We start from the raw sequence: 70655 nt of genomic DNA, 5'->3' as shown, positions 1-70655 counted from the left end.
ATAGATTCTGAATGAATGGGAATGGTAACTCTTAGTAGTAGCAATATTGTCAGAAATGATAAAAATATTTAATGAAATAAAATCGATGGTCCCTAACTCCCAGACATTCTCTTGCAGGAATTACTGCCAAGCAGGTCCTTGTCCAGATCCCATTTGCCACATCAGGGTTTCCCTCGACCTTATTTAATAACCAGCTCCCAGATCTGGAGATCAGGGACTCCAAATTCTCCTGGTGACTGTTGCCAATGACAGGGCAGGAAAGACTTGTGTAATTACCACTCGCACTTCCACAAAACACATGAACTCACATCAAGAGCAAGGGTTTAGGACAAAAAAACCCTGGGTTTTTAAAATACAGAAAAGATCTGCCCAACTTACATGATAGGAAACGTGGGCCTGGTGAGGAAGACCGAACAAGGAGTAATCTCAAAGTAGCACCACTGGGAGGGACCACTTTCCTCCCAGATGCTGCACACAGCTGGAAGAAGAGGTAAGGCTCTAGGATTAGTCGTAGGTTGGTGGGGAATAAGGACTTTTGCCTCTGGCCAAAATCTGTGGCCTTGGTTTTCAACATTGCTTTGGTAATGCCCTGGCTTTCTTAGTTCTTTTTTTTTTTTTTTTAATTTTTTTTTTTTAAGATTTTTATTTATTTATTTATTTGACAGAGAGAGATCACAAGTAGACAGAGAGGCAGGCAGAGAGAGAAGCAGGCTCCCTGCTGAGCAGAGAGCCCGATGCGGGACTCAATCCCAGGACCCTGAGATCATGACCCAAGCCGAAGGCAGCAGCTTAACCCACTGAGCCACCCAGGCGCCCCCTTAGTTCCTTTTATAGTGTGGTTGTTTGTAAATGATGCGATTACCTCCCCCCTCCACCGCCCCTGCAGTATCTGTGCATTATTAGCAAGATACCAAGCTGGCTTAGATCGAGTTCCATCTTCTGGAAGGAGCTGTCCACATCAGCACGGGACCAAAGGGGTTGGGAAAGGTTGAACCAGTTGGACAGCTCAGGAGACCAAACTGGAATTTCCTAGGATGACCAATTCCACATCTCCTGGACTTGGAAAATTAGGAAGTCATGGAAGAGGAATTTCTCTAAAAGCCTCATTTGGCTGGTCCAAGAAACTGAAATCCAACACATCCCAAAGCGCCACTGTGAATTCTTCACCAACAAGCTCAGCGCGGCCTGTTGTCATTTCCAAACGTGTAGACCACCTCCTCCCCAGTTCATGAAACAGGGCCTTGTTTTCCTTCTGACAGCAACAGGTGCATTGAGGTCTCACATTGCCCCACACCAGTCAAAATTGGTAACAGAATGGTTGATTTTAAATTACATTCGGAGGGCTGAGCCTTTTGCAAAATTGGACACAAGGAATCTAAAGGACCCTTTCTCCGTGGGGCTGCCTTTGCAATGTCAGCTCACAGCAAAGATTTTTCCGAGCTCCCCTGAATGTCTCCTCTTTCCCCAGCGCATGCGTGACTTTGGCTCATGGAACTTTACCTACAGTCAGAGGTGCACAGCTGGAAAGAGTAAGGGGTATTGAACTGAAGAGCGACAGTAAGCTCCAAGGTGAGCCACTGGATTCCAGATTTTGTACAATTTGGAGACAGTGTATGCTCCTCGTTCCCCAGTGTAGACATCACAGTAAAATTGCAGAAGCCCCTAAACCTTTTTATGCGCTACAGATTATCTCTAAAGAAAAAGAAAACACAAGAAGGACTTCTTTGTAGAACAATTCTCCCTTTATGTTCCAAAAGCTGTGTAGGTGTGATTAAATGTAACAGAGCTAGGTAAAATGGATACCACATTTGGAGCCGGGAGCTGTATTTGCCTTCAGCCAATATTTTGGAAAAATCTGATGTCAGTTTGGACACTGATATTAAACCAATCCATAAAAATTTGGCCAAAGGCAGATGCAAACATCTCAGGCAAAAGCCAGTCATTCTGTGCAAGGGCATCTAAGTGGGTATCAGCACGTGGTGGGAACTGGCCAATCAGTTCGTGTATTTGAGTGGAATTTTAGAAGATAATTGTTTCATTTCCAGGTCAGTCTAGCTCACTACTTGACCTTGGACTAACTGCTTAACCTCTCTTGGCTTCAGGTTTTCTATCTTGAAAGCGAGAATAGTAATAACTTGCAACTACCTATCTCATCTGGGTATGGAGTGGATTAATGGGGTCATGTTTGTAAGGTTCCGGAAAATTCTCCAGAGGCAAAGTTCTAGTACTTCCTTGTTTCTGGCTGGTCCTATTTTTTGAGCCGTGGATGGGAAGGACTGCCTTGAATGGGGTTCTGACTGCAGATGGTTCTCTGCTGCCTTCTAATGAAAGAATGGACACCTTTCGAAAGCACAATTTCTCATTCCTCTAAAATCTCTGATTCCCTTTTGTTGGGGTAACAATCTGGAACTCCTACGGTAAACCTCATTTTCTCCACTATCTAAACGGTCTGTGGGGCTCTGAGGAAGGCTCTGCGATTTCACGGCCACAGGGAATTACCCAGAATGTGTCTGCTCCGGTCAATACGTAGATTGACTTTTGGGGTCAGACGGACATGGGTCGAGTCCCGTCTCTGCCAATTCCTGGCCAGGGGACCCTGAGAAAATCTCTTGGCCCTCCTGTGCTTCTGGGCTGGCTGTTGGGAGCACAACCAACAGGTAACATGCTTAGCACAAGGTCTGACCCATGATCAGCTCACAGGAAAAACCACCTAAATTAACAGTATGTGTCACAGTAACCGCACGTACCCTCTGGGGCCACAAAGAACGACCAGGAGAACTAGTCTTTCTTCAGCCAGCCGGTCGCTGCTATCCATTAACAATACCGTCATTTTACGAGCAAACTTTAGATTTGGGAAAATGGCAAATCAAATCAAAAGGGAACAACTCTGTGTCAGAGACTTACCCAAATTCCCATTGTATATTTTGCTACCCATCTAGCTCGGTCCCCCGACTTCCCCGGGGGGACGCTGGAGGGTTAGCTCAGAATAGGTAGCGTTTGCTAAAAAGCAGCTCGGTGCCAGGCCCGAGTGCAGCAGGAGCGCGGACCCAATGCATCTCCTTTCTTGCATCATGGTCACAAGGTGGGGACTGTCAAAAATCCCTTTTACAGAGGGGGAGCCTGAGGCTCAGTGAGGGTAAGTTATTCAGTGCCACACAGTTATTAAACAGAGAAGCCAGATTTTAATCTTCCCTCTGACTCCAGAGTCCTGCTCTGACCCACCGCTGTTTGACGGAAAACATCGTGAGCCCTGTAGGTCATTTTAAAATTTGCCAGTAGCCATATGTTTCCAAAAAGGAAAAAAGAAGCAGGAGAAATGAATTTCAATAATATGTCTTTAATCCAAAATGTCTGAAAATACTATCATTTCAACAGTCAGTATAGAGATCATTTTTTAAGATTTATTTATTGATTTTTGAGAGAGAGAGACAGAGACAGAGAGAAAGCAAGTGCTCACAGCTGGAGGGGAAGAGGGGGAGGGAGAGAGAAAATCTCAAGCAGGCTCTGCACCAAGAACGGGGCCCGACCAGGGGCTCAATCCTGCAACCCTGAGATCCTGACCTGAGTCAAACCAAGAGTCAGGAGCTTAACTGACTGAGACCCCCAGGCACCCCGATGTAAAGATTATTAATAAGAAAATTTACCACCTTTTTCTGCTTTCATAATAAGGCTTTGAAAGGCGGTTTGTATCTCGCACTTAAAGCCTGTCTTAATTAGGACTAGCCATCTTCCTAGAACTCAGCAGCCACCTGGACTCGGGGTCACAGCACCGCACAGGAGGTCGCTAACCACTGCACCATCATGCCTGACTCTTTGAGGGTTGTGTCCGACAGTGTCGTCCAACCGCATTTACAGAAGAAGCAAATCGTAGATTCTCCAGTTTGAACAAAGGTAGTAAGAAGCGGAGGTTTAGAAGTGTTGCAGGAGTCTAGGAGGTGACTTTTTAGTTCTCTATTTATCAAACAGTTAGTTCACCCTCAAAGAAGAGCTCTTTCCCGGGACACCCTGTTATCTGAGCTTTATCTCTGCCGTGTATGGTGTGCAAACGTACACAAAGAGAAAAACCATTAACTGACTGACTGAATGAGTGAATCGACTCACTACCATAGAAAACGACGGGCATGTAGGCAGGGAAGATGCGTGGGATCCCCGAGGGCATAGAACCTTATCTGATTAGGACCCAGGAGTTCAGCCCTGCTGGCAGGACAGTGCCAGGTGCAGAAAGCATTTTTTTGGTGGACTAAATTGATGAATCCACATGGAGAAAGTAGGTATCTAAAATTTTATTCCTAATGGACAGAGGGAAACTAAAGTCCTTTCTATGCTCCATGTATTTCGATTTTAAGACCCTAAATCAAACCCCAATGGATTTAGCTTATTTAAACCAATTAATTTATGTTTCCAAATGAAGTAGCATCAGAGAGACCAGGACAGTTGCCAGGCGCCTGGGGGGCTCAGTCGTTGAGCCTCTGCCTTCAGCTCAGGTCAGGATCCCAGAGTCCTGGGATCGAGCCCCACATTGGCTCCCTGCTCGGTGGGGAGACTGTTTCTCCCTCTCCCACGCCTCCTGCTTGTGTTTCCTTTCTCGCTGTGTCTCACTCGTTCTGTCAAATAAATAAAATCTTTAAAAAATAAATAAATAAAAGGCAGTTGCTGACTTCCCCACTGATTGTCCCAAGGATGTCAAAGCCAGATGTCCCAAAGCCAGGTCACAGACTGTATCATCCATCACTCAGCTGCAGTGTTCTGTCTCCAAGAGAAACCCCTCACGTGCTCTCTTCCTGGCTTGGACCTCATTGGCTCATCCTCAAAGCGCTCCCAAGATTTCTGCCTGGTTCATAGACTCATTCACCTCCCAGTCCACGCTGCCCATACATTAGCGGTTCCCCCCTGTGGTTTTTCCGGGCTGACAACTTGCTCTGTCTCAGAGAAGCCAGAGGATGGTGTCGGGTCAAGTCTCCTTTAGGCTCCAGAGAGCTGGTCTAAACCCAGCAGGGAATGGAGGGAATGGAATGTGTGTTTGGCATTTAACCGTAAAATTGACTTACCTTTTTCACTCAAACATGTATTTCCCTTAAACAACCAAACATTACTGTATCGTCAAAACTTTTTGAATTACGAGTGATACAACCCAACTTAAAATGATTTCATGAAGGAAAAGTCAGGAGGGTAATAGGACCTCGGGCACAACGGCATCCAAGGGCTCCAACCAGCTCAGGCTAATGTCTTAGTTTTTCCTCCATGTCTAGGTTCTGCTTACTTCTTTGTTGTCTTCGTTTTCCATGCTGTTTGTGTCATGGGGGACCTCCCAGCTCCGCCCCCGAAAACACAGGTAGAGCCAACCTGGGTCACAGCCTCCAGGGAAGGTCAGTTCCCCTACTGCATTGTTACCAAAACACAGTCCATCTCCCATTGGTCTCAGTTGTGCACGTGACCCTTTTCGGCTGGGCTGTGTTTGAGTCACATGCCCGTACCTTGAGTTTGAGGGTGGACTCATCTGGCCTCCAAGGAGAGTATAGATGAATCCTTAAAGGAGAATCAGGAGAAGTCAGAGAAGGAGAAGTCAGTGCGGGACAGACAAAAGCTCTAAGCATGCAGACTAGGTGCTCTATATGTGGACACAGTCCTTGTCTCCTCTCTTTTGTGTTACACCTGCCATTTCTCCTTGTTCTGTCTCCCAGATACCTTATTGTGTTGCATGAATAAACATTACGTCCTGCATCACTATCGCAGGAGGCTGGATATCCGGCTTTATCGTGAGCCCTTGAGAACAGGGACCATGGCTCATTCATTTCTGCAACACCGATGCTTAGCATGATCCCCGGTGCACAGTAGGTAACTCGGGAAAGTTTGCCAGAAGAGGAAGAAAATGATGAACCCCCTGGGAATCAAACCCCTGTGTGGGTGATCCCGTTCAAAGGTAGGGACATTGTTTTACAGCCTGAGTGAAAACTCTATCACGAACAATGACGTCTGGAAGCAAAGGGAAGAATGTACCATTATGAGACAGCTCAGAAAAAGAAACAGTCAACTTTGGCCTTGTGACCGATTCCTGGGGTCTATGGCAACATGCTGTGATTAGAATTTTGATTTGCATCTGGGGGGTTGGTATCCTGAGGCTAATCCTCTGTAGACAAAGAGCAGAGAGCAGATATAATCCTTTCTCTCTGCTTCTGGGAGAATTGACCCAGCACCTTTGGGCCTCATTTTCTTCTTCATCTCTGTCTCTCATCCTTCCCACCTCCCTCTCCTCTGATTTCCCCCCTCCTTCTTGCCTTTTTTTCCAGCTCTACCTTCTGCTTTTGCCCTGAGGAATTAGGGCTTGAGTTTAAATCCTGGCTCTGTGTCCTCTCCAAGCTTACTTTCCCTGTCTGTGACCTCAGGACCATAACAGCCCTTGCTATTATCCAGACAAGTCCGATGATATTATACATTAGAAGATGCTCAACACAGACTAGAGTGAGTGCTTCGGGAGGGAAGCAGGCAGGTTCTGTGTCTGTGGGGTAGTCAAGATTCTGGAAGAGGTTTTGGTTACAAGTTCACCTGATTTCAAACCAGTCTCCCCCACCCAGGCCAGTATGCCTCGGCTCTCCAAGCCTCCTAGGAGAAGACAATGTTTGGGAGCTCTGGCAATGATGTGGCTACAGAACGTTTGTCTCCTGCTGGCGACCCGCTAGACCGGAATCAACCGCTCTCTCCGGCTGGACCCCCTTGGGAAGTCTAGGGTGGCCAGCTAGCACAAGGAGGGATTCTTCATGTTGAACTTGGTTCTTAAGCCCTCTAAGCCCTGTTGTCAGCACACTAAGAAGCCACAGGCCCAACAACATCGCCCAAGTGACAATATCATCCGGGATATGTTTACCATTGTTTGGGCTTCCATCTCACCCATTCATCTGAGCCTTTTTTCTAGAACCTACAAAGGTCTAACACTTAGTGAGTGCCCGGTAATCATCTGTTGGCTACACCGGACCAACCCACATGACCTGGCACACCTGGCACATACAATACTAACTTGATAAATGACCTGATTACGGTGTGCCATAAATGCTTATTAAATGAGTGATGGATGGTCCATAGCAGACAATCCGTGGATATGCGTTAAAGGAGTAAACCAAGTGAATGAATGAACGGATGCATTCATGCGTACTGAATGCGAATGAATGAATTCATTCCGCAGGCATGTGGTAGGCTGCTCTTTGGTTTGTGTTCTGTAGCTGTAATTTCGTCCCGACAAACTGATTCTAAATTTATGATCTTTTATTTTCTGTGGTTGAATTTTGAAATAGATCCTGCTATCAATATGGACTGAATTCCATTTCCAAGTGGCAAAGAGATCTTTTCAAGCATCCTTGAATTGAGCAAGCAGAACCAGGGAGGGATGGTGCTTATGGACCCACTAATCTCTGTTATGACATTTGTGCATGACGGAGAGGATTGTGCTCCTGGGCTGAGAAGAAGGGGGTCGTCCATGGACAACATGTGAGTCGAGCCATCGTGTTCCTGTATACACTCGGTAGATATATGTACAGGCTGGAATAGGTGAATTTAATCCTTTGCCATTATTCATTTCAGTTCCCTGAATTCTGTGGTATTTCTAAGGAGTGACTGCTTTTCTTCTGGGTTAAGTAGAAATCTTGGCTTAAGTCAAAACCACTTACTTTAAATACATTCAGCGACATTGGGATCTTTTGCCCTGGGAGTGTTTCTCATGTGTTTTAAAGTCAATGAATTGTCACTTGACCTTCATGGACACTTATAGATCACTGAATTAAGGACTAAACTGAGTAAAGAAACTTTTATCTGAAATTCACTGATTTATTGAGACAGATTTGGGAAGTCATAACAGTGTCACTTTATTAAGCATGGAAGATTATACTGGCAAAGTATACACAATTAAAAGGACTTGGGACTTAATTCTGCTCTTTAGAATTATTTGCGGTCTCTTTCAAGGAGGTCGAGAATATTTGCATGGAAGAAGAAAATCATATTAGAGTCACTCCAGTTAAAATGCAATAAAATGTGGACTGTAAGTCAGAACAGTCCTGAGAAGTTAAAAATGCCCTCAGTTTCCTAGATGGTTTGTGCAGAGTCTGGGGTCAGGAAGACAAGTAACAGTGGTGAGACTCCATCTTTGTATTTAGGTGTTTTGTTTAACATATCTCTCCTTTAAAATTTTTCTCCACCATTGGTTTGATAGCAAAATGGCAAGTGCCACAGCTGAAATTAACAAAGAGAGATAGATGTTCATATTGTTAGCTAGTTTTGAGATGCCAGGATGTATTTTCTTCTTTGGGCAAAATCTGTTTTTAACACTCACCCAAATGTGTCTTAATGGTAGGCTTTCCAGGTTGTCATGAAAGGAAGGCTGATTTTTGCTTCTCATCTGGAAAGGATAGGTTTGATCTATATTAGTATCTAGTTAGGACCAAATCTGCTTGGGACACCTGGGTGGCTCAGTTGGTTAAGCGTCTGCTTTCAGCTCTGGTCGTGATCCCAGGTCCTGGGATCACCCCCATGTTGGGCTCCTGCTCAGCGGGGAGTCTGCTTCTCCCTCTCCATCGGCCCCTCCCCCTTGCTTGTGTTTGCATGTGTGCTCTCTCTCTCTCTCTCAAATAAATAAAATCTTAAAAATAAAGAACAAAATCTGCTCATTATCTAGATGTTGTCTAATGAGATTTTGTCTGCCAGTCAGTTTCACGGCATGCCTAAGTCCAAAAAATTTTGAAAAATAATTACATTTTTCTAGATCCCCCTTCCAGCGAAAGGAACTTAGCTAAAGGGCTTACAAACATGATATTATATACCCAGGAGTGTGACTAGATAATGCGTTATTTGGGAACAAAAATAATAACGAGAATACTAAATCAGATTCCCCCAAATCCTACAACACAGATTTAGGCACAATCGTGCCTAAAAAATTGTGGACAATAAATAAGCAGAATAAGACAAAATGAAAATTCCAGCATTTTTTCCTATCTCTCAAATGAGAAAGTCAGCTTCTTTCATGTTAGTAACTGGACTTATGTCTCCCCAGAAATGTTTACTCTGTTTTCTAAGCCCAGTATCTAGATGCAGGGACCCACAGTGAACACATGTGGGATGGATAATGAGATTGAGTATACCAGCTGTATTTTGTGAAAAAAAATATGCCAGTTAAGAGAAAAATTTTCAGAAGAACCAGTATGACAAGAAGGGAGAGGAACAGAAGACTGTCTTTCTTCAGAGGAAAACTGTTTCTCTTATCAGACTCTTTCCACTTAAAGGTAAGTCTTTTGTGGGAGAGGCCAGAGGAAAAAGTGTGGGCACATTCAGGGAACCAGGGAGACACCTTTTAAAAAACAGTTTCCCTTTTTTCATAGGTAGATAAAGTATGGTGGTTAAGCCCCTGCTATTTAAAGTCAGGTTACCGGGGTTCAAGCTCTCTCACTTAGCGGTTATATGACTAAGGGTATGATCTTCCATTCATTTATCGAGCGCTTTCTCCATGCCAGTTACTAGAGGTTAGAGGACTGAACAACACAGTCAGGACCTCTGCTCTCCTGGAGTGGACGTTCTAGCGAAGGGAAAGCAGAAAGTAAATAAATGTGCATGCAAACGAAATCAGGTAATTTTAGATCAGGATGAAACACCATCATACAAGGCTCATCGGCAGGGGGAGCAGGGATTCCAGGAAGTTAATATGGACCCGGAGGTGGTGACCTGAACAGTGGGGCAAGTGCCCAGGTCAGAGGAACAGCTTTTCAGGCTGAGGGAACAGCAAATGCACAGGGTTCATTCTGATGAGCCTTGCAGGCAGGAGGGGGCTAGTTTAGACTTTATCTGGTAACCGAGGGAGTCGCTGAAAGACCTGGGGCAGGGGGATAAAATCTGAGCTGTGCTCCTGAGAGATGGACCGTGAAGTCAGGGATAACACGGGAAGAGCCCGACACCCACCTCTTCAGAGGCCCGGGAAGTCAAAGGAGGAGCTCAGGATTTGAGGTGGTTTGCTGAGTGTGGAGGCTGTGGCTCCTGATGGTGGTGGTGGAGTGAGGGCTTCTCTGTAAGCCAGGTAAGGAAGGAAGGACAAATCTTCGATGGCTCTGTCAAATGGGATGTCAACCAGGCCAGCTGGTGTGGCCGATTCTGCCGGTCTTCGTGTTCGGTGTTAGTGGAGTAAACTCCCAAGCTTTCGGGAAAGACTCTTCCCACTTAAAGTAAGCTTTGTGTGGGACAGGCCCGGGGGAAAAGTGTGGGTACAGTTGAGGAACCAGGAAGACCCCTTTTGAAAATGAGTTTTGTCTTTCTCTAGAGGTAGATAGAAGACGGTTATTAAGCCTCTGTTATGAGTCAGATTATCGGGCTTCATACCCTGGGGTTGGGACACTAAAACAGCTTGAGTTTATAGAAATTGTGACCTCTTCAAACTTCTCCTTGTCTCCCTATCATGCAGATGGTGTAGGATTTACCTCATGAAGTAGTAAGAATGAAACACGCCCATGAATATTAGTTCAAACAGGCTGGCATCGGGCTCACAGTAAGGACAGCATTAGTCATGATCAGGTCAGGCACTTCTCAGCCTCCTACTTACTGAATCGCATCACGCAGACACTGCAGATAATCCTATAACCGCCGTCCACCTTTCTCTTCTTTTCCTGGACCCCTGCCCCTACCGACCTCGGGCAACTTATTTGACACCGGATTTGACTCAGGCACCCAGGGACAGACATTCCCAGTGTTGAAATAATCGCAACACTTATTGCCAAGGGCAGAGGCTGGACCAAGGCCTCTGGAACCTTATCTCAATTGTTAGAACATCCCTAATCTGTTCCATTGTACAGATGAGGAAAGGAGGGCTCAGAAGGGGAAGAGACCACTCAGTCAGCAAGAGGTAGAGCTGGGAGGCAGACTCGGGTCTTTTTGACTCTGATGTTCCTTAAAACTAACACAGAAAGGAAAAAGAGAGAAAAAAAGAAAGGAAAGAAAGACATCCATTCAGACACCCCCCCACCCCCCACCCCACCCCCACCCCACCCCCCCACCCCACCCCCCCACCCCACCCCCCTTCCTCCCAAAGCACCACTGATGGTAAAAAATAAAGAGGGCCCTCAGTGAGGGGAATACAGCACTGGGAAAGCTTGAGTCAGCCCAGTGTCCCAAAATGTCCTCGACCTGCAAGGGAGCCCCTGTCCTCCCCAGCCCAGCGGCCAGTGGCCTCACGACCTGACGGAATTACTTTGACTGTGGCCACGCGGTGGTGAGGAAGCCCCAACCCCCTTCCGGTCTCTTTGTCCTGTTTAGTGCCCCATCTGTGGGCCCCTCGCGGGCAGCCCGGCTGGTCTTGACTCTGAGGTGAAGGAGTAAACATCTCGGGGTCCTTTATTAGTTTATTTCAGAAGATGGAGCCTGTTTGTCCCTGGGGCCCACCCCTCTTTTATGGCCTCCAGCCCTTCTTAACAAATTCTAGTGACTGGAGAGAAAACCGCTTTCTACGGTGGATCATTAAAACACCACCATAAACCCAGGGCCATAAAATATTATTTGCCGGGCATAAAAGGGGGGTAGATTTTCCCAGAATGACAACCCAGGCCCTGCTTTCTCCCACTGGGAAAGGCGGCCCAGGGATGCGATCGTTCATAAATTCCTCATCTTGCGCTCTGTTTTGTGAAATAATCTTGTTGGGAGAGCAGCCAAGAATATTGATTTATTGGTTCCATGGACTCAAAAGCATTTCTAATGAGTGGAGCTCCGCGATGCCTTCCACGGTGTGTCCGCAGATGACTCCATCTGAGCGCGCATGCGCACATGCACACGGTTTGCAAGGGGTCCGTCAACAAGAACCCTTGAGAACCTCAGGCTCCACCTCCTTAACCGAGGGGGAGGCATCAGTGTCCCTTCTTCTCCTGGCCAATTCCATCAACACCAGGGTGGACTGGCTCTTGCACCCCAGCCTGGTTTTCCAGAGAAGCACCTCTGGCTGAGGACTCAAAGTGGATTTCCAGTTGGTTCCCCTTGACATCTTTCTCTGGAAAGAATTCTTTCATCCATTCATGCACTCATCTGGTCATTCAACAGATATTTTTGAGCGCCTACTAGTTGCCAAGCCCTGTCCTGAGCGCTGGTGTTCCAGCCATGGAAGATACTCTTAGGGAGCTTCCTGCTTCGTTGTGGAGTGAGATCTCACCACATCCATTATTAGTATCTTCAGAGAAAATTCACAGTCCCCTCTCTGAAATCTTCGGGGCTGGATCGGTATGTCAGAAGTTTGGGGATTTTGTGGTATTATAAAATTGGGGGGGCATATAATGATTTAGTTTGCAAAGGGTGCCAGTGAAATCTGGGGAGATACCCAACAACTCCCTGCTGTTTATATTTCTTCAGTGAAAAGTGTGACTGTTCCCTGTGACTGGAAAAAATCAAGGGTATGGAGTGCCTGGCAAGTGACCCATGCTGAGTACTTCATGACCCCCCTGTTCATTCTTGCCTCTTGCCTGATTTTCAAGGTCACCTGTTTCCTTTTCACAGCACCCCTGCCACAGGTCATTATGTTTCTCCGTGTTTTGTTTGTTTGTGAGTTTATATGTGTATTGAAGAAGATTTTGAAGCCCCGAGAGGCTAAATGACTTGTCCAAGACCTGACAGCTAGAAAGTAGCGCAGGAGGGTTGGAAATTCAGTCTTCCCTCAACCACTACCTAACACCACCTTCTTCTAGAGAAAAGAAGCAAAGCAGGAAATAAAAACAATTGGGGCTGTGTCTACATAAGCAAAGGCAAGTGCAGAAAAATAGGCAATAATCCAGATAATTCAGAATTCGTCAAATTTTAGCAAAAGGTTTGTGTTGGGTAGCCAGGGTTTCTGGACAGGCTGTAGGGGTGAGAGCAAGTGACTAGCCCTTCTGTTTTAGCAGTAAGATCATTTAAAGGGACTCAGGGGCACTCAGGAATGGAGGGGTTTCAGTACCCTTTTGAGAGCTCTATTCTTGAACTCCTGTCCTGCCACAGCCCAGTGCCTCTGGGCATCTGGGTTGCCGGCCCTGAGACAGACGCAGGTCAAAAGCAAAAAGGGAGAGAGGGAACCAGGGACAGCTTGCCAAGGTGCGGTTCTCCCAGCACAGACCTCTCATGTTCAGACCCTCGCCTGGAATTGGCAGATCTCAGACTAGATCGGAAAACTGGAAAATGCCCACAGGTCATTGTTAAGCGGGCAAGGCCTAAAGAATGTGAGGGGACAAGGAACTCGGGAGATGAACGGGAGATGTCTCAAGAGGAGCTTTGATGACCTTGGGCTCCTCCTCCTTAAGGCCTCCTGAAGCCCTGGCTAAAGAAAGCAGGGCCAGGGGCGCCTGGGTGGCTCAGTGGGTTAAAGCCTCTGCCTTTGGCTCAGGTGATTATCTCAGGGTCCTGGGATCAAGCCCCACATCGGGCTCTCTGCTCCGCGGGGAGCCTGCTTCCTCCTCTCTCTCTGCCTGCCTCTCTGCCTAGTTGTGATTTCTCTCTGTCAAATAAATGAAATATTTTTAAAAAGAAAGAAAGAAAGAAAGAAAGCAGGGCCAGAGGGGGAAAGGGCATCTCTTGCAGTTCCTGGGAAGCCCACACAGCCATTTTGGTGCGGGTCGCCAAACGAGGCCAGGGCTGGGGAGGATTCCCGTCAGCAGAGACAAGTAAGGTCCAGGAAGGGGCTGCAGAGGGTAGGGCAGAGTCTCAGCAGTCTTTCCCGGCGCGATGTAGTGGTCAGCCAAGGTGGGAGTCAGGGATGAAAGAACAAAACAGAGCAGCCACCACCCCCACCCAAGAACCCAGGCTGCGGAGTTTATGCATTAAGGTCAAATGCGTGCTGCTGGATGGCGGAAACTGAATCGTGTGTGTGTGTGTGTGTGTGTGTGTGTGTGTGTGTCTTCCACCTTGTGTGTGTGTGTGTGTGTGTGTGTGTGTCTTCCACCGTGTGTGTGTGTGTGTGTGTGTGTGTGTCTTCCACCTGGGATGTCCAGAGGATGGGGAGGACTGAGAACAAGAACTGTGGTTTGGGGTGGCTTCCCTGACATGCTGGACTTCGGGGGCACACATCCGCCAACCGCGTCCCTGCAGGGACGACCACAGGTGTCTGCAAGTGTCCAAAAATTTCCAGTGCCTGGAATCCGGTTTTGCTGAACTTTCCAAGCTTCTCACCTGAGGGCAACCACCTAGATCCACCCGGCAGCACTACACGTCGCATCCGGGTGCGGTGGGTCGCAGCCAGAGGCTGAATCGCGCGCCCCAGTCCCCAAATCCACTACACTGGGGCGATGCAGGATGTGCACGTCTACCCTGTTCTCCATCCTCGGGGCTTAGGGACCCTCCCCCGGGGTAAGAATGGGGAGGAAGTCCTCCCAGAGGTTCCGTGCTGGGGCCGCAGGCCCCCTGCAGCCCCAGTGGGAGCGTCCCGGGACCCGCCAGCCAAGGGGTCCAGACTGGGAAGCTGGGGTTCATCCTCCCGAGGGTCGGCGGCTTTGGAAGATCGCAGACGGCCGGGCGGCAGGCAGGCAGCCGCTGCAGAGTGGACCCCTCTCTTTCAGCAGATGCCTGGGGGATGGGGAGCCCAGAGAAGGGGGCTCGAGCAGGGAGCGTATTCCACCCCCCTGCACCCCAGCCGTGGTACGGCTTTAAAATCCTGCGGAGTTTGTCATAGGCCGGCCTCACCACGCATGCGCATAGGCGAAGTTGAGTTTTTTCTTTCTTTTCTCCCCCCTTCCCTCTCTCTTTCCAGCCGCCTTTGGTTCTACAACTTAAAAAAAAATTTTTTTTCCCCTCTAAGAACAGCAGGGGAAAGAGGAGTCCGGAGAGAGGGAGAGAGAGTGAGGCAGTTGGCTAGGAGGGCCGGGGGTGGGGGGGGGGGGTCGTGGTCCCTGCGGCGGGTCAGTCTGGCTGCGGGGCGCAGGATCGCGTGGAAGGTTGCTGCGAGCTCCGAGGCGCAGCCTCCGCCGCCCAGAGTCCGGTTCGGTGCGGCCGCCGCCGAGCGAGCTCCTCCCGCCGCCGCCGCGCCGTGCCCCCGACCGCTCGCCGCCCGCCTGCTCGCCCGCCCGCCCCTCGGGCCCCGGCGCCAAACGAGGAGGTGGGCAGCCGCGCCGGCCATGGACCGCCAGAGCTGAAGGGCCGCCGCGGAGCCCCTGGCCCTCGCCCCTCCCCAGCCCCACGCCCGCGGTGCCCTCGCTCCTCTTCGCCCTTCGCTTCGGGAAGGCGGGGGAAAGACGGGGATTAACCCGAAGAGAGAAAGAGGGGAGGGGGGAGCCAGTGTCTCCCCCGGGGCAATCGCTCATCGCCCCCGAAACCGCCGCGCAGAGCGTACGAGGGACGACTTTTACCCATTTTGCGCCCCCTTTTTGCCAAACCCTAAAAATGAAAGGACAAAAGTTGGCGCTGACTCTTGTAGTCCGGATGGCGACTTGTGCATTTTCAGCGGCATCTCCCGGAGAAAAAGCCATGCGCGCCTGATTGTTCTGTGGCCCCAAAGCTTCAGTGTGTGTGTGGGGGGGGTGGGGGTGGGGGGTGGGTGTGTGTCTGTGTGTGTACACAGACGTCCACACACTCACTCGCGGCCGCAGGATCAGCGCCTGGAAGCAGACGTTTCGGCCACAGACTTGGAGAGGAGGAGCTGGAGATCAGGAGGCGTGAGCCGCCGGGAGTTTGCAGAATCCGTGGTGTGAATGAACCGGGGGCACCTGGGCGCGCGGATCGCCCCCGCCCCCGCCCCGGGCCAGAGTTGAGTAGTGGGGCATTTTTTTCACCCTCTTGTGAAGAATTTTTTTTTTTTTATTATTTGTTGTAAAGTCTTTTGCACAATCACGCCCACATTTGGGGTTGGAAAGCCCTAATTACCGCCGTCGCTGATGGACGTTGGAGAGGGAGCGCCTCGCCGAGGAACAGTCGCCTGCACGCCCTCGCCGGACCCGCGGCTCCCTTGTTGCGCGCCGGCTCGGCTTTGCTCCTGCTGCCGGCGGGCGAGCTTCGGCGCCCCTTCGGTTCCCGGGCGCATCCCGGCGCTGCTCAGGCTCGGGCCCTCGGACTCGGGCGCCAGTGACCGCTTCGCCACCGATTTCCTGCGCCTGCCGGACGCGCCCAGGAGGAGCCCGAAGCTCTGCGCGGGATCGTCCCCCCAGGCTTAACCCGGCCGCTCCGCTCGGATTCCTCGGCTGCCCTCGCTCTGGTGGCGACTTCCTCCCCGCGGCCGCGTCCCCTCCCCCTCGCCATGAAGGTAGGTGTTCTGTGCGCTGTCGACGCTCGCCACTTTTTTTTTCTTCACTTTTTTTCTTTTGGAAGTTAATTGACTCCCCCACCACCCCCCGCATACATACCTCTTCCTATCCTTCCGTTTCTTCTACTGCCTCCAGAAGCTAGAACTCCTGCGTAGCTGGCAGGCACCCCTACCCCTTCGCCCACCCGCCCACCCTTGCGCACTGCCTCTGTCTCCCGGGAGACTTCTTGGCCCACCAAAAGTTCCGCAAACCTTTTGGACTTTGGAGAAAAAGTGAGGAAGAGCCAGGGCAGAAGAACAGAGAGCGGTTCACCGAAGACTTTCTTCTTGCCCTGAGAAACATCAGTGTAATTTACTATGTATAATTCAGTAACAGGATAATGATTCAGTTCAACAAATATTTACGAAGCGCCCACTGCGCGGGCACCAAGAGGGTGTGTGGCCGGGGCTCGGAAAGGGGAGGAGGACTCCTTGGTTGAGAGACCGGGCGGCAGGACTAGGAGCCTACACCCCCGAGCAGTGCACCGCCTCCTCTCCCCTCGTCCTCTGTTGCCGGAGGCCAGGTTGCAGGCTCGTCCGGGCCAGGGAATCCCAGCGCTGCAGGCCCGTGTGCCTTTAAGAGTGCCTAGTGGGGGGCCAGCGCGCACCCCGGAGCGGGAGCCGGGGCGCGTTATTAGCATTATTAGCCGCCACTGGGTGAGCTCAGGCACTTTGCCGGGGTGATGGGGGCGGGGAGTGTTGGCAGTGGTGGCTCTAATCCGGTCCTCTGAGAGAGCGCGCCCTGGCCCCCTGCGCGGAATCTGCCATGTCCTTTGGAAACATTTGGGCCTCCGCTTTGGGAGAGCGGGCGGGGGGCAGTTTGTGAACTCTTGTTTGTTTTAATTGTCAGTTGTATGTTAAAGCCGAGTCACACACTCCGAGGGTCACCGGGAGTTCACTTTTGCGAAAAGTTAACATTTTTTCCTGCAATAGAACTTGTTATTTTCCAAACAACTTCTCCTGTCTGTCCTCCAAGCTTCGATCCTTAATTTCCATTTTTCTTGATCCTCTCCCATTTTACTTTCTAGAAAATAAGGTTGGGATTAGAATTAAGATGTTTCCTAAAGCCAACAAATTCCCGCTCGCCCTCCCAAAAAAGTTTTAAAAAGAACCCGAAATCTGGAGCCCCCACGGGGCCTTGTTTTACTCTCCAATTCCAGTTTGGCGTCGGGGCCCCTTCTCTCCCGTTTTTAAATGGACAACCCTCTGTTTGGAGGTCCCTTGGAGCCAGGGGTGGGATCGCATCTCCTCAGCCCCTGCCCTCCCGCCAAGATTCGCTGCTGCTCCAGCCTGATACGGAGATTTCGTTTCTAGACAGCTTCTGCCAGGGGAGTTTCGAGGGGGCAAGGCTGAAAGCGCGCAAGCTGTGGAGACGCCTTGTAAACTGTGTCCGAGTGTGTAGATCCGTGCCCTGTGTGTGGCGGGCTAGGAGAGTAAAGGGTCAGTTGTTCTCAAGTCTTGGGCTTACTAGTGAGCTTTAGTCCCGCCCGGCCCCGCAAAGGAGGACCCTTCCCCAGGAGGACTGGCCCGAGAGTCCCTGGCCTTTCCTTTCCTCACCGGAGCGCCCCGGTGCACAAGGGGTTAGCATCGCGCGCTGGGAGCTCAGCTCATCCCGCTGCCTTTTCACCCTCGCAGTGCGGTGCCGGCTGCCCCCTGTTGGCTGCCTCGAGGTAGGACGCCTGGGAGTCTGCTCCTTGGGGTGGGCAGTCAGCTGCTCGCCTCTCCCTCCCACCTCCGGCTGCGCTCGTCCTTTCCGACCACCAGGTCCACCTCTCTCTCGAGGGCCCCTCAGAGGCCTCCAGAGGCCAAGTTGCTCTGCGTGGCCGCCGCAGTACAGATGGGCCCAGGGGTCCGATCCAGCAACGGGGCTTGGGCGAGAGGAGGAAGGGTTTACCTCGTCCCCGGGGCGTAGGAACAGGAGCGTCGCCCTAGGAGGCCTAGGGTACGGCCTGGGCGCTCCCACCCGTGCTCTGTGGGAGACAAGTGTTGCTTTCTCTTTCTCGGCCTCAGTTTCTTCGTCTATTAAAAAGCAGAGTTGAAACTGCCCCTGAAGGGTGGGGGTTGAACTGATTTTTAATTTTCTTTCTCCTTCATTCTGCCCTTCCTCTGGATAAAGTCGAGAGCCTGTGCTTGGAGGTTAACCTGTGTGAGAAGGTGTAAGTGATGTGTGTGTGTGTGTGTGTGTGTGTGAGAGAGAGAGAGAGAGAGAGAGAGAGAGAGAACGGAGAGAAAGTCTTGAAGTCTGAAGAGACTCGTCCTGGGATGGAAGTGGGGAGACAGGGCACAGAGCCGGGCTTGGCCACTGCTCTTCCTTTGGAGTCTCCTTGTTCTCAGACCTGCTGTTCAGTCCTGAGCCGGGGTAGTCTTTGCACTGATCGCTGGGTGCAAGGAACTCCCTCCACCTTCTCTCTAGTGCTTCCCCCACCCCAAACACACACACAACACACACGCAGCGCTGTGGACACAACAAGGCGGTGAAGAGCTGCCTCGACCCCTCTGAGCCCAGGCTACAGGCTTAGGGGAGCCCTAAGTCCTCCTCTCTCCCAAAGCGGACCTCCTGTCGGCCTCACCAGGCTCAGCCCCATCGGCTCCCTCTTCTTTCTGGGCACTTCCTGGGGCAGGGCGTCCCAACTTTGTGGTTGCAGCCTTTTATCTCCCATAATTTTCTGTTTCTCTCCTTTAGGAAGAGATCACAGTGGGGAAAACAAAGTTTATTTCCTACCAAGAACAGGGATTCTTGGAGTTTCCTATCTTTTTCGCCACCGCAAGCCCAGGTCAAACTCACTTCTGACTCCTTGCTGGTCTCCTCCTTCATTTCCATTCTCCCAGACTTGGGGGACCCTAGACTCAAAAAAACTTAGTGGAAGGGGATGCCAAGACCGAATGAGGTAGCTCCCATGGGTGAGGGTTGAGAATCTTCTTCCTGCCTTTGCAAAATTTCTCTTTAGGGACCGCGGAGCTGAGGACTTGGGTGCTGGGCGCCGGCTCCACCCGCTCTGTGGCTTGGGAACTTCGTGTAACCAGAGTGATGGTTTCCTGTCTCCCACCCCTCATCACCCCCAGCCTGCACCCCAGTGGATAAAGAAGGTTTAGGAACACCTTCAATCCAATGGAGAGGCTTTGGAGGAGAGACAGAATAAGCGTCACTGCGTTGAGCTGCTCTGGCTTTGGAAACTGGGGAGCACGAATGCCCTACCCCCACCTCACCCCTCCCCTGCGCCAGAATCTCTCAAGTGCCCGCAGCCCTCTACCCCATCGCATGCTAGGAACAGATTCTGAGGACCTTACATAAGGGGCTCTCGTGGCTCTGAAAGTGTTCGAAAAACATTTAGCCCGTTCTTTAGTAAACTCAGTCTCTGCCCAGAACTTTTGTTTTACCCCCGGTGTGACCGTCTCCGGAGAGGTCTTATTTCGTACTGTCTTTTGGGATCAGATCTCTTGGTAAACAGGCAGGGTTATTTACCCTACAGAGTCGATGCATTTATTAGTGAGTTCGCTGTGGGTTCTTTCAGTCCTTCAAACTTATGGGGCCTTTTGGGGGGGGTTGCACGGGGATTGGAGCGGGAAGAGGGCCAAGGTGTTTCCGGGCAAGCACGCGGGGTTAAGTGGAGACGCGACTCTCAGGGCTCTGCTGGCGGTTCCCCTTTGGGACACCTCTGGCCTACCCCTAATCTGGAGCTGGGAGACCTGAGTCTCGGAGACCCAGTGACCCACTCCCAGTTAGGCATGGGCGTACTCTTCCCAGGGTCATCGGGCCCAAAGTCGGTTCTGTTTGTGTGGCTTCGCTTCTAACAAAGAGATCCGCTGTAATCCGCCGAATCTGTTATCAATTTCTGTGCTGCCCGCGCCCCGCCCCGCGTGCCCCGCCCGTCGGGAAGCTCGGAAAGTGCGCGCGGCCAGCAGCCTTCTCCGCCCGCGTCTCGGAAGCACATCGGTGCGTGTGTGTCTATTGAATGCGTTTGAGTGTGTGAATGTGCATGGGTGTGTTGTGAGTGTGTGTGCGTGCGCGGCCTTGGCCGCGGAGGCGGGGGGAGTCGATTTTGCAGCCCGGGCCGCGCGCGAAGGCAGACCTCGCAGCCCACCCCCTCCCCTGGAGGAAACTTGACACTTCGGGCGGGGGTGGGGAGCGAGCCTTCTCTATCTTCGGCTGGGGAAACCCCAGGTTTCTGTTCTCCGGGATGCGCCCGTAGCTTTACGGCGTTTGGAGAACGAGTGGGGCAAGGGCTCAGAGCCCTGGTTAGCGGGCTCGGGGGACCACATAAGTGTTTCCTCTTGGAGAAGCCCCGAGCTGTCTGGTCAAAAGGACGGCGGGCACAGGAAAGCCGTGGCACGCTCCTGGGCCCCCTCGCTTTTCCAAGGCTGCCTAGGTCGCCTCTGTCCCTTTGACGGCGCGCGTTCCAGGCCCTTCGGCCGCCTGGAGAAGGCTCACCTTTTCTTTCCCGAGGAAGAGGCTCCCTCCGGGCTGCGGGCGGTGCAGCGCAGCCGGGTTACACTTAACAGAAACGTAAAAGGGGATTTTGGAAACCCGCTCCTCCCGCCCACAGGGGCCACTCTCTCGCGTCCCCGCCGCCTACAGGTGGACAAGTCACCAGTGGGGGGGTGGGGGAAAGCGAAAGCTTTCAGGGCCGCCCCCTGCACCCGAAATTTTTCTCGACGGGAACCTTCACCGCCGGGGCCCTCTCTGCTCCCAGGAATCCAGGGGCTCAGCCGCGGCGCGGGAGCCGGCGCATCTCTGGCCCCGCCGAGGGCTCACTCGCATCCGCGGTGGCCTCGCCCTGCACTCTCACCGTTCGGGACTTACCGAACCGAGTCTGAATTGGGCTGGAGGGTGGGGTGGATGTGTTCTAAGGCCAGGCCCACAGGGCCGCGATGGCGAAGTGGCGGACAAGCCCAGACCAAGACCAAAGAAAACTGGAGTCCCCCTTGGTTTCCTTTCCTCTTTCTCCGTGGCAGCTGTCAGGAGTGGGGACCGAAGCGGGGCGGGAGAGTGAAATGAAAAATCAGAATTTGTGGGAGGGCAGGGAAGGGATCCTTTCCCAGGACATCGGGACCCAGACCCCCTATTTGCCTCAGGGGTGCCATCCCTTTTCCCCTTCTCGGGGGTGCACTGATTGGCAAGAGGAGGCCACAGGCAGGGGAGGGGGCACTGTTTTCCGGTTTCCTGGGTTGAGAGAGCAGGTCTCTCTCCCCGTTATCCCCAGTGCCCCCCATCTCCTCCCCACTCCAATCTGGTTGAACAGTGTCCTAAGGAAACCCAGGCTGCCCTTCCCCCTCTGGAAGTGGCTTCCCCCAAAGCGGCCTGTAAACTGATTAGGAAACATACGCTGTTAATTCCGAGCTGCATTTCCCAGCTGGGCACTCTTGCGCACGCCGCTCCCCGGGGCCTCGCCCCCCACCCCCTGCCCTTCCCTCCCGCGTCCTGCCCCCACCCCACCCCCACCCCCACCCCCACCCCCGCGCCGTCCACCCCGCCTCCTCCGCAGCCGCGGGCGGCGTGCTCCACTAGCCTTCGCGCTCCTCTCGCCCATGGAATTAATTCTGGCTCCACTTGTTGCTCGGCCCAGGTCGGAGAGCGGACGAGGGTGGCTGCGGGTTCCCGAGTGAATTCCAGAGGAGGGACCCAGCACAGCGCGGACTAGAGGGGAGCGAGGGGGTGCGGGAAGCGAACAAGCAGGAAAGAGGCAGCGCTTGGCACCGGGGCTTTGACTCAACAGCATTGAGACATGTTTGTAATCGCTGGCGTGCCCCGCGCGCAGGAGCCCAGCGAAATCAGATTTCCTGGTGAGGTTGCGTGGGTGGATTAATTTGGAAAAAGAAACTGCCTATATCTTGCCATCAAAAAACTCACGGAGGAGAAGCGCAGTCAATCAACAGTAAACTTAAGAGACCCCGGATGCTTCCGTTGTTTAAACTTGTATGCTTGAAAATTATCTGAGAGGCAATAAACATCTGCTCCTTTCTTCCCTCTCCAGAAGTCGATTGGAATATTAAACCCAGGAGTTGCTTTGGGGACGGCTGGAAGTGCAATGTCTTCCAAGTTCTTCCTAATGGCTTTGGCCATATTTTTCTCCTTCGCCCAGGTTGTAATAGAAGCCAATTCTTGGTGGTAAGTTCCTTCTAAGTACATATTCTTTGTTTGATTTTCTTTTTTCTAAGATTCGTGGGTACGATGCTGCACTATTTAAAGCTGAATCGTGAGTCTGAGTGCCTTTATGTGATACATACGTGTGTAATATATTTTGCGTATATATCTGGAAATCAGAATTTTCTTTTAACTTGTTGATATCGTCAAGCTTAATCTTTAGCTCCGTAGGGAATGAGACCCTATAAATCTACTCCTTTTTCTGTGAGGCCCCTGCTCAGATGTCTGCTTGTAGTACATCATGTAATAAAAGGGCACCGAAATTCACTTCTCTAATAATTGTAAGCCTATCTATAAAATTCACTTTTGCCACCTCTAGGTAGTAAAAGCGAGTTCCCGCTTTTATTTTCTGTCACTCGAGGTTATTAACCTTCAGGGTCTGAGGCAGGCAGAGTGTTCTGGGAAGATAGCTGCACTCCAAGTGGGGAAGTACTGGGGCTAGAAATTTGATCAAAAGGAGGTGAACATGAAGTAGTCAAATGTCCTTACACGAGCGTTCCTCTCTGGTTAGGGGCCTTGTAGATAGACTGCAGTATATCCAAAGGATTATTTTTGACGGCGTTCTGGATATTTTTTCCCTGTAAATGAACAGCGTTTCTTCTGACTGTCAAACATGACTTGTGTTCACTGGATACCCTGTCTTGGGTCTTTTACAATCACATAAGGGGCCCTTTTAAAATGTCCAGAAACTGGTGAATTTTCTTCAGTCTCTCTACTTGTGTCCCAATTCTTGCACCGGTCAGAAGGAGCTCCTCTCTCCTCTCCCCCATGTCTAATTTTGTCTGCTTTCACATTCATATATTTTCAAGGCAGATCCATCCAATTTGTGGGGCAAAGGGAGTCAGTCCCCTTTCTCTAATGTCAGAGGCCCGTCCCCCCGAACCGCCATCTCCCCCATTTCGGAAATGTGGGTTCAGGTAGATGGCAACCAGGGCAAGGAAGGGAGTGAAAACCTAACTGAGGAGCCAGATGGTGGGGTGGGGACTGTACAATACCTCCGTTTTCTGAGCGCAGTTTAAACAGAGAAGTTTTATGAAGCCCTTCTCCTACTTTGTCATGAGGACAAGCAGGAGAGAAAAAGCATCTGTGTGTTGAAAACTCTGTCTCGCTGACATGCTTTCAGGGGGCCTACCTCGAGAGTTCACGTAAATCTTGAATGCACATCTCCCCCCACCCCTTCTAGGTCGCTAGGTATGAATAACCCTGTTCAGATGTCAGAAGTATATATCATAGGAGCACAGCCTCTCTGCAGCCAGCTGGCAGGACTTTCTCAAGGACAGAAGAAACTGTGCCACTTGTACCAAGACCACATGCAGTACATCGGAGAAGGCGCGAAGACGGGCATCAAAGAGTGCCAGTATCAGTTCCGGCATCGGCGTTGGAACTGCAGCACCGTGGACAACACCTCTGTGTTCGGCCGGGTCATGCAGATAGGTAGGACACTGTGCAACAGCTGGTTAAATGCAGACCAAGCCCTCTCCTGCAGACGGGCTTCCGCCAGCACTTAGGAACTTGCTAAGGAGGGAGTCTTCCAGCTGGATGAGCACGGGGTTGGGGGGAGTCTTCCTGAGTCTTCCTCACTCCTGCCCCTGGCCTTAATTCCTGTTCCCACACCTTGATGATAATAAGTTTGGGGGCTTCTTTAGTCAAATCAGAAGGGAAGCATCAGAGACACCTTCGTTTTTCTGAACACTGCACTTTTTTTCTAAAATGCCTTCTGTTTGGAAGAGAAGCAGAACGCTTATTTCGGTTTCTCAAGAGGAGGTGAGGAAAGATGAGTCATTTATATCCTTTTAAACTTCAAAACTCTTTTAACGGTTAGAAGTCTCTTAAGCCACAATTCAAATGGCCCACGCATCAAACTAAATACTGTCATCTTTTGAATGCTGGCTACGTTGGGAGTGAATAAGGTTTTAATTTTCCTAATATAGATATTTCCTGAGGCTATAGAGATATATATGTTAAAAGCTTTATTTTTAGCCCCAGAAAGAATTTTAATTAGAAGTGATCCCATTTACGTTGTGATTTTGGCTATTGACATACAAGCACATGCTTCGGATCCCAATCTAGAGACTTAAAAAAAGTCTTAAATGTATTGCTCACAGTCAGATTCTTTAGGTTAACGTATCCTTGAACTTGGTTGTGCATGCAGGGAGGAGGTGGCATTAAAATGGGGCCAAAGGCAAAGAATTTGGAAACTCTGTCTGCTTCTGGTTTGGTTTAATAGCATGGGATACTATCTGACAGATGGGATCCTGTGTGTGTTTTCTAGTGTGAATATTTTAGGTCCCTTTAGTATTATGCAAACAAGCCCTTATAATTAATATGACCGCGGTGATTCCTAAAATAAGAAGCCATTTATCAAAGCAATTAACTGTTTAGACGGACTGAAGATAAAAAAGTTGGCTTAATATCCGTCACGGATGGATAAAATGCTTTTATAAAAACCCTGAAAAGTGCATTCATTGAGAACAAAAAAGAGTTGTCAGTGGATGTTTGAGCCAAGAAGCCAAGCGACTTCATATACTAAAATAATACGGGACTGGAAGCCATTCCTCTGATTGAATGGCAAAATGGTCTGCGACTCTCAGCCTGCAGTTTCATAGGGCTTTGTCCTTCCTGTTAATGATTAAAATGTGCTAATGTGTATACTGGGATCCGAATCCAGGAGTTAAGCGGCAGGAACACAGGAGCCTGCCCTGAATGTGGACTGCCCTATATAGTAAACTGGGGTGGTGGAGATTCCCTTCTGCATTGCCTTATTGTGAGCAAGCTCACAACGTATCAGAATGGTAAGTTGTCAGCTTTCCCTTCTCACCTTGGCCTTATGTGTTCCCCCTAAACTGCCTTCCTCTCAAACTCTGGGAGCACTTTTCCGCGTGTATGTGAGTTTGCACAAGCCATACATTTTTGATGGGTAACCAGGAAGCAAAACAGCCATTGGAATGGTTTTCTGTGTTGTCACTGGAACAGGGCTTTGATTTAAGATCCTCTTCTCGTCTTCCTATGTAGCCTGTGTTGGGCCAAAATGTTCAGAATAAGCTATCATTTGCTAAGTGGATTTGAGTTCTGCTGGAGATTTATTTAAAATGTGGTCCAAGACTCAAAGAGCCTGCCTCCTCAGGGAACAAGCAGAACCTTTGGTACAAAGGCTTATAGTTAATTGTCCCTTGCAAATACCCTGTCTGGTCCTCAGCTGGGTGGTACTCCCATCTGGGTTGGTGGCGAGTGGGTGGGAATCGAACTTCCTAGCAGCCTCCTGGGGCACCCTGCTAAGATACTAGCATCAAGTTTACCAATGTCCTGGGCATCTAAGAGCCCACCCCATCCTCCTTTGCCAAAAGTCCCCCAGGTTCCTGGGGTCTTATGGCAGGAAGCTGCTGCTGGGCTTCCGGAGGAACATGGGGTCCTCTTTTCTATTTATTTAAAAAAGACATGGAGGGAAGAAAAACCAGAATAGATTTTTGTGGAAGGGGAACATGGACCCAACCCTAACAGTGGGAAATTTACTTGGCTTTCACTTTTCTATTTATGAGTCTGTTTGAAGAGAGGGAGCTAAGGGAAAACTTAAGGCACCTTTGATGTTGCAAGGGGTGTGTGTGTGTGTGTGTGTGTGTGTGTGTGTGTGTGTGTGTACTCTCTCCAGAGCACTAAGAACAACCAGGGACATGGGGAGCAATCCGTGAGAATCTGACCCTGTGATGGGGCCAGTGTCTGAGAAACTCAGGCTGCCACTTCCATCCCTCTTTGACTCATTTTTCTAGGGTGCTAGTTGCCTGGGAGGCGCTGTATACAATTGGCCAGTGAAGGGCCCACTCCTCATTTTGGAAACTTTCTCATTTTTCATCACGCGATCCTTTCCTCCAGCTTTTGTCTCCGTCTCTTCTTTGTCTCCACACTGTGAAAAGATATATAAGAAAGGCTCCATTTTTAAGGGGTGTGAGGGTCTGAAGAGAGGTAGGTTTCACAGGGAGGGAACCCGAACTGAACCAGCAGTGTTCCCTCTGGGATGGCTGCGTCCATAGGCTATTAGCCAAAGAGCGCTTTTCAAACTGACATTTTCCCCTGCAGTGACCAATGAGCTAAAGAGATTCTGACCAGGTTTGGGTGCCAGGGCCAAAAAAAAAAAAAAAAAAGGAAAAAAAAGGAAATGCTCAAGGTAGACCCATGAAAAAAGCAGCATTATTGTGTTTTGTATATAAAAGCCCTTTTATGCGCTGTCTCCTCGCAAGACAGTGCCTCACGTTCTTCTATCTCCACAGGACTCTTTATCTATCTTCCTCTAGCGGCTGCCTTATTCTACAGGTCTCCCATCTGGGGCCACAAATTTTTCTGTACTATCAGTATTTTAATCCTCAAATAACTCCCCAGAATCTGTCTGCTTACCTCATTTCTCTCCACTCCCTGATGTGTCCTGCCTCTCTCATTTGAGTTAGATACACGGAACACCCCTTAGGAACATTCTGGATCCTCCTGCCAACCACCAACACGCTCCTCAAATTATTCATTTTTTTTTAAATTGTGGGAGGGAAGGTCTGTGGTAGCTGGGAACCGTCGCTATTCCTGGAAGGAGGAATCACACATGTTTGTGGATTGAAGTGTGGAGATGGAGTCCCAGAGAGGGCAGCCTGCTGGGTCCTGGAATTGGTATAGCCATCCTCCTCAGACTGACCCTTCTGGTTAGGGTGGAGTCCTGTTGTCAGCTGTTCTGCTGCTGTTACCTGCCGCCCCCCCCCCCCCAAAGATTGTTAGGAAGCTCTTTAAGTGTCAGAAAAACTTGACTCTGGTACAGGGATTTCAGCACCAAAAGTGGCCTTTTTTCTGCCTAGGCATCTAGTTCAATACCCTTATTTTATAGTTGAAGAAAGTGAGCCCCCTACCCCCCAGTTACACCCCTCAGCCCCAGCTTCAGTGGGCAAGATGTTAACCCTTTCTCTCTGGTACCACTACATTTCTATTAAGTGGCTTCTTATTACACACAGAAACGTCTCCAGGTACAAGTGGGAGTTGAGGTAGTCTACCATTGCCTCGGTGGGCCTCCTCTATCAGTGCCCTACGGGGTTTCAGGAAGAGGGAGCCTTTTCATTTCCCCTCAGATTGTGGTTTCTTCCTTCTTGCTATTTATTCTAATGCTCGGAGGCTAAGGCAATGGGGGAGGGGTGGTTTGCAGAAGTAGCGTAAAAGATAGCAGGCTGTTAGAAGTAGGCTTCCATCTTCCGGAAGGAGAAGTATCAGGCCCATCAACTCAGGACTGAAGAAGGGGCAAGTTTCACTCTAATACTCTAGGAGCAGGTTTAGAAATGTCCTCTGGGGACGTCAAGAGCTTGAGACAGGCACCCTGTGCCTCCTGATGGAACAGGGGGAGCCAGGCCCCCCCCCCCCCCCCCCCCCCCCCCCGAGTAGGGCTGCTGCAGCCTCTGGGTTCCAGGGTTCCAGGGCCCGAGACTTTCAGAGGCTCTAAGCCTAGCAAATTCTGTGCTCCCGCCTGAGGTAACTCGAAAGGAAAATGACACCAGACCTTAACATAAGCGTAAGGAGGTCTCCCCGCGTTCTGTTCTCCCTCAATGACGACTTTCACGTGCGTTTTGGGAAGTACGTTTCCAGGATTTTCAGGGGCTGGAGGGAAAACCAGTCCAGCGCCGCCTGAGCGCTGGGGCCGCTACAGGGTCAAGAGTAAAGGTGTCAGGGGTCTGCTGCTCCTGTCACTTGCCCCCGCCGCCTGTTGGGCGGTTGTCCTGCCTCCTCCCCTGGGGGTGGGGGCCGGCCCCGGGGGTGTGGGTGTTGGGGCTGGGGCGACCCCCCGGCCCCTCTGCCCCGGGCCGCTGGGTGGGTGGGGCTCCCCGGGCCCTCGGAGCCCCGGCCGCCGGCAGGCACCGGGTGACCCCCGCGTCCCGCCCGCAGGCAGCCGCGAGACGGCCTTCACGTACGCGGTGAGCGCCGCGGGGGTGGTGAACGCCATGAGCCGCGCGTGCCGCGAGGGCGAGCTGTCCACCTGCGGCTGCAGCCGCGCGGCGCGCCCCAAGGACCTGCCGCGGGACTGGCTGTGGGGCGGCTGCGGGGACAACATCGACTACGGCTACCGCTTTGCCAAGGAGTTCGTGGACGCGCGCGAGCGGGAGCGCATCCACGCCAAGGGCTCGTACGAGAGCGCGCGCATCCTCATGAACTTGCACAACAACGAGGCCGGCCGCAGGGTGAGTTCACCCCCCACCCCGCTCCACCCCCCCGCCTGTCCCGCCTGCCCGCTCCGTCCCTCCCCCCCACCCGCCCGCCTGCTCCGGTCTTGCTCGGGTACCCAGGCTTGGCCGCCGGGGCCGCCCTGCGCCGCCCTCCAGGTGTACCTGCCCCTCGGTCGCTCTCCCGGCGTCCGGCCCCTTCTTTCCCATTCTGACTCTGCCCGTCACTGCTCCCCTGTCCGCCTCCTTCCCTTCCTCCCTCCCCACCTACACCCAGGCTCCTCTGGAGAGGGGTGCACGCCCCCAAAAGGCCTCCTGGAGGTGAATCATCCCGCCCGGGCCCCCTCCAGCAAAGGTGCTCCTGCAGTCGCCAGAAGGAAAAAAGAGCTCTCTCTGCCTTTTTAATTAGTCCCCAGTGCCATTGGCCAGCCCAGCTCAGAAATAAAAATGTGAATAAAGCTCGCCCTCCTCCTTGGAACATGTTTGTGGTTGGGCTTAAATTTGGGAGAGGGAGTTCTTTATCCCGGGAGGTGCCCAGTGGAGAAAGCCCTCAGCTCGGCTTCCAGGACTTGGCTTTCCCCTCGCTTGCTTTCTCCTTCCTCTCCTCATGGCATTAGATAGCAGGCCTGACGGATTGAGGGTTTTATGTTGTTTTGTTCTGTTTAAAGGGGTTTTCTAGGAAAACAACAGCATTTTTAGGACTTTTATAGGTCTGCCCATCAGGCCACTCGAGGGTGGTTCTGGATAGAAGAGAGCCACTCAGAAGGGCCCAGAGAGACCAGCTTTGCAAGCCCTCACCAGCCTTCTGGGTCCACTCTTTTCCTTCCCCTGGTGGGACGCTTCTCCACAACAGTTAAAAAGACCCTTTTTTTCCCTGCGGTTAAACACATGGCACTTTATGGCTGCTTTAAAATGAAGGGGTGAAACTTTTCTTAACTTTGGCAGCATTGAAAACCAGGGTCATTATTTTTTCACAGAACCCAAGGTAGGTGCCAGGAACTTTCTGGTCAGAGATTTCACTCTTCTGTATTTTGGGGTGAGGAAAAGGGAAGATAATCACAGAGTAAAATATAGAGGACTGGGAGGAGTCTTAGAACCCTTTAACCACACACCCTCATTTTTAAAGCTTGGGAAACTGAGGCCCTAGAGAACCACTTCATGGCCATGGGGGAAAAATTGATGGATTGAGATACAAGCCCAGGCACGTTTTTATTAAACTCATGCGTCACAGCTCAGGGGTAAAGGGCTATCGATTGCAGAATTAAAGAAATCTAGGTTAAGATCCAGTTCTCTTTCTTTCCGTGTATGAGTCTCAGTTTCCTCGTTTGCACATCTTTTGGAAGGTCATGGCATGAACTATTGCTTGGGATTATGTGAGGACTAAGTGAGATCATACAGGGGTAGATCCATACGAAGTTACCAGTGCTTCACTCTCTCTGACCCATAAAATAATAGCTTCACAGGGTTCAGTCCAAGGGCTGAGTTTAGCATCTGCCTTTAGTGAGTGCTTGATAAATCATAACTTAATTGTTAGATGTTACAAAATGGGGAACAGAGAAGTCAAAGATTATCTAGAGAATTCCAGCTAACCTAGCTTCTCACATTGATGTTAAAAATGTGGAGGTGCTGGGAAAGGACTAAACTCGGTCGATTTTTGCCTGTGGTGCTGTGAGGGGTCACGTTATGTCTTCAGAGCTTCTTTCTCAAGTCTCCCATTGCTGTCTCTCCCCTCTGGAGCTGACCAAGGCCACATCATGGCCATGTCAGCCCCACTCCCTGTGGGAGCCCATAAAGCTTGCCCCTGTGCTCACAGGGGACACATCCCAGTACTCTGAGCAAACAGCAGTGCCCAGGGCCTCAGACCAGACGCACCTCCAAGAGAGAGATGTGGTTGACTCTTCCGGGCCCATCGTGCCCATATTGGGTACTTTCATCCATGGAGGGGATTTCTTTGACTTCTCTCATGAAGAGAAACGATCAGAGGCTTAGCAACCACGAAGAGAAGGTCAAGGGATTTCCAAGTGGAAAGAGGGGGTTTTGGAGAGTTGGAAAAGCACCTTTAATATTAGAATGTCATTTAACATCTACATTTTTAAATAGAGAGTGAGTTCTTTTGGTAGGTTTTATAAGTGGAGCAGTGAGCTGCCCTTGGATCCTGGCAGATGAGGTTACAGAGAAGACAGTTTTTCTCCAGGACAGTGGTGGAAGGGAGGAGGAGATTTGGACCCTGTGCCAGGAAATCATATTAGAATCGCCTGGGGGCTTTAGCTTTTTATTTTCCTCAAAGGGGAGCAAAGGTTAAAAATACATTTGCAAAACCTTTCCACACTTTAGCTGAGTGCCTGAAACTCTTCATGCCAAGGGAGTACATTTTGGCCCCTGCCCCCCCCCCCCCTTTAAAAAAAAGCCCTTTATGAATCCTTCGAGGATGAAGGGAGCTGTTCTGGGTGTAAGGTGCCTTCTAGCTCCCTCCAGCCTCCAGGTTCTTGACAGACCTCCTGCAGCTTGCCAGCACCACTCCCACTGTGAGGGGTGACTGGCAGAGGAGCTGTGGGCAGTGGAGACTATAAATAGGCAGCCACCGCCTCCCAGACTGCTGGGCACAGTGCTGTGAGGCCAGGCCAGTGGGCGCTGCTACTGGGAGGCCAAGTGACCCAGTGAGAGCCCAGGACCAACACCCAGATGCCTTGGGCTCATCACCCTGGAGAAAGAGCAGATTCACTGATTGCATCCCATATGCCATGTAACACTTTCCTCGCATCCCCTCATTTTATCCTTATAACAATATTGCGAGGTTTGTACCATTACAGTTCCCCTTCCCAGATAGAAAGAGGAGGCTCTGAGAGGTAGAGCCAGTTGCCTCAATGCCAGGGCCCAGTTAGGACAAAACTCACATCTGCCTAGGACCGGTGTGGGTGCTCTGTCTTAGACAGTGTGGGGAAGGGTTAGGAACTGTGCTGGACACAGGAGTGAGAATGCCCGAGATCCAGACCTGGTTTCCCCACATTCCAGCTGTGTGGCCTATGTGGGACCCGTACCCTCCTGTGCCATGTGCCATCATCTAATCCATTATAATGTTATTTGGGAGGTTTAATGAGATAAATAGTATAAAGTCTCTGATGACAGTGCCTGGGACACTAATAATAATAGTGACTAAGATTTGAACGCTGATCTCACCGGGGCTGCCCCCGCACCCCTCCCTCCTACTTAGCAGCTGGGTGCCGGTGAGCAAGTCACTGAGCATGAGCTTGGAGCCCAACCACCTGGGTTCAAATCCTGGCAGCCCTCCCTTCCTGGGTAACAACTCTATGGCCCTCACTTTTCCTCTCTGTGAGATGGGTCGGATACTAGCCCTGCCCTCATAGGCTGGCAGAGGGGATTAACCCAGGTGACGAAGGCCAGGAATTGTGGGTAGTCTCTGGGATCAGTGTTCACGACATTTTCCTGGGGAAAAATGAAGCAACTGGAGTGTTTTCCTGTTACCATTTAAAAGCTGGTTTTTGCTTCCGGTGAGGTATACTAATGAGAGGCTAAGAGCCCATTTATTTTCTAGATTTTTTTTTTTAAGATTTTATTTATTTGACAGAGATCACAAGTAGGCAGAGAGGCAGGAGGGGGGGAAGCAGGCTCCCACTGAGCAGAGAGCCCGATGTGGGGCTGGATCCCAGGACCCTGAGATCATGACCTGAGCCAAAGGCAGAGGCTTTAACCCACTGAGCCACCCAGGCGCCCCTATTCTGTAGATTTTTTTTAAAGAAGGCAACACCTGCCTTCTGGTAGCGCAGGAGGAGGAGGAACTAGGCCCGGCCCTGGCGGAGCCGGTGGCTACTGCTCCACGGGGGAATATGGTGGGGGGAGCTTTGGGAATATACCCTCCGCCGCCGTGCTCCAGGCTCCTCTGCGAGTGGGTGTGCTGACGGTCCTGTCTCCCCACAGACGGTGTACAACCTGGCCGATGTGGCCTGCAAGTGCCACGGCGTGTCGGGCTCCTGTAGCCTCAAGACGTGCTGGCTGCAGCTGGCCGACTTCCGCAAGGTGGGCGACGCCCTGAAGGAGAAGTACGACAGCGCGGCGGCCATGCGGCTCAACAGCCGCGGCAAGCTGGTGCAGGTCAACAGCCGCTTCAACTCGCCCACCACGCAGGACCTGGTCTACATCGACCCCAGCCCCGACTACTGCGTGCGCAACGAGAGCACGGGCTCGCTGGGCACGCAGGGCCGCCTGTGCAACAAGACGTCGGAGGGCATGGACGGCTGCGAGCTCATGTGCTGCGGCCGCGGCTACGACCAGTTCAAGACCGTGCAGACGGAGCGCTGCCACTGCAAGTTCCACTGGTGCTGCTACGTCAAGTGCAAGAAGTGCACGGAGATCGTGGACCAGTTCGTGTGCAAATAGCGGGTGCCCGCTGCCCGCGCATCACCCAGCCCCGCTCCCGGACCCACTTATTTATAGAACGTACAGTGATTCTGGTTTCTCTTTTAATATTGTTTTATTCCCCCCTCCCCCCAGCATTGCAACCGGAAGCATTTTTTTTCTGTTCCCATCTAAGAACTCTGTGGTTTATTATTAATATTATAATTATTATTTGACAATAATGGGGGGGTGGGAACCAAGACAAATATTTATTTTGTGCATCTTTGGAAAGGTAAGACAAGACTTCTTTTGATGGTATAGGATGAGGGGGGATTACAAGTACCCTTAGTTGTGTGCACATCTAGAAGGGAAAGGAAAGATGTTTTCTTTTTCTCAACTGTGGGGTCAAATATAGGACAGGTAGCAACCAGCTGGAAGGGGGTGGTACAGCTCTATGCATGATTCAGCTTCTGTGACCAAAATGGATTGTCAGTGCTCTGAGGAAAGTGGAAGGGTCTTGAGAGAAACAAACACGAAATGAGACCCACCGTTTTGTAGGGGCTGCCAGTTGGAAACATTTTCAAAATGGTAATTTAAAAAGTAACAGCAAAAATCTCACATCCCTCCAAGATATATCATTCCTCTCCTTTTTCTCAAAGGTTCGATCTGCACAGGGTTCTGTATCAGTAGCTACTGAAACCTGGGAACAGGCAGGAAAGCTCCGGAAATTAAAAGCCTTAAAAACGCCCATATCAAGATCTGATCTGACGCTGTTACAGGAATTAGGTTATCAGATTGGAAAAGGATCCCCGAATGATTCTGGGTACTAGCCTTTTCGTTTGGAGAGACGTGGGGAGGTTGGCCTGAATATAAAAAGAAAACTATCCTGTAATTTTCTTAGGGATGCTTGGTTAATAAATGATAATGATGAAAATAATAAACGAATTCCATTCACAGATCTCAGCGCAAACAACAGGGTAACTGAACGGTGCAGATCAGCCCTGCCCCAGAGCGGAAATCCTGTGTGAGGGGGAAACAGTGAAATGGGTCCTCCAGCTCAACCCCAGGTCCTCTCTGATTCCTCCTGGCCTCGGTGCGATGTGATGCTGGCCAAAAGGCAGCTCCAGTGGGTCCCTTTGATTGTGGGACAGGAAATGAAACATTACAAGCTCCACTTGGGAAACGGTTTGCTACTTACGGATTTTTTTTCCCCCTCCAACTTTTATTTTGAGGAGCAGTCGTTTTATAGGTTTTAATGACATTACACGGCTAATGGAGTTCCCAGAGGTGTTGCAAGCGTTTCACTCTGGTGATCCTGTGTGTCCCGACTACCCACTCCAGCTTTTCCTATTATACTGCAGGTATACCCTAAGGCTGTTCCTAGTGTACTTGAACAGTTGCATTTATAAGGGGGGGGGTGTGGTTTAATGGTGCCTGATATCTCAAAAGTCTTTTGTACATAACATATATATATACACACACACATCTATATATAAATATAAATATAATTATATCTCAGTGCAGCCAGTGACTTATGGTTTATTCTGAGGTGATTTCTTCAGTCTAGAGCATTGTTACTCTTCATTGCAATCCAATTGGGATTTTTCCAAAAGTTTTCCAGGTTGAGCTTGGGCTGCATCCCCCATGCGATCGATCACACCTGGAGGGGGCATCACAAAACAGCTTTGTTTCTGAGGAATCTGGAAATTCTTACTGCGAAATGCATGTTGGTTTGAAAATTCCTTTTATTGGCCTTGTGCCACCCCCTTCTCTCCAACCTCCATCTCTGTACGCTTTCCTGAAAGGGCATTACTCATTTGCCATGGATGTGGAAACGAAGAGAGATTCAAAACTCAGAAGCATTGTCCACGTTTGTGTTGCCGTGGTTCAATTTGCAGAGTGGAAACAGGTGCCTATTAGCACCTGTATGAGTCCACAAGGGAAATCAAGCTCATGGCATACATAGCTAATTAGAAAAAAAAAATTTTTTTTTTAAAGCAAAGGACACCTCTTTCCTAAAAGTGCCATCAAATGTGTTCTTATTTCAGACTTATGCTATTTTATAAGTTTGGAAACACACCCATCTCCTGCAACCCTCCTAGGCTCAGTGACTTTCACAATGACCTCCGCCACCTGTGGCTCTTTAATTTATTGCACGAAGATATTCTTGTCCCCTCAGTTGCAGTGAATTGCAAGCAAAAGATCTTGAAATTAAAAAGCACTAATTAGTTTAAAATGTCACTTTTTTGGTTTTTATTATACAAAAACCATGAAGTAATTTTTTTATTTGCTAAACCAGATTTTGTTCCTTTTTAGTGATTCATGTTTATGAAGAGAGTTGAGTTTAACAATCCTAGTTTTTAAAAGAAACTATTTAATGTAAGATATTCTACTTGTCATTCAGATATTATGTATATCTTCTATGGCCTTTATTCTGTACTTTTAATGTACATATTTCTGTCTTGCGTGATTTGTATATTTCACTGGTTTAAAAAACAAACATCGAAAGGCTTATGCCAAATGGAAGATAGAATATAAAAATAAAACGTTACTTGTATATTGGTAAGTGGTTTCAATTGTCTTTCAGATACGTCATGTGGAAGTTTTTTTGAGAAACCATGAGGGATAGTTTAGAATGACTACACGTCAGAATAATAGAAGAGTACAGAGTTTTACCAAAACCAAACTTTGGAAGCTTCAAAAGATTTCTATATGTAATGGAACAAAAGGGGTATTCTCTTTCCTATATATGTTCCTCAAGAAAAAAAAAAGAAATCAAGCAGATGGCTTAAAGCTGGTTATAGGATCGCTCACATTCTTTGAGCATTATGCATGTAACTTAATTGTTTTAGAGCGTGTTGCTATTGTAACATTTCGGAGAAGAACGGAGAAGGCACATGCTTTTATCCGTAACCAGTATTTTCGCTAAAAGTTTGTGTTTACCACTGCCTCTGTTGCACCTCTCTGTTTGAAGTTACTAGGGACGGAGTGCCTTTGAAAGTAGTTCTATGAAAAGCAAGCCTCAGTCTGCAGAGAATGAAACTCATGGGAAACTAAAGGTTCGTTGTGTTAAGTGCAATTAATAGTTGTTCTTGTGCTTTCTGAAAATGTACCCCGCAGTCTGGCCAGCGCCGCACAGATGGATATGTTAGCCCTTTGCTTTTTTCTTTCCGGATAACCTTGTAACATATTGAAACCTTTTAAGGATGCCAAGAATGCATTATTCCACAAAAAAACAGTAGACCAACATATAGAGTGTTTAAAATAGCATTTCTGGGCAAATTCAAACGCTTGTGGTTCTAGGACTCACATCTGTTTCAGTTTTTCCTCAGTTGTATATTGACCAGTGTTCTTTATTGCAAAAACATATACTTCACTTAGGAACGTCAGCATATTTTCCCTTCTCATCCTGGAGTGCATTCAAGATCGTCCCAATACAGGGAAATTAACAAAAAATTTATATATAGGCAGCGGCAAACAGTCATGTTCAAAATAGTAATTATGGGCTGGAGGAAAAGGAAGACTGTTCTAAGTTTCAGTCCGGTTTATCTGTTCGGTTCTTCGAGCTGCTGACCTCCTGAGACTGGTTTAGTAGCCTCCGGAAACCCTTTACTCATATGATTTTGCCAATACCAGTTTTCAATTTGTTTTTGCAAAAAACGTTATTCAAGCCACTGGAATTATCAAATATGACACCGTAGTAGGATAAGGGCTCCAAATGAGAGGCTGGTAGTGGCTGGCTCCAAGAGGTCATTAGCAAAAACCATCCCCAAAGACTGAGTAGTGTATAATATAGATGGAAAAAGATGGAAAAGGTACTTATAACTTGAAGCCTATATGTAATGCAGATACGCACCAAGGCACAGGTCGAAGATACCGCATTATCACTGTAAAGTATACTTTAAAAATATTTATTTTTTTAAGAAAATATTTTTTAGCCTCCCCTCTCTCTATGGAATGGGGAAAACCAGAGGTCGTGTTTTGAAAGGAAGACGATGAAATGAGTTTTTAATACAGGAAACATTTGGCAGTATAGGAATTAAAACTTAGGAAATGAATCTTCTAATTTACCTGTTTGCACAAACTTTACACTTAAACCTGATGATTGGATGATATTTTAGTGCGACATCATCTTGTTAGCCAACTTTAAAAAATGGATATAGAATGATTAAGGGTTCGTCTGTTTTTTTTAAAGCAAATAATGTATCGATTTGAATTTAGATTTCATGCAAATGCTGTCTCAGTATTTCAAAAGCAGAAAAGAAAGGAGGAAAATTACCACTTAGATCAGTTTTATATACAGTGTACAATCTTCTGGGCTAGTCATGAGATAAAGATTATTTATTTTTGTTCATACCTTGTACTTTTCTATTAAAATCATTTTATGAAATTGGCGCAGTCACGTGTGTGTTTAGCAGAGACGGTGTCCGTGGCCATCAGAGTTGCACGCTCAGGGTATCCAGGAAAAGAAATTTCCTTTCACGCGTGTGTGTATTTTGGTTGAAATTTGCGGGTTCACTTTGTATTTTAGTGCTCATTTTCGTTTTGCCTGTTCTTAATTCATTCTGTGGCTGCTAACCTAGAAGTGTCACGTTAGGACATTATTACTTATCGTCGGAGGTGAGTGCAGTGACATGGGATTATGGCAACATTCCAGGGCAAGAGAAGGAAGACTAGGATTTGAGGAGAGAGCGAAAATAATGTTCAAAATAAACAGACTGGATCACCTGAAACATTCTGTTGGTTGCTTTTTGCATGTGGCACGGCTGTGAGCCAGGTGTTTAAAACCTTAGCACTGTTGGCTTTGGGGGCTGGGTTAATTCTTTATTGCAGGAGTCTCTCCTGTGTGATGGGGGTTTAGCTAGCATCCCTGGCCTCTAATCACTAGATGCCGGCAGGAACCCCTCTCCCCTCCATAATTCGTGACAACCAAAAATGTCTCCAGACATTGCAGAATGTGCCCCAAGGAGCAAAATCACCCCCAGTTGAGAAACACAGCTTTAGTTGGAAGGACTGAGGTCCTGAGCCCTCAAGGAGGATAGTATGATGGGGGACTCTTCACTCACTTACCTGAATTGACTCATGAGTCAGACAAGTCCCTTGCAAGTTTTCCTGAGTAGAAATGGAGATGCATGCAGCCTCTTCCATAGGGTAGCCTGCTTAGCCATTAAGAGCATAGATTGTTTGGATTTCAGATCCTGGTACCAACATTTGCTGTGTTACCTCGGGGAAGTTGTATAACCTCTCTGTGTCCCTGAATCCTTATCTTTAAAATGAGAGGCAATATTATATACCCACATCTTAGAGTTTTGTAGAGATAAAACGAGTCAACATGTTTGGAGTGTTCAGAGAAGGTTCTAGTACATAGTAGGTGCTCACTAAATGCTCTCTAGGAAGGATAGAATAAGTCTGCAGACTAAACCCAAGAAGTGTGAGCCAGTTCTATTGAATAGCCCCAACAGTGGTCAGCGTGGCGCTAGGAAGGCACCCTCGCTTGGTGTTTGGGGAGGCTGCAAACTTGTGGCCCGCTGTCTACACTCCATTTTCAGATGTGTTTTGTTTGACTGGCAAAACATTTTAAAAAGTGGCTCAAATTAGTTGTCAACAAGATGAGTATTTGCACATTCAAATTCAGATTTCTGGCTTGAGAAATGAGAAGAGCTGGCTACCTGCCTACGACCAGCCCCCTGTAGCAACAACTGGCCAGAGCCGAGCAGCCACTGCCCCTTTGAGCCAGGACGGGCACATCCAGTTCTCCAGCCATGTACGTCGCCTAACTGACCCCTGCAGTTTCTCGCACTTGGGATCGTTTTTAAAGGTGCATTTTTCTTTTCTTTCTTTTTTTTTTTTTAAAGATTATTTATTTATTTGACAGACAGAGATCACAAGTAGGCAGAGAGGCAGGCAGAGAGAGAGGAGGAAGCAGGCTCCCTGCCGCGCAGAGAGCCCGATACGGGGCTCGATCCCAGGACCCCGGGATCATGACCTGAGCCAAAGGCAGAGGCTTTAACCCACTGAGCCACCCAGGCATCCCAAAGGTGGATTTTTCTAACTCAAGAGTTTCGCAGCCTTACCGAGGTTGACACGTGGGGCTGACCAATTCTTAGCTGCAAGGGACTTTCTTATGCATCATAGCATGATTATCGGTATCCCAAGGCCTCTCTCTGCGAGATGCCAATATCACCTTCCCATCGCTAACAACCAAGTATGCCTCCAGACATTGTCGAATGCTCCCAGGGAGAGGGGTGGCAAACTCACCCTGGTTGAAACCCATTGGTCTCAACTGAAAAGATCTGGCTTTATAAATTAGCCAATGAGGTTAAGCAAAAAAATAAAAAAGTTTCGCCTCTGGTCAAATCACAGGAGCTCAAAAACTTTTTTTTTTTTAAAGATTTTATTTATTATTTATTTGACAGAGAGAGAGAGAGATCACAAGTAGGCAGAGGGGCAGGCAGAGAGAGGGGGAAGCAGGCTCCCAGCCGAGCAGAGAGCCCGATGTGGGGCTCAATCCCAGGACCCTGAGATGATGACCCGAGCCGAAGGCAGAGGCTTAACCTAATGAGCCACCCAGGTGCCCCAGGAGCTCAAAAACTATTTAATGAGTGAATGAAAACCATACCCATTCTCAAGTTTTAGCCCCACCACCATTCTTGAATCTTTAATCTTAGTGTCCTCAGCTGAAACCTGGGCATAAGAGCAATGAGGTGGATACTGAAATTACATGATAGAACCTGCAAAAGGCCACCTCCAAAGTCCCCCCAAGTAGTAGCAACTTAAGAGGGGGGATTAGCATCAAAAACAAAGACAATAAATTATCAGCTAAATTGTTCTAAACAGCCTGCCCCCAGTAGCTTCACACACGCGTGTTCTGTTCTTTGATCTCGAGCTGCAATTTCTAAGGAACCTTCTATCACTCAAAGAACCTAGGAGATGCTCAACAGAAGCGTGTCAGGACCAAACAAGTTTGGAAGATGATGGACGACTGATTACTGCCCACTGAGGGACAGACGATGTTCTTTCTGGTGCATTGACAATGCTGAAATCAAAGAACAGCAGGAAAGAAACCTGCTGCTTAACTCGGAGTTGATCAGAGGTTTTGACTTCTATTCATTTAGCTCCTGCTCCCAACCCGTGGAGGAGATGGGAAGCACTGGGACCGAGGCCCCCCTTTCTGGCAGGTGCTGTTGAGTCCAGAGCTGCCTGGCCTGTGGTCCACGGCTGCCTTGTGCCATGTCTAGAGAGCTGGGATCTCTTCCTTGTGTCTTTGGAGGCTGCTCCCGAGTGACAGCCCATCTGCTGCTTAGTGTGGCTCGACAGGAGGGGAAGGATGTGCTCAGAGAGGCAAAGAGGGGAGTCTAGAGACACAGAGAGACGACAGAGGTGCAGAAAAGGAAGAAAGGAAGGGGAACAGAGAAGCACAGAAAGGGAGAGAGGAAGGTGTAAAAAGCAGAGGAGGTGAAGGAAGCCAAGAGGGGGTCCAGATGTCCTCGGATCTAATCGAATCTAATTTCTAATGGTTTAAAAAAAAAAAAAGTGGGTAGGCACTTATTCTGTACCCAGCACTTGCTAAGCGTTTTATCTTTCATTCATTTCAGTAAGATTCTTCAAGAATTTTCTGAAGTAATGCTGTTGTCTTCATCTTCTAGATGAAGAAATGGAAGTTTAGAAAACTTGAGTCTGACCCAAGAGCCGACTGTTCACCCAGAATTCATGCTCTTCCTCTCCTGATGTGGAACTGATCCTGCCAGAGGGCTGCCCCTCCAAAGACTGCATTGCCCAGGTCCTCTTGCAGCGAGGTCCAGCCAAAGGGCTAGTTTCTAGCCATGGAACGTGAACAGAGGTGGCGTCTGTTGGTTTTGGAGGTTGGCGTTTTTGAGCAGCCACTATGAGTTCTCCGTGGCATCTTTCCCTTCCACCCATTGGGGGCAGCGGGCTCTGACGTGCTAGGGATTGATGGAGCCAGGACGAGCCAGGTCCTTGACCCCTCCATCCCAGGGAAGAAAGCCATGCACTCACCAGAAACTCCCTCCTCGCACTGTTACGTGACTAAATTGTAAACTTCTATGAACGGACAGGCATCTTGGAGTTTGATACAACACGTAGTTATGCTACCCGGCACGCTGCTTCTCCTGGTACTTCAGTCCACCCGTCACGCTCCTGCAGTCAGAACCCAGGTCAGTCACCAAGTCCTCAGACACAGTGGGGGTCCCTAGGTGGAAGGGTCACAGATTGGGAAGGTCCCTTGCACATCTTCTCATCCAGAGGACACTGGCCAGAAGCATGCAGTTTCACCTGGAGAATGCCATCCCCTGGGAAGCTCAGACAGGTCCTGACTCATCCACGTTCGTTTATCAAGGAGGGCTCCTCCCTCCATCAACCAGGGTCCCTCCCAGCCATCTAAGAAAATTCAGTAAAGGTGGGGCCTTTTCCTGCTTCTGACATAGCTTTGTGTGTAATTTGAGGCAAATCTCTTCCCTTTGCTGAGCCTCTGATTTCCTTTCTGTTGCTGTTTTATCTCTAAGGACCTCCCAACTCATTTAGTGCATTATCACTTACTTGGTAGGAAGGGATATTTAAGGAACACTTACTGTATGCTGGCACTGATTTAGGTGACGGGTTACAGTGGTGAGCAAAGCAAACATGGTCCAGCCCTCCCTGAGTAATGGGCAGTCACAATGACATGAGATCAGGGAAGGATGGGGTGCCAGAGGGGGCCCGGGGTGGGGGGAGAGCCAAACCCGGACGTGGATTTCAAGGGAGTGCCCTAGAGAAAGTGATGTTTTAGCTGAGCTTTTAAAGGCAAGTAGGGGCTATCTAGGTTAAGTGGGAGAAGCATTCAGGAAGGAGAGGACTGCTTGTGCAAATGCCCGGGGGTAGGAGAAGATGTGGTCTATCCAAGGAACTGTGGGTTGAGGGGTATGCCAGCTTATTAAGGGGAAGGGGGATGGTGAGGGTTGGGGGCACCGCAGCTCACACTGCAGTTAGCCAGGGCCTAGATATCTTCTTTAGAGGGACGGGGAATCATGGGAAAATATTCGGCAGGGGTAGGGCATGGTCAGAACCGACCTTTAATGACCCTGTGAAGATGTCTGCCTCCTCGGTTCCTTAGATCTTGGAGTCTGAAGGACTTCACAATCTTGGGGACATTTTGGTGTTGCAGCGCGTTGGCTCAAAACCCTGCAATCCCGGGCTTCTAGCCCAATTTGAGATGGCCTTCAAGTCCCTGTAACCAAGAAGATTCTAGCCACATGCTTGCCAACCTCTGTTCCACTAGTGTGACCTGCTATAAGTTCTACCTCACACTCTTGTCCCAGGGCCGCCCTCTATGTACACACTCTCTCCACCCACCAAAGGGATCTCCTCATGCCACACACCTCAGATGCCAGGACCGGAGCTGTGCACACCAGTGGTGACCCCCTTGGTGGTGACGCCGTTGACTCCTTGCCAGACTCAGTCCAAGATTCGATTCATGGGCTTCATCTCATTCACTCTTCATAATAAGCTCATCAATATGGATACAAATGTCATCCCCATTTTATAGATGTGAAAACTGAGGCCAGGAGCAATCAAGTCACTCCCTTTATTACTTTATTGCTGAATGACTTGTGATCTTGTGGGTCAACAGTTTGGACTGGGTTAGCTAGGGTTCCTCTGCCCTTACTTGGGGCCTGGCAGGTTGGCTAGGGGCTGGATAGTCCTACGAGGCCTCACTCACAGGTCAGTGTTTGATTCTGGCTGCTGCCTAGGCTTTTCTCTCGATGTGTTCTCTTAGCTTCAGGGAAGCTGGCCTGAGCTCCTTCACACTGTGGTACCACATTCCATGAATGGGAGAAAAGAAGCTTCAAGGCTCCTTGAGACCTGAATTCAGAAGTTACACTGTCTCCCTTCTGCGGTGTTGTATGAGTCAAAGCATCCCAAGGAGAGTCCCATGTTCACAAGGTGGAGAAGCTAGACTCTCCCTCTGGATGAGAGCAGTGGCAATGTCACATTGCAAAGGGGGTCTGTATAGGATCTCAGCTGCTGCCGTAGCTTTGCAATCCATCTCTCCCATGGGTTAAGATTCCAGAGTGTTTGAGTGGTGGTCTATCTCCCGTCTCTCCTGTGATAGCACCTGCAGAAGGATACCCTCCTCTCACCCCTAGAAACCCACCATATGTGCAGAGGGGAGGATGAAGAATTTGGGGTTCAGAAAGCCTGGCTCCAAGCTTTGCTTCTCTTAGCTGTGTGTCCTTGGGCCAGTTACTTGCCTCTCCAAGCTTCATTCAGTATTCTTATGGGTAACATGAAGGTATGATAGGGTTATACAGTGTTGGCGAGGATGGCTAGGTAACAAGAAGGCACTCAGGTTATAATAGGGATGATGGTGGTGGTGATCACTGGCGTGGGGAGAAAGCAGCCACGTTCCATCGCTGGCTTTCAATGACTCATGAGCTTCCCTGATTCAGCAAATTGCAGGGCCCGCCCTTCAAGGCACTGGGAGGGGGCTCCTGAAGGTTTCTTGATCAGGTTCAGGCTGGGGAAGCAGAGGGTGGGGAGTCAGAGGATGGGCTTAGCCTCAGCTCAGACATGCCGAGTCCTCCCCCATCCATGGGAAACTCTGCGGAATGCGTTCCCATGTCTTAGGAGAGACTATGACATGAGCAGGGTGGGGACTTACCTCCTCTGTACGGAGCAAGATTCTGAGGCTGGAAAGAGCAGCCCAGACTTCGGAATTCTAGGCACACCCTTCGCCCCACTTCACTTCCTGTGGGTAGCAAACTGTGCTCCCCTGGGCAAGCTGCTGAGCTTCCTCTGGGCCTCAGTCTTCTTGTCCACATAGTGGGCATAAGAAGGTTTTGTAACTCACGGCCCAGATTTATCAGCAACTGCTCCCATTTATTAAGCACATAATATTTCTACTTATATTATTTTGTTTGAACTCTCAGCATCTGACACAAAGAAGGGTTTCTGTCTCTATTTTATAGGAGCAAGAGAAGCTTCAGCAGATTACATATGTTTCCCAATCTATAGTGCTGGTAAGAAGCAAAGTCAGGTCTCTCCGCCCCACAGGGTTGCTGGGAGGAGAAGGAGGGAAAGCTAGGCATGCTAGAAATCTAACATTTTGTTCCAGACCCAGAGTCACTTGTGCTAGGTTTCAAGTTGAACCCATCTCAGAAGTCTCATTCTTGTGCCATCGGAGAGCCCTGGGGGGGGGGGGGGGTGTCAGGCAAAGTTTCCCTTTGCGCATGCACCAGCGCTGGGAGCCTGGACCTGGACTTTAGGCAGGGCTCCCAGCAAAACTTCCAATGTCTGGACTCTGGTCTCATGCTGGCCACCGCTTTACTGTGTGACTTTGGGCACATTCCTTTCTTTCTCTGGGCCTCACTCCCTGACACACGCACCTTGGTTTGGAGGGGTCACACGAGGAAGTGAGTCTGATTTCCTGCAGAGCAATGTCTTTGTCCCAGGAAATAGATTTCATGTCAAGGTGGAGAATGGGATTTCAAGGCCCGATGTTTGGGAATAGAAGAAACGCAAATGAAAGCTGGCCCAGGCTGCTTGGGCCCCAGTGACCTGCGCGGTAGGGAAAGCTTCTCTTTGGCACATCTCCCTCCAGGACACACCCGCACGCTCACAGCATCCTCCAGGTGACCCACCCGCATGGGGTGGGGGGGGGGGGGGGTGCCTGCGGGGAGGGTAGGAAAAAACTGTGAGCTGTGGAATCAGAAACACCTGCACAGTCTTAGGCAAGTTTCTTGACCTTTCTGAGCTTTCATTTCCTCGTCTGTAAAGAGGGCAGACGGTATCCACTGAGCAGGGCTTTGGGGACGATTACGGGGCCAAGTGCTTGCGTGGTGTCAGGCACGCGGGGTAACCACTCCATAAATGGAAGCCATTATATTATTATCTCCCTCCATTAGCTCTCCTGTCCGACCCGGAGAGAGAGGCCTGATCGATTATTGAGTGGCAGATAATTCATTAGTTAATCCTATACGCAGCTCAGCGCAGGGTCTCGGGAGTCCGAGTGTTCTGCGAGAAGACACTGAAAGGGGCCTCTTCCCCGCCCGCGCCGCCCCCGCAGTCTCTGCGGAGGCATTTCTGGCATCGCCCGGTGGATTTCCTTTCCGAGGGCCTCTCCGACTCTCACGATTCAGGCTGTGCATGGGGGCTGTCTGCTCGGCCTCTTTCATTCCACATTTCCCGGATGCCTCCGAGCGCCAGGCCTTTGGTGGGGTGCAGAGAAGAGGAAGACCCTCTGCTGCCGGCAGCAGCTCCGTGTGTGCAAGGGGCTCGGCCTCGCGGTGCAGTTTCAGGGCGAACGGGGGCGGTGGGGGGCGGTGGAGAAGACTCAACCCGGGCTTCCCCGGGAGAGCCCCCGAGAGCTGGCAGAGAAACCGCACTCCAAGCACGTTTGCAGCGAGGAGTGTAAACCACTTGAATCCGGGTCCGAAAACCAAGAAACCAGTTCTGAGTGTTTTCACCCCTCCCACCGCTTCCTCCTAAATTTCATTAGGGCTGACAATTTGTATATCCACTTACAGGGTAATGTGATTTAAATGGCTGACCGTAACTGCTAGAACCAAGTTTTCCCTGGGCGCGGTGAGCAGAGGAGGCAGCCGGGGACGCTTTCCAGGGCGGTGGGGCCCTGTCCCCATCCGTGCGGTGGCCCCAATGTGACCTGTCAGATGTGGTGTTCACTCTGGGAGCTGCGGCACTGCCTCTGGGCCCCCTTCCCCGCGCCCCCGGCCATCACTTTTGTGCTGGGAGGCCCAGCTATCTTGGAGTTTTGGGCACGCAGTAAAACATGCTCGACCACAAGGCCGCTCTCGAGCCAGCTCTGGCGGCGGAGACAGCCAAATCCCCTGGCTGGACTGTCTACATGGTGAGGCGGATTGATAGTGTATGTCCTGCTTCGTGGCTTTCCTTTTTTGCTTTGGCTTTGTAACTAAAACAGAGCTGATATCTCAGAAGCAGGATGTTCAGCTTTTTTTGATCCCCTATCAACAATTTACACACTTTGTGTGCCCGGGTGTGTATGTGTGTGGCAAGCAGTTCACGTATCATGGATTGCATTTGGGTTTGAATCCTCGCCCTGTCTCACTCGGTGACCTCAGGCATGTCATTTTCCCTCTCTGAGTATCAGTCTGTGAAACAAATCTGTTGTTCCCTGCCCCCCTCAGTGGGCGCTGTCCAAAACAGGAGCTTGTAGCTGGCTGTGGCTATTTAAATGTAAATTAATTAAAATAAAATAATGCAGTTCCTCCATGAGCCACATTTCAAGTACTCAATAGCCACATATCCAAAATGACAGCGCGGCCATAGGACTTCCCACCATGGAGGAAAAGTCTCTTAGAAGCATTGGTCCACAGCCATGCCCGCACTCACCAGAGCCTCCAGGTGCCCCTGCAGGAGAAAGAGTGGCCCCCACTGTCTTTAGCACAGGCCCCTGTGGCCAACAGGAGTGTGATTTAAGCCAGAAAAATCATCTTACAGAGAACAGTCTCCCTAGAATTTAGAATTTGTAACTCACAGATCAGCTGCTTTATCCTGTGGAACTTTTCCCTTGTATGTATAATGCCCAGTTGTGGGAAAAGACGCTGGAGAGAGGCAGATGCTGATGCAGAACGTGAAAACGGAGGGCCCTATTGCGGCAGGTGCTCAGAGCGCCGATGACGGCTCTGGCCATGACAGTTAAAGGTCTCTGCTGTGCAATCACCTAATCCAACAATCCGACACAAGCTTGACGGAGGAGGTTGAGAGGTCTCCTGGAATCCAAGAAAGTCACGACTTGGCCCTCTGATGTGCTTTCCAAATTTGACAAAGCTCCAACATCAGCTAGGGTATTCATAAAATACAGATTCTAGGCCTGGCCCTTGGATATTCAGATGCATTAGGCTTGGAGTGAGTCTGGAGAAGCTGTCTTTTTCTAGGCTCCTCAAGTGACCTGGAATAGTCATCTGGAAACCTGTACTCCCAGCTTTCCGGCGATCTGTCCTGCCCGGGAGTCTGTCAGATTGGATGCGGGGTTTGGAGCCAGAGGATCTGATGGGCCCACCTGGCAGCCCATTGTTCCATCAGCCCGGCAGCAACTCCCTGGCTCAAGCCTGACTTGTGGGGGTTCCTAGGATTGTCATACAATCCAGCAAACCCACTTCTGTGTTTATTTCTAAAATAATTGAAATCAAGACTTCGAAGAGATATATCTGCACTCACAACAGCCACTCACAACACCACCTCAATGTCCATCAACAGAAGAATGGATGCAGACAATGAGGCATATATACATATAATGGGGTATTACTCAGCCTTAAAAAAGGGAAATCCTGCCAGGTGTGACAGGAAGGATGAAACGGAAGGATGTGATTCTAAGTGAAATAAGCCAGTCACGGAAGGACAAATAGTGCACGATCCCACTTCCATCAGGGATCCAGAGTAGTCAAATTCATAGAAACCAAGAGTAGAAGAGTGGTTGCCAGAGGATGGAGGAAGGGGGAGGCAGGGGGTTGTTCAACCACTATAAAGTCTCAGTCATGCAGGATGAGTACACCCGAGCTCCCTTGTAGAACATTATGGCTATAGTTCACAAGGCTGCTCTGTACACACAAAATATGGTTAAGAGGGTAGATCTCTTGTTAAAGGTCCTTGCCACAATTTTTGCAAAGGGAGGGGAAAATTTGGAGGGGTTCAGAGAGCACGGACTCGTCTCCTACAGGCGCCGTGCTGCTGTCAGTGTTTTCTCTTGTGTTGCCTGTCGGGTGCCGAGGCTGTCCGCCCTGGGTTTATAAAAAACTAATACAAAGATCTCAATTTTCTGCTTTTGTGGGGGACTCTACTCAAAGGTATTCCTCTTACTATTTGGTGTGCTGTTGATTTTGTCAATTATCAATGAAGAACTTGTAGTTAATCCTGGGAACATGTGATTATTAAGAGCCTCGTGATATGCAAGGGTCTTCACCGCCTTTTTGCCCTTAGACAAAATATTCCTTCCTAATGGAAATCAGTGGGCAAAAAGATTTGAGTGTGTGTGTGTGTGTGTGTGTGTGTGTGTGTGTGAGAGAGAGAGAGAGAAAGAGAGAAAACAGAAAGAGCCTCGTGATATGCAAGGGTCTTCACTGCCTTTTTGCCCTTAGATGAAATATTCCTTCCTAATGGAAATCAATGGGCAAAAAGATTTGAGTGTGTGTGTGTGTGTGTGTGTGTGTGTGTGAGAGAGAGAGAGAGAGAGAAAACAGAAAGAGCCTCGTGATATGCAAAGGTCTTCACCGCCTTTTTGCCCTTAGACGAAATATTCCTTCATAATGGAAATCAGTGGGCAAAAAGATTTGAGTGTGTGTGTGTGAGAGAGAGAGAGAACAGTTTTTTTTTTATAAGATTTTATTTATTTATTTGACAGAGAGAGAGATCACAAGTAGGCAGAGAGGCAGGCAGAGAGAGAGGAGGAAGCAGTCTCCCTGCGGAGCAGAGAGCCTGATGCGGGGCTCGATCCCAGGACCCTGAGATCATGACCTGAGCTGAAGGCAGCGGCTTAATCCACTGAGCCACCCACGCACCCCGAGAAGACAGTTTGAACAGAGTACACCAAAGATCATTCACAGTAATTATGCCTAAATGGCAGAATCAGTTTTTTAACTTTATTAATCTTTAGGTTATAATTTTTCTGATGGACATTAATTTTTGGCAATTAATTAAATAAATAATTAGCTAAATAAATTTTGGCAATAATTTTAAATTTTTAAATTTTTAAATTTTAAAAATCATTTTAAAAAGATTTTATGTATTTGAGAGAGAGAGAGAGAGAGAGTATGCACACAAGGAGGGAAGGGGGCAGAGAGGGAGGGAGAAGCAGACTCCCCACCGAGCAGGGAGGCGATGCGGGGCTCCATCCCAGGATCCTGGGATCATGACTTGAGCTGAAGGCAGATGCTTAACCGACTGAGCCACCCAGGTGCCCCTAAAGGTCATTTAAAAAAGCAATGGAGAGGTGAAATAGGGTTGACATGTTTGAAATGACCTCTTGGGAACTGAGGGAAAGGGTAACTGAGGGCCACCTGTGTGCTTGAAGCTGGAACAGTTTCGGTTTCCAAGGGTAGAAGATGGCTTGGCAGTCTGGTACTTGATATTACACACTTCCCTCCCCAGGCAGTGACAGGAGCAGGATTTTCTAGGCCAGCTACTGAGTCAGACGGGAACTCTCAAGAATTTCTCCTGTGTACCTCAGACAGTGCCCGGCGCCTGGTATGTGTGCAAACGTGTAGGTTGAATAAATGAATGACGAAAAAATTCAGCTCGGACTTACATGGTAAAGTCTGGGGGTGAGGGAGAATCAGAAGGGAGTTCTCTGGCACAGAGCACTTGGGACCCTTTAGGTTTCCACCCTGGGGCTTGAAGAAGAAGGGGTGACCACTGACACGTAAGCTACGTAGCATTTAGGTACATGGAATTCAGTGGGACACTTGAGGACCTGTGCTGGACAGTAGCAGGAGTCAGATCACTTGGCCAGTGGTAGAGGGAAATGAAGCCCTGGTGAGCTTGGGGAGGTCTCTCTGCTTGAGACAGGTGGTATGGGGGTTCCCATGTCCCTAGTATGGTGATGTATCCTTAGTCAATGGACGGGTGCCCCCTTGTTTGGAGAGAGCGCCCCCTTTCAATGACTGTATTTTCCCAACACTTGAAGGTGTAAATTTCGTTTGTTTCTTCACTTAGTGTCTTTCTGCAAAAAGGAGGCTTTCCTTATTACGTAGTATCTTTAAAGCTAGCAATGCTTTGAACTTCCAAATCTCCTGGGTTGGACGTTAATATGGCTACCATTGTCTTTTTTTGGGTTGGTAATTTGCTCTTTCTTTCCTTTTACTCAACTACCCGATGTCTTTAGGTTGTGAATGCTTCTTTTAAACATCTAGAGTTGGGACTTTTTTTAGTCTTTAATTTTTTTCATCTTCTTATATCTCTAACTTTTAATTAAAAAGTTTTATTCATTATATTGCTTCTGATCCTTGATAGATTTTGAGCTTTGTATGCGCCCTACTTTTTATTTCTTTTATCTTCCTTTCTCTTCTTTTGGACACTTTTTGTTTCCTTTTCCTCATTCCATTTTTCTTCCTTTTTTTGTTTTGGGAGCTATATTGTCCATCTAATTTTTAAATGTGGATACCCTAGATGCCTCAACATTTATACTTAATAGAACCTAATGTTAATCAGTGCCTCCATTCTCTTCTCAAACAAGGAGAGATTCCTGGATTATTTTAATTCCAGTTGCATTCCTCCTAATGTAAGTGCTCGTTTGATCAGTATATTCGTTGTTTTAATACCCAAAAGTAGACATTCGTAATTATTATTTTATACGGTCAATGTGTGTGTAGATTTTTTTTCAAAGACGTATCTATTTATTTTAGAGAGAGGAGAGAAAGAAAGAGAGCACAAACAAAACAAAACAAAAAAACAACATCGAAAGTCCTGTGGTGGAATAGCGTCTCTGAGAAACAGAAAGATGGCCCATGTGACAAGAAGACCAAAAATGCGGTGATGGTGGTTGACTGGATTGGAAAGGTCAGCTGGGGGTCATGAAGAGCTTATAAATTGTGTTGAAGATTTGGGGCTTTGTACCAAAATGCTGTATTTCTATTTGTAATTCATAATAAATAAGTCAAAGGAAGGAGAGAAGGAAGGGGAAAAGGCTGGCAGACAGACAGACAGGCTTGGTTCATAAGGAAAAGGCAAGACCCAGCCTGAAATACAAGGCACTTGCTTTTCAAGTCCCCCGGCTAACCGTTTATGACCAGGAATATATCTATGCTCCCTGTCTGGTATTCTTCAAAGGGATATAGCTTGAGAAAGCTCACTTTATCAAGAGAAAGATGGATAATCAATTCTTTTCTTGCCCAGTTTTTCAAAATAGTTGGTGAAAACCATTAGTGCAGGCAGACTCCTGCTCCATTCTTCCTTGGGATGTGCACTGCCCCTTCTAGAAAACCACCAATAAGTTCCTCTTCCCAAAACTAAAATCAGAGTTTTCCATCTTTTTTTTTTTTTTTAAGATTTTATTTATTTATTTATTTATTTGAGAGCAAGAGAGCCTGTGCATGAGCAGTGGGGGAGAGTAAAGGTGGGGGAGAGGAGAGGGCAGAGGGAGAAGATGAAGCGGATTCTCTGCTGAACTAGACCCAGGTACCCTGAGTTCCATCATCCGAATGCAACTTCAGAATACACTCAGGTGTGCCAGTACATAATTATTTCAGAGAAATGGATTTTCATTTCCTGCGACCTGGTGTCTTGTATGTGTTGGCGTATTGGCAGTAAGCATATCCATGTCTAAGAATGACCAGGGTGACTATTGTAGGCCACTCACAGCCCTGGACTATGGATTTTTGTTTTGTTTTTAGCTCTCCTTGAATATAATTCCTTGATAAGACATATTCTTTCTTTGTTGGAGTCTCTCTCTCTCTCTCTTTTTACATTTAACTTTCATATACATTTTAGGAATGCAATACATACCAATGTATAAAGTTGTTTGTGATTCATGGCTGTTTTCAGTCAATGATAAGTTGGGTAATGATAAATAAGGCTTTCCCTCCTATTCTATAGGAAACAGTTTGCTGGAGAATCTAGTGAAATAAGCAGGTGGTATGGGTATTTCATCCTAAATGAGAGAGCTTACCTTCAGATTAAGCTGCGCATGGGTTGTACCGCAGCCCAAATGGGCAAGTGGAAAGAACGAGGTTGCCCGGAGGGCGAACGGGCTTGCGTTGGAATTCCCATACCCCCCTACTGCTTGAGTCATCTGGGTCACCCACAAACGCTCTCTGGGTCTCAGTCTCTCCCTGTCTTTAGAGCTAGAAAGAATGTTACTTTATAGGATTTAAATTTTAGTATCGCACTGCGTGTTAACAACAGGTTCCTGGAAAGCACTCTATAAATACTGGTATTTGCTTCCCCGTCTGCTTGTCTGTTCCCAATGCCAGGCTGTTCAAACCTCCGCTTTGGTTATTTTGCTACCCATGAGTCAGAATCACAAAGTGTGGTTAAATATTGTAATATTGCATTTCTTTTTTATTTATATTTAAAAGATTTTATTTATTTACCTGACACAGAGAGAGATCACAAGTAGGCAAAGAGGCAGGGAGAGGGAGCGGGGGAAGCAGGCTCCCCGCTGAGCAGAGAGCTTGAAGTGGGGCTCAATCCCGGGACCCTGAGATCATGACCTGAGCTGAAGGCAGAGACTTAACCCACTGAACCACCCAGGCGCCCCTAATACTGCATTTCTTGAAACAAATGTCTAATTCCAGCTGGTGTCAAATTCAGTAGAACATTCCTGGACCTGGTTTTTTTTTCCCTCTAGAGCCAAATTATCAAAACCTGTGCTGATTCTTTCTCACTAGTATTTAAAGAACTACACAAACAGATATTCGAGTACGTGATCGAAATATTGAAAAGGGATAATACTCAATGCTGGTGAGGATGTGGTGAGGCAGACTCTCTCACACTTCTGCCACACAGGGTGGGTCACAAGTCATAAAGCAGCTCTGGTGGGCGATCTCCGCCATCTTGTGTCCAGCAATCCATCATAAGGACGTGGTCAGGGTAGGTTAGTGAATAAAAATTTATGTAGCGGCTTGTTCCTCATGGCATTATTTATGGTGGTGTGCTGTTAGAAACCACCTCAACGTCTAACAATAGGGAAATGGTTACATAAATTATGGTTCCACCCAATGATGAAATGGTCTACAAAGAAATTTTAGTGAGAAGGGAAAATAGTTCTGATCTAAGATTGAAGGGGAAAGGAAGGTTATGAAGCATATCTGTAGCCCGAGCTCAGCTGTGGGAGAATCTTAGAGGTCACCCTCTTTATACAGGCCCTAAAAAGATTGGTGGGGTGGGGATGCACAAAATATTAACAGTGTGCTTTCTCTGGATGGTAGGATTGACACCCATTTTCTTTTTTACACCTAAAAACTTGTCTGCAATGTGCACTGTTCCTTTTGAGATCAGGAGAAGGAATTGTATCATGGCGGTTGCATTTATTTATTTATTTATTTTTAAAAGACTTCATTTATTTATTTGACAGACAGAGATCAAAAATGGGCCGAGAGCACGGTTGCCAAACTGTGGAAAGAACCAAGATGCCCTTCAACGGATGAATAGATAAGAAAGATGTGGTCCATATACATGATGGAGTATTATGCCTCCATCAGAAAGTATGAATACCCAACTTTTGTAGCAACATGGATGGGACTGGAAGAGATTATGCTGAGTGAAATAAGTCAAGCAGAGAGAGTCAAGTATCATATGGTTTCACTTATTTGTGGAGCATAACAAAGAACACGGTGGACATGAGGAGATGGAGAGGAGGAGGGAGTTGAGGGAAATTGGAAGGGAAGGTCAACCATGAGAGACTATGGACTCTGAAAAACAACCTGAGGGTTTTGAAGGGGCGGGGGGTGGGAGGTTGGGAACCAGGTGGAGGGTAATAGAGAGGGCACGTATTGCATGGAGCACTGGGTGTGGTGCAAAAATAATGAGTACTGTTACGCTGAAAATAAATAAATAAATTAAAAATAAAAAAAAAATGGGCAGAGAGGCAGGCAGAGAAAGAGAAGCAGGTTTCCTACTGAGCAGAGAGTCCGATGTGGGGCTCGATCCCATGACCCTGAGATCATGACCTGAGCCGAAGGCAGATGCTTAACCCACTGAGCCACCCGGTGTCCCAGTGGTTGCATTTTAAAGCGTGGTCTGGACCCACGAAGTGAAGAGCTCTGAGAAAACATCCCACCTGGCCAGTGTCCAGATGAAAGCCCCTGGGCTTGTTTCTCACACTTGGGCTATTCTAGCCCAGTTCTTTTCTTAGTTGAAAGGTCCAAGAGATGTGGAGAGAAGACTGTCTTCCTGTGCTGGCTATGGAGGCCTCTGTGCCGTGAAGCACTGAGCTCTCGAGATTCCTGTGAGCCTGGACTGTGTCACTCCTCGTCTTCTGGGCTTTTTGAAACATGGAGTGAAAGTGGACTGACCTCCTGTCTCGGTCTGCTCAGGCTGCCACGACAAAATAACAGAGACCTGTGGCTGGAACAACAGGAGTTTATTTTCTCATAATACTGGAGGCTGAACGGTGAGATCAGGGTGCCCACATCATCATTTTCTGGGGAGGGCCCTCTTCCCGACTTGTAGACCACCACCTTCTCACTGTGTCCTCACAGGACAGGGAGGGCAGGGGGAGAAGGAGAGACTTGCTAATCCCCACCCTCCTGCCCCCATCTAACCCTGATTACCTCCCCATTGTTTTGGGGGTTAGGGTTTCAATATAGGAATGGGAGTTACAAACATTCAGCCCACAATACTTATGTCCTTCCCGCCGCCCTCCCTCTCACTCTTATGGCACCCTCAAGACCATCACTACAGACTAGGGCAGGGAGACCAAGAATGCCCCATCGGCATGTCTCATAGTCCAGGAGCTCCCAGGCTAGTGGAGAACAAGATTGGGTCCTCATTAATACCAACAACTTAAGCGTATTGAGCACTTACTATGTGGAACTTGTAGGCACTGTTTGTGTTTTTAACTGTCCCAAAACAACTCACATATATTCTCTTACAGTTCTGCAGGTTGGGATAGAAGCGTGGCAGTGGGTCTCATGGGCTCAAATCAAAGGCGGCAGGGTTATTTTCCCCCTGGGGGTTTGATGGGAGAGTCTGTTCCTTCTCTTTCCAGTTCTAGAGGTGGTCTACACTCCCTGGCTTGCATCCATTTTCAGCAGGCATCACTCTGACCTTGCTTCCACCGCCACTGATCATTTTTTAGCATTGTTTCATTTATTTCATTTTTTAAAAAAGATTTTTACTTATTTGTTTGATAGAGATCACAAGTAGGCAGAGAGGCAGGCAGAGAGAGAAGGAAGCAGGCTCCCTGCTGAGCAGAGAGCCCCATGCAGGGCTCGATCCCAGGACCCTGAGATCATGACCTGAGCCATAGGCAGAGGCTTTAACCCACTGAGCCACCCAGGCGCCCCTCATTTATTTCATTTTTTAGAAAAGATTTTATATCTAAGTCATCTCTACACCCAACGTGGGGCTTGAATTCACAACCCTGAGATCAAGAGTCATGTGCCCTACCAACTGAGCCAGCCAAGTTCCTCACTAGGATTGTTTTAAATGTATTCCCTCCTCAACTTAATTCTCAGGGCAGCTCTGAGATAATCCCTGCTGTTTTACAACTGAGGAAACTGATGAGAGGGACTAAGAAGCTTGCACAACACCACGCACCTTGGAAATGATAAAGTTGGGGTTCAAACCTTGGTCCGTCTGCACTCTTCTGACAAGACCAGAGAACACAGAAGTTTACAGCCTGACTTCTTCTCTCTCTTTTTTTTTAAAGATTTTATTTATTTGACAGAGAGAGATCACAAGTACGGAGAGAAGCAGGCAGAGAGGGGCGGAAGCAGGCTCCCCGCTGAGCAGAGAGCCCAATGCGGACTCGATCCCAGGACCCTGAGATCTGACCTGAGCCAAAGGCGGAGGCTTAACCCACTGAGCCACCCAGGCGCCCCAGCCTGACTTCAGATCCTGGCTGGGCCTGATCCTGAGCAATCTCCTCCATCACTCCCAATATCCCTCTATCACTCGGTTTTCTCATCTGTAAATTGGGCTGATTATTGTGACATGGAATTGCTGCAAGGATTAAATGCTACAGGTGCAGGGGCTTGATGAACGTCTGACCGCAGACAATAGGCGTTTCCTTCTGCCCGGCGGGTGAGTGCTTCCGGAGTTGCTAAAAGGGGGAAGAGTGGGCGTTGCTGGGCTAAAGGGAAGGACGCCTGGGGTGGTGGGAAGAGAGCTTCCCGGAAGAGGAGGAGCCTGAATAGTTGAGAAAGGGCAAGCGGGAAGGTGGTTGCCCGCATAGGAGCCCCCGAGGAGAAGCTGTGGGAGCAGGGAGCATCCAGTCCCCGTCCCTCTGCCTGGGTGTCATTCCCCTCAGGTGTGCAGTGCGAGTGACCGGCTGGGGTCAGGAGGCCCCCACCTGTTGGGCATTAGTACTAGGGCCAAGTGGGTGTGGCTGGGCCGCAACCAGCGGCAGAAGGAGGGCAAGTCTGGGCCCATGTTCCTTGTTGCACCCTGGGAGCCAGGAGCTCATTAAAGAGGAGGGAAGGAGTAATTACGTGCAAACTTCTAAGGTAAAAGACCATGAGGAGTGGGGGCAGGAGGGGGTTGTTCTCGGCCCTGCACAGGCAGCATGCCAGGAAGGTGGAAGGGATGAAAGAGGGTGGGGATGGCTTCGGGGTCATTAGCTGAGGTCAGCACAGGGCCAGTGCATCCACCAGGGCTGCCTGGAAGACTAGGGGGAAAGACTTTAGGTTGATGTGAACCGTCATGGGGAGCCCTGGGCAGCTCTGGAGCAAGGGAGGGGCAGGCGTTAGAGAGGAGGATGGTGCAGCCAGTGACCGAGCCCTGGGGTGGGAGGGGGAGGAAGAAGCACCAGGCACGGTTGTGTCCAGGGTCTCTGTTCTGTGCTGTCAGATAGAAATGGGATGCCAACTGCCTATGTAATTTGAAATTGACCAATAGCCTATAAAAACAGCAAAAGGAAAGAGGTGAAATTAATTCTGATAATATATTTAACCCAATATGTCAAAAATATTTATCATTTCCACATGAAATCAGTCTGGCCGTTGTTACTGAGATCATTCGCCTTCATGAGAAGTCTTCAAGATCCAAAGTGTATTTCATGCAGGAAGTCTTGATTATTTGCCTTGGTCCCGGGAGCCACGGGGTGGGGCCGCGGGAGAGGGTGGAGGGCTTACACGGGACAGTGTAGCTCTGGACCTAGAACAGGTTTGTGTGACGTGGACTGCAGTTGTGGCTTTTCTCCGGGGTCCGTTTTGTTCCCTTTGCCACTGTCCCTGGAGGCAGCGCCCAGCGGCAGGGCTGTGGTGTCCTTGGCCCGGGAGCCATGAGCAGGGGATGTGCCCTGGCCAGCCTCCGTTCTCTCTGCTCTGTCGAGCCTATGGACTGGTCTCCACCGCAAGCCCAGAGTTAAACATTAACCCTGGATTTCTCAGGGAGAGCCCAAATGAAGAAGTGTTTTAGAAAATTAACCTCTCTCAATTCTGAAGCAGTCTTCTGAGAAGTGGGGTGGGCTGAGCAAGCGGGTTTCTGAGTTTGCTGTAGCAGCTGATGTTGGGTCAAGCTCATGAGGCTAGTGCCGGGAACTGAATTTGACCGGAAGGTTTGATTGGAGAGCTACAGCGGAGGGTAGAGGAGAGTGAATTTAAGACAGGAGCTCGTCTCGTTGGTACCGGTGAGCGGGTGCCATGGATGGGAACTTTGCCCCTGCTTTCAAACTCCTCTTAGCTCCTCGACATCTCTTAGATTTGGGAGAAAAGGAATCAGCTTCTACACAGATTCTTTTATGTTCCGGAAGTATCACTGGACTGTGGATCTTGTGTGTGTCATGAACAAGCTTTGGGGTTGGCTCATTCTGGGCTAGGTTTTAAGCTTTATGCCCACGGGGGAGTTAGGTCGCCTTTCTGCCCTTCCGTTTCTTTCTCTGTGAAGTAGGAACAGGAATATGTGTCACTTGAGGGTTTGTTCAAAGGATAAAGTGAGAGGATGTATGTAAAACTCTCTACCTGGAGCACGAGGGCTCAGTAGACTGGAAATAATTTATGGGTTACTATTACTGTCACTGCTGTTATTATTCATGGAGCAGGGCCTGGGTTGAGTTTGTGGTTTGGGTCAGGAGAGGCAACAGGGGAAGGATGGTGCTGGGGGGCTTGGAGGGATGTCTCCTGACCAAAGCAAGTATGAAAGGGGGTCTCTGAAGGTGGGGGAGTCCAAGGCCTCCAGAAGAGTAGGGCAAGAGTCGGGGAGGCCCAGGGAGCTTGTCCTTGCCTGGCAGGCCCTAGCTCTCTGGCCATAGCCATGAACTCTGTCTGGGGGTCATGTTCTTTCCTACAGGTTTCCAGCTCCACCTCCCATGTCCAGAGTTACCCAAACATTTTCCAAACCAGTCTGACCCCTTTCTAATATGTTCCAGATGTGTGTGCAAGAAACTGGAAAAATGCAGAGCCAAGTGGGAAGTTATGCATTTATAGCACTGTGTCGGGCCCAAGGTTTTTGGCCAGTGGGCACCTTGTCCCTGGGGAAGGGCTGCCAGTATTCTTTCTCTTCTCCTTATCTCCCCAAGGAGGAGCCTTCCTCAGCCCCCTCCCATGTGTGGCATTGAGAATTGGTGTTGGCATGGTGGGTTTTGTCTAAGGCGTGCGCTCTGACCCTCAGACCCATCAGTAAGGGGTTTGCTCATTTTCTGAGTATTGAGCATCTATTATGATTTACTTTGTATTCTGTTTTTTTGATTGAGATATAAGGGACATGTAATATATTAGTTTCAGTTATACTGTATTTATTAGTGCTTAGTGATTTACAAAAATAGTTTTGATCTCACAGACTTCCCAAAAGCGTCTTGGGAACCTCCTAGGGGTTTGGGGATCACACTTGGGGATACTTCTTTAAAGGTAAAAAAGGGCCTGGGGCTATGAGAGCTTAAAACAAGTCAACCTGATCTAGACTGGGAGACAGGAGACAAGACGAAAAAGGAGGGTATTAGAGAGTGTTTAGGACCTAGGCATAGCATGTGCAAAGGTCCAGTGGTGAGGGAGAGCATGGTACCCTAGAGGAGCTGAAAGAAGACTGAGTGAGTCCTCTGCCTAGGGTATGCTAGGACAGAGACAAGTTCCATCTACCCCTTAAATTCTAGTTACTCTTGAGCTTGACTGAGGTGTTGTGACATGGCAAGGACAGAGTTACCTCCTCCCTCCTGTAGCTGACAGTCTAGAAGGGGACAGCATAGGCCTGTCCCTACCCAGCATTACCATGATATGTGCCGAGGCGAGGGGGGCTGAGTTTGATAGGTGTACATGCTGTAGGGGCATAAAGTCAGATGTGGGAAGTCGAGGGTGCAGGCAAGGTTCAGTTCAGTTTCAAAGGGAAAGTAGGGGCGACCCAGGCATCGGGGTGGGTATGTGTGTGCCAAGCTTAAGAGCAGGAGGGCTGTCAGGTCTGGAAGAAGGGATAGCATGGACTTTGGTGGCATGGGGAAGGGTACAACAGGGAAAGCTGGGGAGACTGGAAAGGGCGTTTGCCACCTGGTGCGGTGCATGCATCAGATCAGCTGGCTCTGAGTGCTGACCCCAGTGTGCTTGGTTGGTAAGATCACAGGCTGGGTTCTGAGCCATGGCTTCATATCTTGTGTGTAGGTCACTATCTTTCTGGACTACCTGAGAGAGGCTGCGCTGCTTGGAGCCTGTTGGCTTAGGCTCTGCTATAATCTACTTGTGTGACCTCGGATCAGTTACTCAACCTCTCTGTGACTTAGCTCACTCATCCCTATGATAGAAGCATACTAGTACCCGCCTCACATGATCGTTGTAGGGATTCAGTGACTTATATGTCCAGTTACAGGGCCTGACTCATTATTGGCAAATTCCTTACCCACGAGAGGGATGCTTATCCCATGCTACCCACTTCGGATGATGCGGTGGTGGTGGGCAGAGCATCTTTGCACTGGCATCACCCTGGGGGTTACTGGTTCCAAGTTCCTGTGTGATTCAGGTGATCTCCACCGTCCGTGTGCTTCTGTGCATTCTGCACGAGTGGGTATTGGGGTGGTGCTCGTGCACGCCCCGTGATGGTGAGATCGGGGTCATGGGAGCAGTTGCTCAAGCGGATTACTTCACTCTCAGTAAGGACACTGGAAGGGAAAAATCAAGTCAGAAAAGTGAAGATCTATCATTTGTGCCCCTTTCTTCCTTTTTAGGGAAATGGGCTGCAAGCATGTTTCAGTGGGAAAGAGAAGACCCTCCCGTGGTTCTCTATTAGTTCTCCACTGTGCACGGATGAGCCAAGAGCCTGAGCAAATCAGCTACAAGGGTGGAATGTCCTGGAAGAACCGCCACAGCATAATCTGCTTCTGAAGAAGGGAAAAGCCACCGGAAGGAAGCCAAATGAAGAAGACATGGCGGAAGAGCTTGGTTGCTGAACATGATCTGGTTCTGTAGTTTCCGGGTGCCTAGCTGTCACTTTGGATGAACAGGGTGGATCCCTCCTAACCTGGCCCACCACTGGGCAGAGGAAAGCCAGGCTGGGCACAAGTCTTTTGATCCATGAAGACTTGCTTCTGTGGGATCTGCCAAAGCAGGGCTCTCCCCAGATGTTGGCCATCCCACAAAGATCGGCCAACCAGCTTTTTCCCTGAGTGGGTTCCCCTGAATGCAGACTGTGGAATGAGTGGGTTCCCCTGAATGCAGACTTTTCTCCCTCTGGGCTGCTGAGACCTCCTGGGCTAGGGTGCATTCAATCTTCTGTTAGCCCTGCAAACACTGTGTCCTGCCTTCCTGAGTCCTGTTGTACTACAATAAGGAAAGTGGGTGCAGACTGGAGAAGAGCTTAACGGGGAATTCTCACCCCTGGAGCCAAAGAGCACAGGCTTGAATCCTGGCTTCACCAGTTCACAGGTAAGCAGTTGTGGTAAGTGGCACTACATTTGCCCATCTGAAGAGGGGGATGATAAGACCTATGCAGTAGGTTGTTAGAAAACATAAAAGTAGTTGGAATTGGGTCTGGTGTGTAGTAGGTGCTCAATAAACATTTGCGAGGGCTGCTGTTTCCCAGGCACTGTGGTTAACCTTTTGTGTGTGTCAGTCTTGCTTATCCTCACAACAGACTGATGAGGGGGTCACTCTAATGAGGGGATATCTGCTCAACTGCCTAAGTCACGTAGGTGGGAAGAGACGATCCCAGTTCCCACGGGTCTCTCTCAGCCGGTCTCCATGCTGCCTTCAGCAATAAATGGCTTGTAGTCCTCGTGTTACTACTTTCTGGCTGGGGGACCTTGGTTAAGTCAGTTCCTTCATCTGAGCCCCAGTTGTTTCCCCCATTAAAAGACAAGACAAAGCCCGAGAGTGGTAGTGGAGAAGAAAGTGACCATGACATGGGGCTCCACAGAGATCCAGCCATGGCTCTGCTGCTCTTTCATGGAGAGACTTTGACCAAGTCATTCTGGGCTCTGTGCCCCAGTTTCTCCTGCCTGTAAGAAGGAGAGGATTTGCTCTGATGATGTCTGAGGGTCCTGTATTGGACATCTTGAGCTGCTTCTGGGGAAGCTGAGAGCCAGAGACCCAAGAAGGCAGGAGAGCACAGCAGCTTGAGAACCGATAAAGCAGCCGGCGCTGGGGGGTGGTCTCCAGTCCCGGGCTGGCTGAAAGCTGGCGCTAAAACGGCAAGATGAACCCTCCCTGGGAAGGCACACCTGACCGAGACACCCCCAAGTGTTGAAGAGAGCAAACGCACTGGAATCTCCACTGCTTGGCATTGAGTCTTGGCTTTGCCTCTAACCTGCTGTGTATGTGACCTTGTTGGGCAAGTTCCTTCCTCTCTCCAGACCTCAGTTTCCCATCTGTTAAAATGGGGTAGACATGTGCCCCCTTCATGGGATTACTGAGGTCAGGGGCTTAGCACTGAGAGCACCAAGTGTAGCGTGTAAACTGCTGACCGTGGCTGTGGTTTTGGCGTCTGTGCCGCCGGGAGCAAGGATCCGACCTAGACTCTAGTCTCCTTGATGGCGGGCACCTGTTTACCCACGTCCGTATCCCCAGTCCAGGTGCTCATCAGATGTCTCTGAAATAGGGAATACACTCCTTCCTGTTACAGGGGAGGTGCCTGAGACCAGAGAGGGGATGCTCTGTGCTCAACCGGCCTGCTGCTAGAAGCAGCAACGCAGGAACCCCAGCTTCTTATTTTGAGCCAGTGGTGTTTCCCCAGCAGTGCATAAAACCATGAGTTTGGTCAAGACCAGCACTTGAAGGTTCTCCTGGTACTTGGAATGTCTTCACTGAGTGCCACCGAGTGGGGGAGGGGATTTAAAAGCCTTGGACCTGCACGGGACCGTGGGAGCCTGTAGTCACTGGTATAAAACTGACTTGGGGAGGTGCTCCCAGCCTGAAATAGTGCGGAGAGGATCTCCAGGGTACAAATTGGGTAATCTTATGCTTGCACACTAACAAGATGGGGCTTGCCAAGGAGATGGAGAGCCAGTGCCTGAGACGCAACCTTGCTAATAGTTTTTTCGGTGACCCACAGAAGTCCCAGTGCTCCCAGAAGCCCAGAGTCTTGTCTGCCTAACTACCCAGGCATTTTCAAGCTGAACCCTTCTGCTGAAAACAGGAGGTGAGTTTTCACAGGCCCGGAGTTGCTTCCAGTGGAGCGGGAAACATTTTTCAGGAGCCCTGGATAACGAGGTGTGGTGACCTCTTGTAATGAAAACTCGTCCTCCCCCTTCAGGAATCCTGCCTCATGCCGGGGGACCGTAGGTAGTGATGGAAATGTGTGACTTGAGATAATGGGACTAAGAGGTGCTCATCGGTGCTTATCAGATGCTCAGATGGATCCGCACAGAGCATTCCTCTGGTTGGAAGGGAGGACATACTTACACCATCTGGCTGCTGGTTGCCACAGAAGTCCCGTGGCCTGTGGGCAGGGATGTGGCCAGTTCATAGGTAGGCTCTTGAGGGTGAGTCTTGTAAAACACACGGCTTCAGAGGGTTCGTCAGATTTCCCGTCTCCATTGGCCTCCTCTTCCCAGACATCAAGATGCTTAACTTCAACCCCCATGTGACATCTTTCCTCGAACATTTTAAAGATGAGTTCTCAATGTCCCCCTCAACTCCTTGGCAAACTAACTCCCCCATCCCTGCCCCTCTCAGGAATGGTGCCACCGCCTGCCTGGTACAAGCCAGAGGTCCAGCTGGACCCTCGCCTCTATCCTTTCCCCACAACCAGGCCAGTGCTCAGTTCGGTGGGCTCTGCCTCCAACAGAGGCCTTGATTTTATCCAGAATCTGCATTTCCACACCACCACTCGGGGGTGAGCCCACTTCATTCCTTTCCTGAGCCCCTGGGGTGGTCGGGGCTCCACGTGGTTCTAGCTGTGCTCCTGGGTGAAGGGCGTTCTCCCACCCCGCCTCCCCCCTGCTCGCAGCCTGTCCCCTGCACATTCCTGCGCACCTCGGCTCACACCCTTCCCGGGCCCTTCCCACCGCGGTGGTGGCTCTGTACTGGCCATTTCTACTGCCTGGAACTCTGGTCCCCGGGGCCCTTCATTAGCTGCTTGTTTGTCCCCCTCAGGGGGAGGAGTCCGTCTCCGCGTGACGCCTTCCCTGACCCCAGCTGCAACGGCCTCCGTGAGTCTCACCCTGACCATGTCCTCCAGAGTCTTCCTTAGTCTGTAATCATCTTATTTTCCTGTTTAGTCTGCCTTCCAAAGAGCAAACCTCTTCAGTAAAGGGTGAGATAAAACATATTTTAAGCTCTGCGGCCATACGGTCTCTGTCACACTGATTCATCTCTGCCGTGTTAGCGCCGAGAGGGCCCGGGGAGGCACCATGAAAGGGAATGGATGTAGCTCTGTTCCAGGGTGGACAGAGACATTTGAAATTCATATCATTTTTATGTGTCAGGAAATATTCTCCTTTTGATGAAAAAAAAAAAGGCGTTTAAAAACACAGAAACCATTCCTGGCTCTTGGACCTTACAGGAACATGCAGTGGGTTGGATTCTGGCCTACAGACTGGAGTTTGCTGCCTCCTGTTCTAGGATGTAAGCCCTGTGAGGTCAGCGGCCGGTGTGCCTTGTCCTTCACAGTGTCTCAACTCCGTACCAGTTCTTAGGACGTAGAACATGCTCACTAAATAGTGGAGGGATAAAGGAAGGCAGAGAAGGCTGTATCTGGGGCTGATCAGACATATCTCAAACATGGAACCATCCCTGTTCTGAAAACAAGGAATAAAGGAACGAGGAACAGAAAAAGAACAACCACAGAGAGAGGCATCTGAAGACCTTTCAGCAGCAATTTCTGGACATCACATCCATCCTCCTGCCTCTAGCCAAGACAACAGTGGACCACCCATGGTCTGTGTTTTCTAGGCTCGGAGATTCTTCCAAGTCAGTCAAGCAAGAGTCATCCAAACTGACAACCGAGCCAGGCTGTCCGAATTCTAACCCATGGAGAGGTCATAGGCATTTTGTCCTGGCAGAGGGAGTTAATAGCTCAACAAATTAACCTCTCTCTGCTTTGACGAAGAAAGTTGTTCTTGATCTTTAAAAATGAGAATCCGTCTTCAATCCCATCTGGCGCTGGTATCATTTGTCTCTCTTAGTCTTCACCTTGACCACTGGCTCAGAATAAATATTTCTCTGATTTTTTCCTAATAGCATTTGTCCCCCCTGCTATAGCTTTGAGACAAAATACTTTTCTTAATAATACTCTCAGAGGGAAAATATTTGGCTCTCTCCTCCATAATTTTTGATGGAACCTGTTTATTGCCTTGTGGTCATTCCATTGGCGGTCATTTGATGCGTTGGACGGCTGAACGAGGCCCCGTTTGGGCTGTGCCTCTGGACACCACTTGGAAACGTTTGGAAAGTATAAGGAAAACTCAGGCAGCTGGTTGGATCTGGGGGAAAATATAACTATATTCTACCTCTCATCTCATATCAAAATCCTGGATGAGTTAAAGACTTAAACAAGGAGAAAAGATGGACGAACATTTAAAACACATAATTTTGGGTATGCGAATGTCTCTAAACATGTCACTGAAAGCAGAAACATAAATACAAAGACAATCACTAGGAGCTAAAAAACCATCAGCCCAGTCCCCAACCCCAATCTGTTAGAATCATGAGAAATCTCAACTTTATAGAGTTATTTGCTGAAAAGGATTAATTTATTTACATTTTTTAATTTACCTCTTTTTTTTGGTGAGAACACTTAAATTCTTTCATAGCATATTTGAATATTTGAATTATATAGTACAGTATTGCCAACTATAGTGGTGATGTTGTACATTTTATTCTCTGACCTTGTTCCTCTTATAATGAAAGTTTGTATCCTTTTACCAGCCTCTCCTTATTTCTCCTATGGCCAGCCCCTGGTGAGCAATTTTCTACTCTGTTTCTGAGTTGAAACTTTTTTATTTATTATTATTATTAACACAGATGAAATTTCACATGTAGCATTTGTCTTTGTCTGGCTTGTGTCACTTAGCATAATGCCCTCTATGTTCATCCATGTGGTCACGAATGACAGGATTTCTCTATTTTTAAGGGCTGAATAATACTCCATTGTATATACACACCACATTTTCTTTTTTCTTTTTTTTTTAAATTTTTATTTATTTCTTATGTTTTATAAACATATAATGTATTTTTATCCCCAGGGGTACAGGTCTGTGAATCGCCAGGTTTACACACTTCACAGCACTCACCATAGCACATACCCTCCCCAATGTCCATAACCCCACTCCCCCTCTCACAACCCCCCCCACCCCAGCAACCCTCAGTTTGTTTTGTGAGATTAAGAGTCACTTATGGCTTGTCTCCCTCCTAATCCCATCTTGTTTCATTTATTCTTCTCCTACCTCCCTAACCCCCCATGTTGCATCTCCATGTCTTCATATAAGGGAGATCATGATAGTTGTCTTTCTCCGATTGACTTATTTCGCTAAGCATGATACCCTCTAGTTCCATCCACGTTGTCGCAAATGGCAAGATTTCATTTCTTTTGATGGCTGCATAGTATTCCATTGTGTATATGTACCACATCTTCTTTATCCATTCATCTGTTGACAGACATCTAGGTTCTTTCCATAGTTTGGCTATTGTGGATATTGCTGCTATAAACATTCGGGTGCACGTGCCCCTTCGGATCACTACGTTTGTATCTTTAGGGTAAATACCCAGTAGTGCAATTGCTGGGTCGTAGGGTAGTTCTATTTTCAACATTTTGAGGAACCTCCATGCTGTTTTCCAGAGTGGTTGCACCAGCTTGCATTCCCACCAAGAGTGTAGGAGGGTTCCCCTTTCTCCACATCCTCGCCAGCATCTGTCATTTCCTGACTTGTTCATTTTAGCCATTCTGACTGTACACACCACATTTTCTTGATCTGTTCATGCATTGGTGAACATGTACCCTAAGTATTGTGAATAACGCTTTACTGAACATGAGATGACAGGTGTCTTCAATATAACCCTCCATGCTGTCTTCCAGAGTGGCTGTGTCAGTGTATTTTCCCACCATCAGTGCTCGAGAGTTCCCTTCTCACCACATCCTCACCAAAGTTTCTCTCTTGTCTTTTTAATAAGAGCCCATCTGACAGGTGTGAGATGCTAGCTCTTTGAGGTTTTGATTTGCATTTCCTTGATGATCAGTGATGTTAAGCAGGCTTCAAGTTCATTAATGTGTAAAATGATCTAATCACAGACAGAAAAACAATCAAAAACTTGGTAGAGAATATGTAGAATTGTATACATAAGGATGTTAATAGAGAAACAGGTGAAGGAGATAAGCAGATGACTCACAAAATGAGTTCAGCTAGCCAACACGTATTTGGAAAAGATGTTCAATCTTTTTAGTAATAACCACCTCTCCCCCGCAACCCTGAGATACCAGGTTCTACCTGCCAAATTGTGGAGCATAAAAAAGAATAAGGGTAAGTGTGTGGTCACCATTGGTGAGACAGCATAGCTGTATGTATCCAAAGTTCCAGACTCAGTGGTTTTGCTTCTAACTGTTGAGATTGGCGTACTGTTTCCTTGGTCACCATTAGGACGGGGACTCTGGCTTAGGCACCATGTGTGTGCTCCTCAGGGATGTTCTGTAGGAACTGGCTGGATGAATGGATCACTGGATAGACACCAAGGATGTTAGAGTGTTTTGAGCAGCAAAACTTTGGAGATATGCTCCCTGTTTGTCAATGGCATGTTGCTTACGTACATCAACAGTCTAGTTGCCAAGCGACCAGTAGTTTAACAAGCTGCCTACCAGCAGGTTGACTAGATTGACATGAATTCGGTCAAAATGATGCCTTGGGGGGAATGGTGTCTTGTGTTCCATCAGGCAGTCATGCCAAGTACATTCTTGGAGCTTCTTTGTTGAACGGGAGCCTAAGCATATGAAACTCTTTCTATGTAAAATGGTTCAATATAGTCACAATCATCCATTGCTGGGTTCTTAAAGGCCTAATACACCAGGTGTAAATGTGCCTTTCTTTCCCACCCTCTCTGCTGTCAGGATTTTGTAGAAACTACTGTCTTCCACTTTAGCAGGCACCGTACACACCCACCCCTGAGCCTTCAGTCCTGGAGTTAACGCCAGTATCCAAAACCTCGGAGAATAGCATTCCTGCTTGAGGCAATCTAATTAAACTTCTGCTGTCAACATGAAATGCCCCCCAATGGACAGATCAAACCTATTTTTAGGTTGCAAGTGTTATAAGAAGAAATATTTAATTAGAATGGGGGATGTTTAAAATAGCTTTCTCTCTTAACATGGGTGCCTGCTGGCTTGTTTTCCCTGATGTCATTAATCACCAACGGACGGATGTCAGAATTCACAGTCGGCTATCGCTCTTGTCGAAATCTGCCTTCTTCGGGTAATTTGTTGCATGACTCAAAATGCCAAGTCTCTCTAGATCCTGGCACTTTGCTGTGAGCCAACAGCACCGTGAGCTTTAGAGAATTCTGTTGAGAGCCTTTCTTCAGGACGAGAGCCCAGGTGGGTCATTTCTCCCACTGAGGTCTGTGGTTCTTGGTGTCTGTGGAAAGAAGGTCCTGTTCAGACTGAGGAGATAGAGAATGTTCTGTGGTCTCGGGCCCAAGAAGGGCTTGGTGATGCCTTGGGACCTGCATGAGGGCCTGGGCTGTAGAGAAATTGATAGAAGGAAGAAAAACTGGAGCTTTTGGGGGGTTCACACCTCATTTTTGATATTCCTTCATGATTTTTCTGGATCAACAAGTTAAAATCTTCAGGAATTGGAGAACTGGCTTGACTGGGCTTTCCCTAATTGTGCTGTAGAGAGTGCTATAGATTAGACTTTATGGGAAAAAGATCGCACAAGTACTTAATTCATGGCAGGCAATATTCTAAGTGCTTTCTGTGTGTTTAACTCCTGTAATCACCAGGATGCCCCTTTGAGGCATGTGTTGCTGTTACTCCCATTTTAAAGATGAGGAAACTGAGGCATGGGAAGGCTAAGAACACCTTCCCAGAGCCACTCACTCACGGGTGGTAGAAATAGGATTAAAGTAGTCTGACTCTGGAGTTGGGTGCTTGGCCACATCTTCCATTTTAGTACTTTCTGACTAATAAGGAGCTTTTTCTTCATCCCTGGCAGATTTTAAGTGCATGCCTCCTAGAACTTCTCCTTCAGGCTTCCTACAAATGGTCACCCTTCTCCCGAGCTCAAAAGCTGCTAGAAAGTCATTATTTGTGAGAGGAAAAAGCACTTTTCTGTTTCTCTTTTGGGAGCAAACATTCAGTTTCTATGATTCTTCAGGGCAGTGTTTCTGCTTCTAGAAATGTACTGTATGGAAATAATCCAAGGTATCTATAGAAAAATCTATTTAAGGTAAACAGAGGCCTTTGTCAGTCATGTTCCTAGTATCATCAGAACGTGGAACCGTTTCTAGCACACGGTGGACATCTTTTTGGCAAAGAATTATTAATGAGCAAACTGCAAATTACAAACAAAAAAAGATACACACAAGACCTCCATGTCTAGGCAGGGGATGAAATAAAATTATTTTTTATTTTAGTTCATTGATGGTATGCTATATAGACATTAGAAATCATATTTATAGAAGAAATTTCACTCATAGTGGCTTTCAAAGACTCTATTAAGGGGATAAATGTCCAAAGCATTAAGGACATTATTTTCTTGGTTCCCCTCATCAGCAAAATGGTGTGTTTGTAGTTTTAAATTGATTAAATGAACTTCCATGCCTCACTAATAGTTGTCCGTGGTCGGCAAATTGTATTTGATTTTATTCCAGCCTTTGGCTTGAGGGTGTTTCTCACCTTTCTTATAATCTATGTTCTTTTGTGATCGGAAGAAATGTTCAAAATGGTATCTCCCATGGGGTCACAAAAAGAAGGAGCAAGATTTACACAAAAGGAAGGAGCAAAGGTAACTAAGGACAGAAGAAAATGGTGATCAGAAAAACCACTGGAAGTCCACAGTGGTTGTATTTGCCTGATGGGATTGAATTTAAAATCGCTCCTCTCTTAACGGATGGCATTTGCCAGTTTTTTAAGTAATGAAAATATATTATTTAAACAAATACCTATTTCTTCAATGGAAAAAGAAGATTCTGGGGTGGGTTTGTTTTAAACTGACTGCAGCATCTGCCGCTGGTCAAGGAGTTGCACTGTGGTTCCCACACGTGCCTTTCCTCTTCTGCACCCCCTCCCATATTCTTAGGCTCCTGGCCATCTTGCTGACTGGTTGGGGACTATCCTTCCCCGCCCCCGCTTGGCACATAATAGGCTTTCATATGTTTGTTTAATGACTGAACCGGATAGCTGTGGGGTACATTTTTAATTTACTATAGAAGAATAGGTTCGCTTTGTAATGCTCCGTGTCCTTCCAATGTCCCTCACCTCTAATAATCCCTCGCTCTCCAGGGTCAGATCCCTGCTTCCTGGTGGCTCTCAGGTTGTGGTGCATTGTGTCCTCTTGCTGGTCCAAAGGTGGACGGAGAATCAGCAATCCTTGTTGAGAGAGAAGCCTTTGAACCAGCTGGAGGAGAAAGTTCTCGTCTGGTGGATAGAACGTTTAGGCTCAGACCCCGACCTCTGTTGAAGCCTAGCCGTTTTTGCTAGGTATTTTTGCTGGTGGAGCTGGGGGGTGACAGGTAAGGCCTGAGAAGAGTCACGAAGCTCAGAATGGCCACTGGGGGTCAGTCTTCTGCACGGGAGGTACAATGGCCCCCAGGCCTGCTCCTCCCCTAGCATCTTTCCAGCCCCATTAACTGCTACCTGAGATTCTGCCACAGGAGAGAGAGGTTTTTAATTTAAGATTTCTGTCAGGGCTAATATTTAAATATTGTCAAACGTTTTTACCTCATTGTGACTGAATTTCTCCGAAAGCACATTTGGGTTAAGGAAAGCCTGCCTGCCTCTTCCTGGCCAGGTTTTGTGTTAGGAACTTTATAGATAGAGTGGCCAAAGAATTTATCATCCAAACGCGATGTTATGAGAGTGAAAGGAGGTGCTTGTTGGACGGGCAGCCGGGCAACCGGCAAACACTGGGAGTAACGTACATCAACAGAGTTGTGTGGTCTCCCTCTGTATGGAGAGATCGTGCTTATTTTTTATAGAAATAAGCTAAGTATCCTCCCCATTTTATAGATAAGGAAGCTTAGGCTCAGAAAAGTAAAGAGACAGGCCCCAAGTCCCTGTTTTGGAAGTGTGTGCTCTGATCCCCCTCAAGGCTTTAGGTCAGGGAAGAGATGTTCCTGAGGGGAGAGTAGGAGAATGAGGTAGAACAAGGAACAATCGCTGGTCCTTTGTTAATGACTTTGCCAGGATCGGATGTGGCTACAGCTGGGAAGGTGTCTCGGGTCGGGCACCGGCTAAAAAAGTCCCCTGCCCCACTGCTGCTTTGCCTCAGATGTGCCTCCCCGACCGGGGTTTAGGGCACATCTGCAGGTCCGGTGGGTTCCACCCTGTGGTACGTGTGTGTGGTCTGCCGCGAGGCCCTAGCTCTGGTCTGCTTTGCATTATTGTACCTCCCTGTGGCTGCCTTTCTGTCTCACGGGTCAGAGTTATGAATGGGAGAGTCGCTCGCACAGCTGGCGTGGCGCTCCAGGACTTCTCCCCTATTGTCAGGTTTTAAAAATGTCCCTGGACTTTGTGGCGCATGAACGAGGGAAAGAGAGGGCCTTGTTTC

The 70655-nt window shown here is 48.7% G+C and overlaps 1 protein-coding gene across 3 annotated transcripts; it reads left to right on the top strand.

Moving 5' to 3' along the window:
- Positions 1-15508: 15508 nt before the first annotated feature.
- Positions 15509-37624, top strand: WNT5A (Wnt family member 5A). Of its 3 annotated transcripts, none has more exons than XM_045991715.1 (5): positions 15509-16204; positions 22216-22349; positions 23569-23819; positions 28287-28579; positions 32498-37624. In XM_045991715.1, exons 1-5 carry the CDS (start codon positions 16199-16201, stop codon positions 32954-32956), a joined length of 1143 nt encoding a protein of 380 aa, XP_045847671.1. In that variant the 5' UTR covers positions 15509-16198; the 3' UTR covers positions 32957-37624. The 3 variants fall into 3 exon arrangements, with proteins under 3 accessions (XP_045847671.1, XP_045847673.1, XP_045847672.1); XM_045991717.1 differs by lacking the exon at positions 15509-16204 and adding an exon at positions 20163-20177; XM_045991716.1 differs by lacking the exon at positions 15509-16204 and adding an exon at positions 21740-21807.
- Positions 37625-70655: the final 33031 nt, after the last annotated feature.

The sequence above is a fragment of the Meles meles genome, chromosome 20 (assembly GCF_922984935.1).
Source record: "Meles meles chromosome 20, mMelMel3.1 paternal haplotype, whole genome shotgun sequence".
NCBI lineage: Eukaryota > Metazoa > Chordata > Mammalia > Carnivora > Mustelidae > Meles > Meles meles.
The sequence above is the reverse complement of the archived record's forward strand: the minus strand, read 5'-3'. Positions and strand labels throughout refer to the sequence as shown.

Excerpts from the sequence above, each read along its gene's own strand:
- WNT5A (XM_045991715.1), top strand. Across the intron at positions 23,820-28,286 it reads CGGCCGGGTCATGCAGATAG|GCAGCCGCGAGACGGCCTTC; the intron begins GTAGGACACTGT and ends TCCCGCCCGCAG. Across the intron at positions 28,580-32,497 it reads ACAACGAGGCCGGCCGCAGG|ACGGTGTACAACCTGGCCGA; the intron begins GTGAGTTCACCC and ends GTCTCCCCACAG.